Source organism: Lissotriton helveticus, chromosome 9, assembly GCF_964261635.1.
Source record: "Lissotriton helveticus chromosome 9, aLisHel1.1, whole genome shotgun sequence".
NCBI classification, from domain to species: Eukaryota; Metazoa; Chordata; class Amphibia; order Caudata; family Salamandridae; genus Lissotriton; species Lissotriton helveticus.
This window is the reverse complement of record NC_136070.1, coordinates 388,248,123-388,320,211: the sequence shown is the minus strand read 5'-3', so window position 1 is coordinate 388,320,211 and position 72,089 is coordinate 388,248,123.

Genomic DNA, 72,089 nt, shown 5'->3' with positions numbered 1-72,089 from the left:
GGTGGGTATAGGGTTACCTGGCTTTGTAAGGTGTTGTACATTTTTTTGGTTTCTTTAGTTAGTTTAGGGCCTATTTGGGTTATAGATTGCTCCATTCGGAGTTCTTGGTAGCTTTGCTCCTTTTGTAATGCTTGAAGGAGTTTATGTAGGGTTAGGGAACCTCTGCCTGTACCTGCTTGGAAAGCATTGTGCCATCCTTCGACGGCGTTGTTGCTTTTAGCTTGTTTATTTAGTGTGCTTAGGTAGACGTTCCGCCAGGGGATTTGGAATTTTGGCTGTCTTCTGTGTCAGGATCTGTGTAGTCTCCCTACCCATGTATCTTTGAAATAATCTAAGAGAGGGCTTAGTTTTGTTTCATTTTTTTATAATAGGGGCTGTCAATTAATATGTTGTAATGTTCCGCTACGTCTGTAACTGGAACGTAGGCTAGTGCAATGATTTTTTTTATCTGGTAGGCAAAAGTGCTGTCAGTGCTGTATTGGGTGCTTAAGGCAGATTTTTGTATATGTTTCCATATACATTGGTTAAAGTGATAGTAGCAACCTTGGATTGCTGTGTGAGGGTAGGTCTTTAGAATTGTATTTCTCATTGCTTTCTCAAAGTCAATGATAATTTTTTGGGGGAAGTAATTATTTGTTAGGTCTTTTAATTTAGTTAGTACTTCAGTATAGGTTGTTTGCTGTTTGTTGGGTAGTAGGGCATATATGAAGGGGATATTGCAGTTTTGATAGTGTCCATGGATGGTGTATAATTGGTAGAATGGTTTTGGGCATACTGAGAATGTATCGCCCATCATCCATGTTTCGCATTGGTGTAGTTTTAGCATATTGTCTGCTGTAGCAAACATTATAATTCTTTTTTCGTTAGATGCATTGTCATATATGATGAAAGGTTCGTTATTATGGCTTATTGTTAGTTCAGGAATTTGAATTTGCTCAAATGTTTTTAGAGCAGGTGGTGTAGCTGTAGTTGTTCTTTTGTGCCTAGCTATTGTCCTTTTTAGAGAATATATAGAAGGGAGTTGGCTTGCTGCATGTTGGGGGAGAGTTTTTAGATGGTCTTTAAGAATAGTTGTAGATGGGCGGTCTGTGTTAGTGCCTGCTTCTTTTAGTGAGTCAAGCATTTGTCTAATTTCTATTTCTGTTACGTTGGGAGGGTGGTTATGTTCTGTTGTGTTAGTTACATTTGTTTCTTGAGTTACAGCACGACCATAACATTTATTACTGTAATATTTGCTGCTCTTCCAAAACACTTTTAATTGATGTTGTTTTTCTTGGGTATATGTATAGCCCATATAACAAAGAAGCATTTTGCCTTTCTGAGAAGTTATAAATGTAGGTTCTTCTGTCATTGTTCTGTTTTCTTTCTATAGTAAATAAATGTTATATAGAAAAATTTAGAATTGTTTTAGGTTTATCATTACATCTCTCACAGTTTCACAGTATATTTACCTGTTTTTCAGTTGTTTCGAGGGCTGTGCTGTGTTTTTTGATGTTTTTTTTCTCTGTTTCTTTTGTTGATGGGTCTGTTGGTAAAAGTAAAAAGATTTATTGTATATGTTTTGTTTAGCATTATTGGATTCCTTTCCATTTGGACTTTTTCTTGCTAAGTTTTGTTATATAAGTTGTCTCTGTTATTTTAGTTTCTATACTTACTTTAGAGTTGATAGGATTGTAAATGTTGGTCTTCTTTCCTTTAATTTTGGGATATCTGCAACACATGGTAAAAATGAAAGAAAATTATTAGTTAATTGTTTAATTTTTATGTGTAGGTTTTAGTGCTAGGCTTAGTAGTCAATGTTAGGTATTGGTACTTACTTTTGTTTTCTTTGTCCTTTGTTTGATAGTAGCAGCTTTCTGTTCTGGTGAAAAATTGGCTGAGTTTCCTCTTCTTCACGTTTTGTGGAACCAAGTGGTATCTAATTGTGTGTTTTCTTTCTTTATATAGTGTTTCAATTATGTGTTGGTTGATTTGATTGGTGTATTTAATTGTTTGGTGCTTTTTATTGGTTGTTTGAGATATTTTGAATTTTTTTGGTAGTTATGTCGTTCGTTTTGAAGTTGCCAGGTAATGCTTTTTTATTGTTGAGCTTTTATTTCTGTTTATTTTTATTTAATATTGTTTTGTGGTGTGAGGTGTGTAATGTTTTATATGATTACATAATGTGAAGGTCTTGTATTATAAAAATGTTTTATATGTTATAAATGTTGCTGTTGATTTATTTATAGATTGTAGTTTGTTTTATTTGAGATAAGTATGCTAATTTATGTTACCATTTACTATGTATTTTTCGTGATATATTCGTATTTTTATTATGTATAGTGAAGTAGATAATTCATTTAATGATATTTTAGAGGTCTATATTTTTTTGGTTGTTTTCTGTATATATGTTTGAAGTCGATATATTTTACTTGCGATATTTTTTAGGATCGATAATGTTGTTTTCGATTTTTTTTGGGTACGATATTTTGTACTCGATATTTGTATATTATTTTGTTTAAGTATTGGGAGTCGATATTTTTGTACTCAATATATTTTAGTCGATATTTTTTGTACTCCATATTTAGTCCGTTGATATTGTTTCAGTGATCCAAGTTTATCACACAAAGGCTGCTGTTTCATTGCCCCAAAATGATTGCCTGTATGTCTCTATGATCATAAGGGATAACCTTGATATTACATCTCAAGGCCAAGGAAGTAAAGATGACCAGACCTCCCATCGCTCTGCCACTATTTACTCGCGTTGCGGGGACAAAAAAAGCTCTATACCCCACCAGCGAGAGGTTGCAATTAACCAGCCATGTCTCTTGGAGACTTATAATCGAGAAGTGGCTGACAAACTGCACCCATAGGGGATCTGCGACCTTTCCCGCCAGCCCTGCAATGTTTCATGAGAGTACGTTGTAGCCCTTGATGTTATCATAGGAATCCAAAGATTCAATGATTTGCTCCCTAGGGGGGTCAGCCGTTGTTGTTCCAGGGGGATTATTTTCCCATAGCCCCAATCTTGGGGCAGAATCAGATGTTTCCAAATTTAGCATAGCAGGCCAAATTTCTGAAACACGGTCCTCATCTAAATCAAGACTATCAGTAGGTATACACCTACTGGCTATAGGGATTGGTCTGACGTGGTTTCCACATAGTCAGTCACAATCGTTAAGGCCAGAGAGAGCTGCGTATCTATTTGGGCCCATCAAAGATGAAGAATAGTCATAATCACCCCATGTGTTATCCCCATTTGGTCTAGAAAATAAAAAGCCAGGCCTAGGTTGGTCTCTATGATTGAATGGCCTGTCATATTGACCCATGTTCCTGTTATTTTGCCCTTGGGTCACCCCCCTGTAGAAGAAACCCAGTGGCAATATCTCTATACCTTGTCCCCTAAAAGCTGCTCCAGACTCCACTTCCCTGAATATCCTTTCTACTGGCGAGGGGCTATTGAAGTTTACCACTATCCAATCCCCCCTGCTTGATTTCCTAGAGCTACCCAACCAAGAAACACGGCAGGCCATGATAACATTGTGCACGGAAGTGTGTCCTTCTACGGTGTTGCAGGACAACCAGTAAGTTACATTGTTTTTAAGTTGGCCATAATCCTCTTTAACTCCGTCGGGGTAGAGGGGGTACATTACCATGCTATGGTAGTGCCCTTGTTAAAAAAGACTGGTGCTGATATTTTAAATCCCGTGAATTTTCGTCCTATATCTCTGCTGCCCATCTTTTCTAAAGTGTTAGAGAGACACATTAATACCCAGCTTACTGAACTGGTGGAAAGTTCTGGTTTTCTACATTCATCTCAGTCGGGTTTTCGGACCCGCTACTCGACCGAGACAGCCCTCCTCGGGGTGACAGAGAATCTCCGACACGGTGTCGATCAGGGTGAAACTATGGCGCTCATCCTGTTGGATTTGAGCGCAGCTTTCGACACCGTGTCACATTCCATCCTTCTCGACTCTCTGCGGTCCCTTGGTGTGACTGGTATGGCCTTAGCCTGGGTGGCCTCCTTTCTTGGGGAGCGAACCTTTCTAGTGTTCTCCGCTAAGGCGGCATCTGCGGTCTGTCCATCAGCGCGGGGTGTCCCCCAGGGGTCAATACTCAGCCCCCTATTGTTCAATCTTTATGTAAAACCCTTGGCTAACATCGTTGAGCAGGCGGGGCTGACTCTGTTCTCTTACGCAGATGACACCCAGATTGTCTTCTCCCTATCAGGGCGAGACGAGAATAACCCCTCTGCACTAAAATCTGGCCTCACTCTTGTGGCTGATTGGATGCAGAGGAACTGTCTCAAACTGAATGTGGAGAAGACAGAGGTGGTCATTCTGGGGAAAAACAAGAACCTCTGGGGCCCTCAGCATTGGCCAAATGAGATGGGTTCTCTTCCTGCGCCCACACATGCTGTACGTAATTTGGGCGTCCAAATTGACGACAAGTTAACAATGAAGCAGCAGGCCACTAAGGTCGCAGCAACCTGTTTTTCTACCCTTAAGTGGCTACAAAAGATCCTATGGATGCTTCCCATTTCCTCCCGTAGAACGGTCGTCCAGGCATTGATAATATCCCGCCTGGACTACGGGAACATATTATACTTGGGCGCTGATGTAGCCACTGTTAAAGTACTGCAGGTGGTACAAAATGCTGCCGCGCGACTTTTGAAGAATGTTCCTAGAAGAACTTCGGCATTATCTGCCTTGCATGATCTCCAATGGCTTAAGGTCTCTAGTCGCATAAAGTTCAAGACACTGTGCTATATGTTTAGAATCAAGGAAGGCACTGCACCTACATACCTACAAAAGCTGGTGCAACCTTACAGGCCCAAACGTACCTTACGATCTTCGGAAACTGGGAATTTCATTGTACCAAGATTTAAGCTGGTAAGGATGGGGGGACGCTCCTTTTCCTATCTTGGTCCTAAATATTGGAATGCCCTTCCCACAGCCCTTAAATTAGAGACCAGTCTTCTTCGTTTTCGCAGAGCACTGAAAACGCTGTTGTTCACATAAGTAGTTGGTACCTGTATGCTGGCTTATCTGACATCTTCTTCTCCAGTCTTTCCCTAGCGCCGGGAAACCCACTGTGGGTAGCTGTGCGCGGTAAAAAGTTCAAATAAATAAATAAATTACCCAAAATGATCACCAATGGGGTAGATTGTGGGGGTAGGTCAATTACGGGTAGGTTTTCCACACTTCTAGTTTTCATTTCTGTGTTTTTTCCTCAGCCCGGGCAGAAGCTACAGGATTGTTTTTCCCAACTGCCCCCTCGATGTGTTCTATTCCTGTTTTACCTTTTGTCTTTATCCTTCCTACCTCATTCCTATACACATTGTTAAATGTTTTTTGTGGTTCCTCAACTATGGTGGTTGGTGTGGGACGGGTTATAGATGGTAAACTATTGTTTGACTCGATAGGTTTTTTTAGATTGTGAAGCAATACCATGGCTTTCCATGCAGACTGCCAGGTTTTCCAGTGTGTGTGTGTTATCTATAGTAGCCTGTTGTAACTTCCCCAGGTTCTCATTTATTACTTTCATTTTTTCTATGAGTGGAAGCATAAATGACTTCATTATCTGTTCCACTTGTACCACAAAGTCGCTGTTTGTCTAGCAGCTGATTAATACACGGGTACCTGTAGTCAGTTCAATGTGCGACAATCAAGTCCCAAACAATAAACAAAGTGTCTCACTTGGATTAATGACTCGTAGGAGGGGTGGCCCAGCCCGGCCTACGACGGCCTACGACGGCCCCGCCCTTGTCCCGGGCTTCTCCCGGCACGCTCCAGCGCGCGTCCCGCGATGCGGGGGTTCACCGGTCTTTTTAAGCGCCACCTGGCCCACAGTGATGGCTGGGAGCGGCGTCCAGCCGCAAAGGATCGTGGAGAATGTAGTCCCCCCCTCCCAGCGGATGCGCTGCGGTGTCCTGGCGGCTGCGGCTGCGGGGAGAGACCAACACCGGTGTCAGAGGCTTGTGGCGGCAGGCGATGGCTGATGGCTGTGGTCCCGAAAGGTAAGTCAAAGAGAGCTCCCCATCCAAAGTCTTTATTTAAATATTTTGTTCGATAAGTAGAACTATAGGACTCTTCTTAGAAAAGTTTGATTCTGTGTAAGTGGTTGCCAATTGAGCACCAACTTTTACCAAATTGTTTTTGATTTATCAAACTGACCTAAGTACTTATAGGTCAGTTCACAAAATGTAGAATCATAGTGGGTCGCAATTTGACCAACCTAGTCATTATTCATGAGGTAGGTCTTAGATTGTAACCCACTACGATTGACCACATTATAGGAATATTGTCCTGCTGCTGTTTGCAGACTACAAATGTCTATGATTGCTTTTAAATAAAGCAATCTATTTTTTAAATGCAGCCCTAATAAAAGAAAACAGGATGCGTTTAAAGAAATGAAAAGTTATGCACTTCTTTTTTAGGAGTAAGCACGTTTTGTCAACATTCTAAAAGGGGAAGGCGTCCCTTGATGACCCTTTCTTGTTTGTGATGGGTTACCAACTTCCTTGTGTTGGTGGTAAAATAATAATATTTTGCGTCCTGATAAGAATTTGGACAGCCTTTTACGAATCTTTATTGGGTTTAGCATATTCCAAATTGTGTATTGGGATTGCAACACACCCATTTACTGAATTTGAGTATTTCGGACCATTAAAGCACTTTGTACACTTATTTGTACATTGTTTATCTGATAATTTGTTATTTGAAAAGAGATTATGGCCCATATGCATCAACACTGCACCAGGTTTAATTGATTTTCGAACACACGCTAAAAGCTAAGTGTTGTGGTGTCAATTACTTTCCAACGCTAATCAGGATTTCTGTTGGAAAGGTGGTCAAAGTAACACTATGCAATACTTTGTGATACTTTGCATCAAAGAGGTGCTCCGTGAGTAATACATGGGTGTTCCCATAAAATCTCAAGTAGGTTATGTCGCAAATCCCTATTTAATATAATTGATAGACTGGAATTTGCACCAAAACATTATGGGGCACATGCATCATTGGTTTTTGCATTCGCAAACGGTGCGAATCGCAAAATTCGGCCGTTTGCAAATGCAAATCCAATTTTTGAGATGCATCATTTTTTTCCCCGCAATTTAAGAAATCGCACTTCTTTTAAGATTGCTTAAATTGCGATTGCATTTAAGAAATCGTAATTTAGCAATTTCTTAAATGCAATGCATCATTGAAAAAAATTGTGATTTCGCAAATTGGAAGTGTTAAATTAGCATGAAGTCAACCTTCATGGTAATTTAAGAAAAGTTTCAGAAATGCACAAAAGTGCATTTTTGACACTTTCATTTTACACGCATACATGCCCTTGGGCATGTATGTGTGAAAAATGGACTGTATGTTACATTTCAGGGGTGCGGGGGGGTCCTTTGGACCCCCCTTGCACCCTAGAAATTGCATTCTCATTTTGCGATTCCTTAATTGCGAATCGCAAAATGAGAAAGCCTTCCCATTGATTCCTATGGGCCTCTAAGCCAATAGGAATCAATGTTAAGGGATTCCTTATTTGTGATTCGCAAAATTGGGAATCGCAAATAAGGAAAAATTAGAAATCGCAAAAAGATATGCAAATTTATGATGCATAGGTATTTGCGATTCCTTAATTTTGGCAATTTAGGAATCGCAAATACCTACAATGATGCATGTGGCCCTATGGCTCCTCAAGGCACACATGATTTTATTTCTTCATGCTTTACAAGCTTTGCATGTTTGCTGCACTATAAAACACACGTACAAAGAAGGAAACATATTATAGCATAGTTTTTTGTACTGGAAGGCTCCCCTTCCACGGACAAAACATATGCTTGACAGAATTAACACACCTTTGAAGTATGTGTTATAATTTTTTATTGACATTTTGAGAACATTTCATCATAAGTACAATAAAGTTAATAATAACTTACAATTTGAATGATATGAATAAATATACAGAATATATGGAAAAGAAAAAAAGAAAATGCATATATGATAAATACTATGCACCAATAAATAACACTTACAACTATAAAGATAAATAGTGAGGTATACAGTTGAATAAATATGGTGTGAAAAACTTTAAATATTTAAATAATGCAAGCAACATATATAAGAGATTTAAAAGTCTTGAAGAATCAACCATAGGTTAACTCAATAGATATATAAATTGAGTATATAGATTAAACATTATATATAGGTATAAATATAGAAAAAAGTAACATGACAAATCTCCTCAGCCTTTGAGGAGTAATTCATTTGTAAAATCGAAAATTGTAAAATATATTGAGAAAGGAGTATTAAATAGAATATAGAAAAATAGTTGATATAAGAACTAACAGAGCATATCAATAGAAGTTATATGAAGAGAAATGAGATGTCAAAAAGATATAGTAAGAATAATGGAATAGAAGAAAATTAGAAAGAGAGAATAATATGATAATAGAATAATAAAATAATAATACAACAAAACTATAAATAATATTCTAATAGGAAAGCATGAGAACCAGGGGAGGAAGGAGGGAGGGAGAAAGAAAGTATATTGTTAAATGCCAGATCAAGGGGTATTAGTATCCACTCCTGGAGTGTTGTCATCAGTATGCATGACATTATTCAGGTTCAGGAAAGGTGACCAAACACGTAGAAATATGTCACTTTGATTTTGAAGACTATAAATTATTCTCTCATGTGATGCTATTTGGAACATTGTTGTCAACCATTCTTCTTGCGAAAGAGGAGATGGAGATTTCCAATGGCGTAGAATACATATTTTTGGCCATTGCTGTGTGAAAAAGACGACATTGGGGTATGGTGAGTTTTGGAGATAACTGAAAGTCATTAAGTATAATACCAGCAGGAGTGAACGGAAGATGTAATGGCATAGTAGAAGATAAGATTTTTCCACATATGCCCAGAAAGGTTGAATCAACGGACAGTCACATATAATGTGTGCTGAGTCACAGTTGGTGTTATCACACCTCCAGCAATTGGCATGGGAAATTAAACCAGCTTTTTTTAATCTTGCAGGAGACCAATGCCAAGCATGAAGAATCTTCAATAGACAAAATTTAAGTTGAGCTTTACGGGTTCCTTTATCTAGATTCTCCATTGTTGTCTCCCATGCATCAGTAGTGTAAGAAATTGAAAGTCGTGGCTGCCATTTAAATTGTTGTGTCTGTGTTAGAGGTTAAGAAAAAAGATGTGTTGTAAAAACTCTGTATAAAACAGATATCACTCCTTTATTTTTTCCCCAGGTATTTAGGTATGATACTATTTGTGAATTTGACAACACAGGAGAATGTGAACCCAATTGTTTTTCCAAACATTGCTTGAGCTGGTTATATTTTAGGGATTGATGTGATGAAAGACCAAATTCCTCTTCTATTTGTGTGAATGTTTTAAAGTCTAAACAATGGTGTACCGCTGCACTCCTTGGGGTAAACCAAAATTCTTCAATGATCAATGTAAATAGAAAGTACGTCTCTTAGGGTGCTCAGGGTTATGCTCCAACCGTCCAAAGGGAGCCAAAACGTATAAGACCAAAGAGATACCCTGTAAGCACAGGGTGGGGAACCTGAGCACACCTGTGTGCTTAACTGAGCAAAAGTAATGCGAAACTTAATGTTCCAGAAAAAGTTTTATTCACTTTTCATTTTTTCATTAGTGTTTTCATAGTTCCATTTTACAGTGGTATTTTCACTGAAGCTTCAAGCTTGTAATTGATTTTTTCAAAAATGTGAATACAAATAAATCCAAAGTATTCAGATTCCATAAGATGATGCAATACATAACTCCTCTCCCCGATGCATTTCGAGCCTAGCGGCTCTTCGTCAGGGGGTACACTGTTAATAAAGTAAAACAGAGTAGTATGAGAACGGAACGTTATCTGTGTGAGAGCTAGCACGAAAACAGACGTTTAGCGCTGTGGATATCACCAATTATCCGAGGTCGTTATGAAACACCGGTGGGTGTACATGCACGTAAAAAGAGGAAGTGAAACATTCAGTGTGAACAGGTCCTGAGAAGTTGAGAAAAACGTTGTGAAACAGTGGAAAGTGATCAAAAATTCATGCGCGAAAAAAATGTTGAACGAAGAACCAGAAAGAACGCGACCGTGTAAGACATAAGTTTGACGTGTGCCCCAGAGTGAACCATGTGATGCGCGAATAGTAATGGTAACTAAGACTCACTTACCGAGGAACAGATAGGTAGAAAAACCATGCATCACCGAGAACCGTCTGTGGTGTATGCTACTCGGAAAACGCCAACGGACGTGTAAGGTGAAGTGCGGGAAGCCGCAATCGCGTTTGTAAACAGCGTGGTGTAAACATAGAAGACGGGTTACAGGGCCACTCCAGAACCGGTGAACACAAATAAGGGACTAAACAAAGGTGCACATCAATGGAAACGAAAACGGTGTAAAGATAATAGTAAGGAAGCGAGAGTTCAAATAAAAGGAACATGGTGTGACAAAAGGTACATGAAGACACATACAGAGAGATGCAATCCAAATTAGAAAAAAGAGATTAGTGAGAAGTAAAAAAATCAGACAATAGGAAAAAAGAACATGTACATGTCAATATGTAGGTGACTTCATATCAATACATAAGTCTAAGTATGAGCAAAAAGGTTGAACAACCGGCAGTCAAATACATTTCAAAAGTTAATATGTACAATTACAGAAAGCTGCTAAATTCCAGGCGTTCGTTGAGCCCATGTGGCACCGTGGTGCCCAGTTTAAAAATCCAGAATAATTCCCTTTGTAGTAGGAATTTTTTGGGGTCAAGGCCCTCCGGTTTATTTACAGTTTCCAGGATCAGAAAACGGATCTGACTGTTCGTATGGTTCTGTTGTGTGAAATGTGCTGATACACAGGACTTCAAGTTTTTGTTCCTAATATTACTCCTGTGTTCGTTAAGCCGTGTTTTGATCTTACGTTCCGTTTTGCCTACATACGGTAGGCCACAGGGACATTTTAAAAGGTAAACCACGTTGGTAGAGTCACAAGTGGCGTTGGTTCTCAATGGTATCACTTTGCCTGAACTCGGATGGTTAATCATAGTTCCAGGTATGATGTTGTGGCAATTTTGACAATTGTGACATGGAATGGTTCCTTTGTATGTCGTGGCTTCCTTCTTTTGCGGTTTGATGTAGGCCCGTAAATTTTTAGATCTTTGATAGGCAAATATAGGCATGTCGTTGCAAATATTGTTGAAATCTGTTTCTACTTGTAGCAGTTGCCAATGATTTTTAATGGTTTTTTTGATGAGATGACTCTTTGTAGAAAATTTAGAAACAAACACGTTGGGTTGTGTGGTTGTTATTGATCTGATCTTGGGTTTCGCGCATGAATTTTTGATCACTTTCCACTGTTTCACAACGTTTTTCTCAACTTCTCAGGACCTGTTCACACTGAATGTTTCACTTCCTCTTTTTACGTGCATGTACACCCACCGGTGTTTCATAACGACCTCGGATAATTGGTGATATCCACAGCGCTAAACGTCTGTTTTCGTGCTAGCTCTCACACAGATAACGTTCCGTTCTCATACTACTCTGTTTTACTTTATTAACAGTGTACCCCCTGACGAAGAGCCGCTAGGCTCGAAATGCATCGGGGAGAGGAGTTATGTATTGCATCATCTTATGGAATCTGAATACTTTGGATTTATTTGTATTCACATTTTTGAAAAAATCAATTACAAGCTTGAAGCTTCAGTGAAAATACCACTGTAAAATGGAACTATGAAAACACTAATGAAAAAATGAAAAGTGAATAAAACTTTTTCTGGAACATTAAGTTTCGCATTACTTTTGCTCAGTTAAGCACACAGGTGTGCTCAGGTTCCCCACCCTGTGCTTACAGGGTATCTCTTTGGTCTTAATGTTTTAAAGTCACCATTATGAAAATGTTATCTAATGTTTGAATACCTGCTGCTTTCCATAATGGCCAGGGTAATACCTTCTTATTAATACGAACACCAGAATTATTCCATATGGGTGCCTTTTCATGTATATTAGAGTTTAAAGCTAATAAACTGTGTGCTCTTTTCCATGATTTGGACATGGCTGTAAGGATTGGGTTTGTGGGTTTTTGATGTGCAATTTTAGTGCCATAAAGTACAGAAATATCAGAGCCCGAAGATAAAAGATGGGTTTTAAATGGACCCATTGCAGAACATCAGAGACTCCTGGTAACATACATGATAACTGAGAAATATGCAATGCTAAGTTATGTTCAATGGATGGAAGGCTCATACCGCCAGAGTAATGGTGAGCCTTTAATTTCAAAAACAACAGGTGATGGACAGAATGCAGAACAATGTCATACATTCACCCAAGTACAGAGATCTGGGCCTAAATCCATCGTTTTTTTGCACTCCACACCACCCCAGTTCAGACATGGCCATATGCAAATCAGCCTTGCCCTGTGCCTCATGGGAATAGTCCAGCCCGAACTGCCAAGCCATGTCTTTCCTGGACCGGAATCAGGCATCCTAGGACCGGTTTCTGGTTATCAGCCTTCTTCAGCCAGGATAGCTTGACTCCAGTGGTGTCGAGAGCATGGGACTCACATCTGAGCATACCCATCCCACTCGGGGTAACAAATGCAAAAACACCAGTTGATGGACAGAATGCAGAACAATGTCATACATTCACCCTAGTACAGAGATCTGGGCCTAAATCCATTGTTTTTTGCACTCCACACCACCCCAGTTCAGACATGGCCATATGCAAATCAGCCTTGACCCTGTGCCTCATGGGAACAGTCCAGCCCGAACTGCCAAGCCATGTCTTTCCTGGACCGGATTCAAGCATCCTCGGACCGGTTTCTGGCTATCAGCCGTCTTCAGCCAGGATAGCTTGACTCCAGTGGTGTGGAGAGCATGGGACTTACTTCTGAGTATACCCATTCCACTGGGGGTAACAAATGCAAAAACAACAGTTGTGGACAGAATGCAGAACAATGTCATACATTCACCGCAGTACAGAGATCTGGGCCTAAATCCATTGTTTTTTTGCACTCCACACCACCCCAGTTCAGACATGGCCATATGCAAATCAGCCTTGACCCTGTGCCTCAAGGGAACAGTCCAGCCCGAACTGCCAAGCCATGTCTTTCCTGGACTGGAATCAAGCATCCTAGGAGCGGTTTCTGGCTATCAGCCGTTTTCAGCCAGGATAGCTTGACTCCAGTGGTGTGGAGAGCATGGGACTCACGTCTCAGCATACCCATCTCACTCGGGGTAACAAATGCAAAAACAACAGTTGGTGGACAGAATGCAGAACAATGTCATACATTCACCCCAGTACAGAGATCTGGGCCTAAATCCATTGGGTTTTTTTGCACTCCACACCACCCCAGTTCAGACATGGCCATATGCAAATCAGCCTTGACCCTGTGCCTCATGGGAACAGTCCAGCCCGAACTGCCAAGCCATGTCTTTTCTGGACTAAAATCAAGCATCCTAGGACCGGTTTCTGGCTATCAGCCGTCTACAGCCAGGATAGCTTGACTCCAGTGGTGTGGAGAACATGGGACTCACGTCTGAGCATACCCCTCCCACTCGGGGTAACAAATGCAAAAACAACAGTTGGTGGGCAGAATGCAGAAAAATGTCATACATTCACCCCAGTACAGAGATATGGGCCTAAATCCATCATTTTTTTGCACTCCACACCACCCCCGTTCAGACATGGCCATAGGCAAATCAGCCTTGACCCTGTGCCTCATGGGAACAGTCCAGCCCAAACTGCCAAGCCATGTCTTTCCTGGACCGGAATCATGGTTCCTAGGACCGGTTTCTGGCAATCAGCTGTCTTCAGCCAGGATAGCTTGACTCCAGTGGTGTGGAGAGCATGGGACTCATGTCAGAGCATACCCATCCCACTCGGGGTAACAAATGCAAAAACAACAGTTGATGGACAGAATGCAGAACAATGTCATACATTCACCCCAGTACAGAGATCTGGGCCTAAATCCATCGTTTTTTTGCACTCCACACCACCCCAGTTCAGACATGGCCATATGCAAATCAGCCTTGACCCTGTGCCTCATGGGAACAGTCCAGCCCGAACTGCCAAGCCATGTCTTTCCTGGACTAAAATCAAGTATCCTAGGACCGGTTTCTGGCTATCAGCCGTCTACAGCCAGGATAGCTTGACTCCAGTGGTGTGGAGAGCATGGGACTCACGTCTGAGCATACCCCTCCCACTCGGGGTAACAAATGCAAAAACAACAGTTGGTGGGCAGAATGCAGAAAAATGTCATACATTCACCCCAGTACAGAGATCTGGGCCTAAATCCATCATTTCTTTGCACTCCAGACCACCCCAGTTCAGACATGGCCATAGGCAAATCAGCCTTGACCCTGTGCCTCATGGGAACAGTCCAGCCCGAACTGCCAAGCCATGTCTTTCCTGGACCGGAATCATGGTTCCTAGGACCGGTTTCTGGCAATCAGCCGTCTTCAGCCAGGATAGCTTGACTCCAGTGGTGTGGAGAGCCTGGGACTCATGTCTGAGCATACCCATCCCACTCGGGGTAACAAATGCAAAAACAACAGTTGATGGACAGAATGCAGAACAATGTCATACATTCACCCCAGTACAGAGATCTGGGCCTAAATCCATCGTTTTTTTGCACTCCACACCACCCCAGTTCAGACATGGCCATATGCAAATCAGCCTTGACCCTGTGCCTCATGGGAACAGTCCAGCCCGAAATGCCAAGCCATGTCTTTCCTTGACCGGAATCAAGCATCCTAGGACCGGTTTCTGGCTATCAGCCGTCTTCAGCCAGGATAGATTGACTCCAGTGGTGTGGAGAGCATGGGACTCACGTCTGAGCATACCCATCCCACTCAGGGTAACAAAAGCAAAAACAACAGTTGATGGACAGAATGCAGAACAATGTCATACATTCTCCCCAGTACAGAGATCTGGGCCTAAATCCATCGTTTTTTGCACTCCACACCACCCCAGTTCAGACATGGCCATATGCAAATCAGCCTTGACCCTGTGCCTCATGGGAACAGTCCAGCCCGAACTGCCAAGCCATGTCTTTCCTGGACCAGAATCAAGCATCCTCGGACCGGTTTCTGGCTATCAGCCATCTTCAGCTGGGATAGCTTGACTCCAGTGGTGTGGAGAGCATGGGACTCACGTCTGAGCATACCCATCCCACTCGGGGTAACAAATGCAAAAACAACAGTTGATGGACAGAATGCCGAACAATGTCATACATTCACCCCAGTACAGAGATCTGGGCCTAAATCCATCGTTTTTTTGCACTCCACACCACCCCAGTTCAGACATGGCCATATGCAAATCAGCCTTTAATTTCGTCACAGCCAAACGAGGTTTCATTCAGCCCCATATAAAAGTTTTTATTTTGGAATCTATGAGCCTTAAAGTAGACACGGGAATATGGAGTGGGAGTATACCTAAGGTATACAGAAAAAGAGGAACTGTAACTATTTAACAGTTTGAAATCTACCCCACATGGAAAGATTCAAATTTTTCCACTTATCAAAGTCACGCTGCATTTGAACAATCAGTGGATTCAGGTTATCTGTAATCATACCTTCCATACCCTTATTCACTAAGATACCCAAATATTTAATACGTGAGGGTTGCCAATGAAAGGGGAAGTTGAGTATAGTCGCTTTAGTGGTTCCATCAGAAACAGGTAAGGCTTCACTCTTGTCCCAATTTATTTTATAACCTGAGAATGAAGAAAAAGTGTCTATAATTTTAAGCAAAGATGGCAATGAAGTAAGGACATCTGTTAAGGTGAGCAATATGTCATCTGCATATAGATAAAGTTTTGATTCACATATAGGGAGGGGTATGCCTGTAACTGCTTCTGATTGACGAATCACGGCTGCTAAAGGCTCCAATGCTAAAAGAAGTGGGGATAGAGGACATCCCTGAAGTGTTCCTCTTCGGATCGGAAATGATTCTGATATGTAGCCTCCACAATTAACTTGTGCGGAAGGATTATCATATATTAGGCGTACTTGTTGAATAAACTGGTTTTCGAGGCCAAAACGTTCGAGCACTTTAAAAAGATAGTCCCATTCTATGCGGTCAAAGACCTTTTCAGCATTTAGTGATAAAGCTAATGCGTCTCGTGGGAGGTTTTTTAGCATAACATAGGGTATGCATCAGTGTACGTGAGTGATTCCTAGAGGAACGTCCTGGAACAAATCCTACTTGAGTTGAGTGAATTAAGGAAGGTAATAACTTTTTAAGACGAGAAGCCAAAATGATAGCAAATATTTTGCTATTGCAATTCAAGAGTGAAATGGGACGCTAACTGGTGCAAAGCAAAGGGTTCTTTCCAGGTTTAGGGAGTACTGCGATTATTGCCTTATTAGAAAGAGGATTTAAGGAGTTATCTCGCTCTGCTTCCTGAAAAGCAGCACATAGTGAATCTGTTATATTATGTCCAGCCCAATGATAGAATTCAGACGGAAAACCATCTTTTCCAGGGGCTTTATAGTATGCCAATTTAAATATTGCTTGCCCAATTTCATCCCTGCTAATTTCTCCCTTAAGAAAAACCCTTCCATCATCGGTTAGGACCTTTGCACTATGGTGGGCTGTTAGTTGGCACATGGCACCCTAAATTGTGTCAGTACAAAGAGCGAGGCAAACAGATCCATCTGTCAGTATTCATTATACTGTTCTGCTCTGTCCCTTACATGCAGAACAACAAGTTTGGTTAATAGGCTACATTGCTTGAAGTTAGTAAATCTAGTTCTATGTTTATCTAGTGCAATATTGCAATATGCTTGGTTTGTGATACATGGACCTTGCTGTTCATTGCCTTGCCTGGAATCAGAGACACGTTTGAGCTCATGCTTGTCCTTTCTGACAGAAGGAACGGAATAATGTTTATTCCATATGCAACTGTATACATTATTCCATTCTGACAGAGTCAATAGTGCATAGTTGTATATACAGCTGTACCTCTCCCTGAAATTATGACTTGTAGTAGCAGGATGTTTTAGAGGTTTCACCCCTAAGTTTGATTATACTGTAAATGAATACACAGTAAATCACCCTCAATTGATTCTTTCATAAATCTCCATCAAACAACCTTCCAACTGAAGCTTGATAATGTTGCTGTTGTTGTGCCTAAGTGGTAATATTGTTCTCTCCATCAGTGAGCAACCTTTATTTAAAATGTTATTTAGTTCTCTGCCCTAGACCTTCATGTTTCAAGCATAAAAATATTAAGATGCATTGTGCAGAAGCAGTTACAGGGAGTCTGTGGGCTGCAGTGTGAGGTTCAGCATCAGGGTGCATCGCTCTGTGGCGGTTCCAAAGATGGCCTGTGAGGAAATGCATTGCGCTGCATCAGTTCCAAACACAAGACCACAGATGGGCTGGCAGAGCACCTTGAGATCCACTTCCAAGTCATTTGTGTGAAGGCAGAGCACAGCATATTCAGTTTTCAGCTGTACACTGCTTGGACCCCCACCCTGTCAGTTGATGGCCCATCCAGGCACATCTAATCCTTCTATTGTGTGGCTGTCTTGAAGGAATAAACAAAATCCAACTGACAACTACTGCTATTCATCTGACCTAGGACAGGTTGAAGGCACCAAATAGTTGGGGCAGAAAAAAGCCAACTCTCTAAAAGTGAGATTTTCAAAATCGTAAATTAAAATCTGTCTTTACCATTAAAGAGGACTTTTAATTACAATTTCCCAGACACAAAACATGAAATGTTTACCTGTTCCCAATCAACTGTTAGCACTTATTAAATGCATTAGGGCAACCAAATGTTATCCTATAGGAGAGGTAGGCCTCACAGTAGTGAAAAACAAATTTATGAGTTTCCCTTATCAGGAGATGTAAAATTTAAAAGTACATGCCCGCCCTTCTAATTACAATGCACCCTGCTCTAAAGGCTGCCTAGGTCCTACCATAGATGTGATTAACAAGTTTTTACATAATTCTTTGTCTGCAGTTATGAATGTTTTTTTGCCATCAGCTGATGGATCTGCCATGATCCACTGTGTAGATTTTCATGTGAGGTGATCTACACATGCAAACATGAATTTTCAAATATGCCCCAAAGTCTATGTGCCTACACTTTATCCTCTACTAAAATGGAGAAATATCCTAACGAGCCATTCAAAGTGCACTGCTAAATGCATTATTTAAATAATACAGAGTTCCTGGTGAATCCCATAATGTTTGAAAGTGAACATAATAAATCCCTACAACTTTCCTAATTTCATACCAACCTCTGGCTTGCTGAACACAAAATCTTTAGACAGACCCTTTTAAACACCTGAGTTAATAGAGAACCTACTGAGAAACTCTACCCTGCAATTGGATTAGAGAACGGAACAGAATAATGTTACAACAATATCGAAGAAGAAAGTATCCAAAGGTAAGTGCACAGAGAGGTAAGGGTTTACTATTCTTTACTCCACATCTACTTACCTTGAATAAACAATATTTTGTCCCTCAGTATTGTTGTAACAGTATTTTGTGGCATCCAGATTCGGGATTCAATATGTCCAGCCTCCACTGATACCACCTTGGCTTTTCCATTGAAACCAGGTGCCCTTTCATGGCCAGATAAGGTATTAAAATACCTTTGAGTTAGGGATGAAAAACGTAAGCCACTTGAGCCCTTATTTGGAGTTTGGAGGATGGGATAATGCATCCAAATAAGGCGGATATCCTGTCTGTTGTGCTACAAGTCCCATTTTATATAATGCACTTATAATAAGGCAGATGTGATATGCCTCACATTTTTGACAAAGTATTCAACCTCCCAGGCTCTAGTTAAGGCCCTTTGTTTAACCATTTCTAAATGTGTATGCACATCTAAACTTTGAAAAGCATTTCTTCTTTCCTTGACTTCTGCACTAGAAGCTAAAACTGCAGTGCCAAAGGGTCTTGTTTAACCAGTTGTATATCTAATTTAAATGAACTAGGGCGAAGAAATAAAAGAAAATATAATTAAATGAAATATAAAACTGAACTAAAGACACTTGTAATTTCTCTCAAATTAAACCTGGGAAATTGTCACAACAGCATTAAACCTTGTTTCCCAATATCTTGGGACATGAAAGTAAGCATTCATCTCTTTAATGTGTAACTAGAGGTAAGGTGGCAGGAGAAAGAGAGGTGGGTGTGACTTTTTTTTTTTCAAAACCAGAATGGGTGTGACTTTTTAATACATTAATTTGCTTTCTCCAATTATGATTTGTTTGTAGATGAGAAGAGACGATTATCACAAGATATTTGTATGCTATGTGATAGAACATTCAAATGCCTTGGATCAGAAATGGAATATAATGTTTTATAATATTCCTGATCCAGAACATTAGTAAAGTAGTTACTATAACTAATTAACAGTTAGATCCGGAGTAGAGCGCCTCTCCTGAGTGAATGCTATTTGTCAAACAATGCCAGGCAGGGAGATTTCTGTAAAGAAGAAAAATCCATTTCATGGGGCCTCATGCAAAAGATCCCTGTGAGTGCATGTAGCTTCGTTCTACCTTTCGTGCAGAGCCCTGTAGAGGATTTATAGTTAAAGCGATGAAAATAGTCAAGGGAAGTCCTCTTTGAGACACAGAAGATTTTTATATCCTATCAGTATGACTGGAAAGTCAATTTTTAGATCCTTCTGCTCTCAATTATTTCAAGACAGTGTTTGCCATACTGTTAGAGCTGGCTATTTCTGGTAGGCTAAGGCTGACACCAAAGCCTGGCAGAAACCACCATTCTAGTCAGGGCAAGGAAGTCACACGCCAAGATAACCCCTGCTCACCCCCTTGGTAGCTTGGCACGAGCAGTGAGGCTAAACTCGGAGGCGATGTGTAAAGCATTTGCGCCAGCACACAACAGCAACAACATCCTAGGCACACCACAAAAGGAACTCCACACAAGGTTATATTAATATAACTTTTGTATTGTCAAAAATATCAGATAGAATCACACATATACATTGTGGCAACTGGCACGGGCAATATTCACATGGGATTATTTACACAGGACAGGGCCACATGGGCCACTGTCATAATCAGCACTTTTAGAAATAGAAATACTGTCAGAAATTAGAATAAAAGGATATCAAATAACAGTTATAAATCACATCCAGTAACTACTGGGAACAGGTAAGTACCACCTACGCAACCCTAAACACCTTAGGAGAATGTCACGCAGGGGACCAGGACCTCACTAGGACCACCTGTACTAAAAAGAACAACCACCTAAGTATCACACAGCCTTTATGGGTCTAAGAAAGAACACATTACACATGATGCATAAACACATTCAGTGGAGTAGTAAAGGGAAACACATGATGCATAAACCTACACATTCAGCGGTGTTCAGAATAAAGCACATGATGCAATAAAAATACCTTGAGAGGTACCAGAACGATACAATAGCGCAAAAGTCACATGATGTCTAAAAACATTCAGAGGTGCAGGAATAAAAACCATACAATTGCGCACAACCTTACATAAGCCACCACCTGTGGCAGTCCCTAGGCCAACTGGCCTTGTTGGGGCTAGGACGCCCTGAGTCTCAATGTCAGGGGCCTAAACGGTGCAGGTGCCCACTACTTGCTGGGCACCTGGGAATCACACAAAACCTAAACGGTGAAGCTGCCCACTAATTGCTGGGCAGCTGGGAGTCAAAGAAACTGCGACAGGGTCCTCACTGACCCTTAGGCGCAAACTGCGCCACGCTGGAGCCACCCAGGCTCTGGAAACACTCTACACACGTTGGAGCCACACAGGCTCTGGCATAGCACAAGAGCCTCACAGACTCTTAAAACAATTATGGCCCATGGAGCCCTCAGGCTCTGCAACCAATGGCCCCTCGAGCCTCGCTGGGCTCTTAGCTTCAAATGCCCCCTTGGAGCCCTCAGGCTCTGAAAACAAACGAACTGGCCCTCGAGCCTCTCAGGGCTCGTAAATCAAAAATGGCCCCCAAGAGCCTCCGTGGCTCTAAACACAAAATGGGGGCCGGGAGCCTCTCAGGGCTCTATGTATGTTGGGGCGACCCACTGCCAACCGGGGCCGCCCTTGAAGCCCTCGTGGCTTCACACCGACCATGAGCGCGAGCTCACGCTACCGGGGGAGGGGGGCGGACACCGACAACGTTTCCCGGCGCCCCTCCCCTTCCTCTGCTGCCACACACTCACCGGATCTCTGGGCAGCGGGGCTCTTCTGGGTTCGCGGTGGGGGCAGGCACTGGCAATGTGCCTCACGCCCCCTCCGCTCTTCTCAGCACGCCGCTCCTCTCACTGCAGGGCTCCCTCGGCACACGGGAGCCCTGTTCACTGGCCGCGAGGCTTTACTGGCGGTGGGGGCGGGCACCGACAATGTGCCCCGCGCCCCCTCCGCTCTCTCTCCTGACGGCTGGCTGGTGCCTGCGGGGCTGTCCCCCAGCAATGAGAGCCTTGCACCGGCGGCACCGGCCGCCATCTCTCGGCGCCTTCTTCCCTCGTGCTCCGGCCTCAGGGGCGGGCCAGCCAATCACGTCGCGGCTCCTGCGACGAACCCCTCTTGACGCGAGGCCACCAACCAATGGCAGCGCGGCCTCGCCGATGATGCGATGATCCACGGGCCAATCCCGTTGCGGCTCTGGTGAGGGGGCTCGGCTCTCTCACCCAAACAGAGCGAGGCGGGCTCGATCTTCACCGCGGACGAACAGCAGCTTCTGGGCATCTTCCTGGCCCCAGGCAGCGGCGGTGAACAACACGGGGCAATGCCGGGTGGGCACCGGCTCCAAATAATTGAATTAAAACGGGGTGGCACCCGTAAATTAACCCAATAAACGGGAATAAAAGCGCTCCCAGCGCTTAACAGAAAAACACAGCGCTCCAAGCGCTAGAACAGCAGACCAAGCGCTTCCAGGTGCTTTTAGGCTATAATAAGCCCTAGCAAAAACAAGACAAAGTCCTCAGGAGTCTGCAAGGAGGGGACCATAGGCAAAGGTCCCTAGGGGAAGTCCATCAAGTGTCCAGGGGCTGGGCAGGGCTCAGGGATTCCCCTGAGCCCCAGCAGCAGCACGCCCCTGGCAGATTCAAGTCCAAAAACAAGAACATTTTGGAAGGGGACACAGCCCCTTCTTATACACAGAAAAGTCTTTGAAGTCTTTGAAGTCTCAGTGTGAGAACCAGCTAGACTGGTTTAGAGGGAAGTCCCTTCAGTATCAGGGACAGAGGTGACAGTCGCCCAGCGGGGGGGTGGAGCCAGCATTGTGGCAGGCAGGCACAGCCCTTCAATATCAGGTGCTAATCTCCTCCCACTTCCCTGGCAGCAGATGCTGCCTTTCATCCACGGGCTGACTCAGACAACCATCTGGGGGCTCTGCAGCCCCTGTCACACTCAAACCAGACAGTCAATCCACAAGCAGGCCCAGGCACTCCTGGGCCAGGCTCACCAGCCAATCACGTGCCAGCAGACTCACTACACAAATATGCCAACTTCTAAAAGTGGTGCTTCTAGACTAGACACAACCATGCCGCATACACCATTACGCAGCATTCATTCTCACGAGTTCACACATATCAAACTCGACCCTGCGCTCCCCACACATCAGGAACTACCATGGGCATACATATTCCCCATTCATTCCTATGGGAGGGCAGGTCACTCACCACACATACACAGAGAGCACACGCACTTTACACTGTACCACAGTGAAAAAGTGCGCAGAGGCCTACAATCACCAACCCAGGTCCCAGAAACAGGCTAGGGAAAAGCAAAAAGTCTCGGGGTGAACCTGCCAAAAGGGCCAGGTCCAACACATACCCTTCACTAATTCTGTGTTTGTATATAGACTACAACTTAAATTGATTAATGTTGCACTAAGTAATTAATCAGGCCATAATGTGTGTTTCATACAGTGTAATATATAATATTCAAATGATCCTAAAATTGCCATGGGTCCAGCTTATTAATTTCATCCTACAGAAAAAGACAGGAAAGTCCTATATATTTTTTTCCAAACATATTTTTATTGAAGATTTTGACCTAGTGCATCATATGATATTACCATCACGTTATCCCACACAGGGGACGTTTCAAAAATTTGTCGGACTTAAACTGTATAGAGTTACACAACACTAAGGGTTGTCCCCGGCCCACTCTCATGGTAGTACATAACTAAGGGGTACAGTTACTAGCATAACTAGGGCTTAGGGCACATCCCTGTGTTTCGCGCAATAGCAGACAAAGCAAAATAATGTCACAATCTTTTTTTTGTGATGGCTCAACCTGAGTTCCTTTGAGTCAGAAGGCGTTGCATAGAGAGTACTACGAATCATATTGTAACCGCTCCCAACCGTGGAGCAGCAAACCTAAAAGGTGAGTAAACAACCCCCCACACTCCTCCCCCTCCCCTACCATGGTGGTGGCACAAAGAAAACAGATTCTTCAATTTGCGTTGATAGGTAGCACTTCACATCTGAAAGAGGTGCATGGCTCTGACAGAGGAAGGGCAGAAAGCAGACAGAAGACCTCGAGAGAGAAATGTGGCCAAGTGGCAACTTTTTAACTCGAAGTTCTTGAAATTGTCCCTGAAAATGTCCGACATTCGTTCTAAACTGAGCAGTTTCCATAACCAAGAATGCCATAGGGAGATTGCCAGAGCTTCCCTCATTTTCCAGGCGGCCGCCAATGTAATCTTCGCTGCCCCTATGCAGAGCCACATGATAGTCTTATCAGCCTGTGTCTGGTGTTCCAAGGAAGGGTCACAGAGTCCCAGAAGAACCCCTGCCATGGTGGTTGGGATGGGGTAACCTAGCATGTCTTTAATGTGTGAGAGTATTTCTTCCCAAAAAGGCCATATATTTGGGCAATCCCACCATATATGTTGGAAGTCCCCCAAGAGCCTGCATCCCCTCCAGCATCTATCGGACATGTTGGGGAAGATTTGTCTAAGCTTGGAGGGATGGAGGTACCAATCCATCATGGTCTTAAGGTGGGGTTCTCAGAGTTCTATGGAGTGGTTGAACCTTATGATGTCAGACCATAAATGGGTTAATTCATTGTCCAGGATGCCGCGCTGCAGTATACCTTCCCACATGGACATATAGCGTGCTCGTGGAGAGAGTGTAGTGTTAAGGAGAAACTTGTATATAAAGGAGATCACGCCTTTCATAGAGGTAGCCTTGGTGAGGAAAGATTCAAATTTTGTGAGGGGATGGGTAGCCGCCTCCTGCACTTGAGGCGTGAGAGCCCAGTGCATTAACTGGTTGTAATTGTATATTTCTGTGTTCTCTAGGCCATAGTCCCTTTTGCAATTGTCAAAAGTGAGGGGATCAAAATTGTGAAAAAGGTGTGTCAGGGCTAAACATGGAGAGGGAAAAGAGGTCCACTTAGCGTCACCTGCTACTGAGTCCCATGCCTTAAGGGTGGTGCTGATGTAGGTGTTCCTAGGTCTGTCTTGTTTAGGGCACCAGATCAGGTCCCATATAGTCCTTCCTGTCACACTGCGGTCCTTATATAACCAGTGTTTATCGGATTCTTGCTTCGACCACTCAGTCAGGACTCTTAATTGTGCAGCTTTATAATATAGTTGGATATTTGGGAGTCCGACCCCACCCTCCGTTCGAGAGCGACGAAGTAGGAAAAAGGAAAAACGAGCACGTCCCCCTTGCCAGATGAAGTACAGGATTATGGCCTTAACACACCGAAAAAAGTCTCTCTCCAATTCAATGGGTAAAGCTTGAAATAAGTAAAGGAGCTTAGGGAGAAGTGTCATCTTTACGGCGTGTATTCGACCTAGCCAGGCCAAAAAGAGGGGCTTCCACCTAATGAGCTCTGCTTGGATACTCTTAAGAATGGGGGGGAAGTTAGCAGAATAGATTCTTTCTAGTCTTAGTGTGAGCTGAACTCCCAAGTACTGTATAGAGGAAGTGGTTCATTGGAGGGGCTTTAGAGGTTGGAGCCTGCGGAGTTCCGCCTGAGGGAGTGTAAGGTTGAGGATGTATGACTTGCCTAGATTTATTTTAAAGCCTGCTATTGCTTCAAACCATACAAGTTCCGACTGTAAAGGTGGGAGGGACGTGGCTGGATCTGCGAGCGACAATAGGACGTCATCAGCGAAAAGGGAAATTTTGTGTTGTTCCCCCGTGAAAGGTATCACCTGGATTGCAAGATTTGCTCTAATTGCCGCCTCTAAGGGCTTGATACTGACGGTGAAAAGTAGGAGTGAAAGGGGGCATCCCTGTCTGGTGCCCCTGCAGTTCGCGTAGTGCGAAGTAGTGCAAACTTTGAAAACTACGCAAGCGTAGCGTAGTGCTTTGCCCAGGGTTAGTTTAGTGCAGGATTCCTTATCTCAGGTAAGCACAGTTGGAAAATACCACCTGGGAGAAGCAGAGGCACCTCCGCTACAGGACATAGAGATTGCGAGGATACTGTGCTCTGATACTGAGAGGGGGAATATCTTGGCCTCTTGTGGGGCACCCATTAGCGACTGGGTGATAAAAATGTAGTCGAGACAGGAATATGTACGATGAACATGCGAGTAAAAGGTGTAATCTCGGGAGTGGGGGTAGAGAGTGCCCCAGGTATCTAAGAGATCCATGTTGTGGAGTTGTTGTTGTGTGTCAGGGGAGAAGGATCCCATTTCTGAGTGCTGTGGGTGAGGGTCTTTCTGCCAGGTTAAGTTGAAATCACCCATGAGGACTATCTGCCCTTCCACAAAGTCTAGTAGCTTCCCCAAAAGAGTTTGCAAGAAAACCGTCTGTCCAGTGTTGGGGGCATATACCGCTACGAAAGTGCAAAGTTTCCCCATTAAACGGCCCTTAACCATAATCCAGCTGCCATCTTTGTTGTGTTGTACATCCAGTCGTTGGAATTTTACGGATGAATGAAAGAAGAGTGCAACTCCTCTATGTTTTGCTTGTGCTGAGGATCGATAAATTAGTTGGAAGTGTTTGTGTCGGAGACGTGTATCCTCAGTCCTAGCTAGATGTGTTTCCTGTAGGGCTACTACATCAAGATGGTGATCAATGATGTACTTCCATACCTTTTGGTGTTTTTGAGGGGAATTAAGGCCTTTTACATTCCAAGTTCCAATGGTGATTGGCATTGTGTCAGGAGGAAAAACAACATCTCGTTGAAGGTCCCACCCAGCCTGTCATGACCTGTGTCATCGCGTGTCCCCAAATGTTAGTACACCACCTTCTATCGCAATCCAAAAGTACATTCTGATCAGTAAACCGATCAATACTAAATGTTAAAAAGCCGCCACCATGTCCCACCCACTCCCTCACCACAAACCCCAGAAGAAAAAAAATACTAAATCTGAGCAGGAAATACAATACGAGAATCTTTACCAGATCCCCGCCAGGGGCCAGGAAGCCCCTCAGTGATACGGGGGGACGGCAGGTACGAGGTCCCCGTCCGCACCCATCCCGAAGCAATGCAAGGAAATATTAAGGAGAAACATCTTTGTGCAGCTCAGGAATTGCCTCTGAAACAAGCTCCCATCTAGTAGGAGTAAGGGCTGCTGTCTTGCATCGGAACCAACACTATAATGTTTTGTGAAGAAATAGACAACATGCAAATATGGAGCAGATAACCAAGCAGACCTGACATCAGCAGAGCAGTTTGTTGTTCTCGGTCGCAAGGGCGAAACAGGGTACAGCGTAACCTGAACAGCAGATAGTGTCATAAATCCAGAGCAGTCGATAGAAGCAGGTTACTGCCAGACTCCCTAATTGACCGCAAGAGTCACCCAAATCATGAATAAGTGGTTGTGATATTGCTGGGCTCAGTTCCGCTGAGGAGCAGAAATAGAATAGTTTTTATAGTGCGCTCACCAAGAATTCATTTGCGACCTCTGCGCGGTCCGCAGACCACGCAGACGTGTTCGACACACCTTTATGAAGTTCGCTAGTTTTGTCTTGTGTGGATCCATTCTCTTCTGTGGGTAGACCCAAGATATATATACCTTCCTGTAGGTCGTGATATGTCGCTGTTTATTGTGGAATTCAAAGCTGAGTCCATACAGATAGGTCCATCGATACTTGATTTTATCATCTCGTAGTTTGGTAGTGATTGGTCTGAACAATTGTCTCCGCGCCAGAGTGGCAGTTGCTAGGTCTTGGTAAATTGCACATGTGTGGTTTTGGAATGAAATTGATCCTTTTGACCTGGCTGCCACGAGAACTGCCTCCTTGACTTTGAAGGAATGGAACTTTGCTAGGATGTCACGGGGTCTCTTTTTCTTGCTGGTCTGCAAACTTCCCACTCAGTGGACCCTTTCAAGTTTTATTTTGAGGCATTGGGGACTCATGATTTATGCAAATAGCCCCTCCAAGAAGGCCCCCAGGTCGGGCCCCTCCGCGCCCTCCTCCAAGTCCTTAACACGTATGTTCTCCCTGCGGTCCCTGTTCTCAAGGTTCTCCACCTTGAGCTGCATCTGATGTAGCTGGTCTCGGAGAGATCGAACATCATCCTGAAGTTCCGCAGTAAGTTTTTCTTGGTCTTGGTGGTGCGCCTCCAGGTCTAACACTCTAGTGCCCACAGTGTCCACGTCTTGTTGAAGGGAAGTCAGCCTTTTGGTCAGGTCCGTCCTCAGTTGTTCCGTGGATGATTTGATGTCATGGCCAAGATCTTTGCGCAGCTCCATCTTAAAGCCTTTGAACATGGCCAGGAGATCCACCTTCGTGAGGGCCATGGTGGTTGCTTTGTCGCCTGTTCGCAGCACCAGGCGCTTATCTGTTGCAGTGAAGAAGTGTGAGATATTAGTGGTTGTCCTGTTCGTCCCCTTCTTTGGCAGCATGCGGACTGGCGCTAGGGGACCCCCGCTGCAGTTGTGAGGGCGGCCGAGTATTCCGTACACCAACCAGCCGTAGAAGTCGAGGTGTAGCGAGGGTGCAACCCGGTGCGGAACTAGAAATGCGGGCACACCCACTGTCGGCACCAGAGCTCCCGATTACTGAGCAAGCTGGTCCATTGCGAGGTTGCTGCTGGTGATTGGGGGGTAGCGTCCTCAAAAAAGGTAAAGGGAAGGATCGTGCCTGAAGTGGTGTCCTGTGATGCACGTAGTACAGAGAGGCAGGGGTCTAGAAGCCTTGTTCAGGGAGCAGAAGTAACCAGCCAGGTGGAAGCCTCCATCACTTTCAGCCTCCGTAGGACCCAGTAGATGTAGGCAGTGACCATCTGAGAGGTGAGGAAAGGGCGCATTTTGTGGCCATCGGTGAGCATAGAGGCCGCCCAGCAAGCGGCAGTGAGGATCGTGGAGTGTTGGTAGATCTCCCGCAGGGTCGTAAGGGTGCTGCAAGATAATGATCCTTCTGAGCAGCGCTTGGCAGGAGGTAGGCCCGGAGCTATTAATCAGGGTAGGTGGACTGCGGCGCCAATATCGCTAAGGAGCCACCATTTTGAAGTCAGGTCGGCGGATTGTGGTGTACAGGGGCATGGAGAGGGCATCGGGAGGTGTCAATGAGAGCGCTCCAGATAGCAGGAAGATTGAAAGCCTGGGCCCCCATGCAGCATCTCTCATGCGCACCAGCAGAGTTCATCGGTCAGGCCCGTCTGGAGTCCGCCATTTTGCCACACGTCTCCTCGATCTCTGCAAAGTCAAGCCAGGACTGATCCAGTGGGTTTCACAGCAGGTAAGGGCACTTCACCGGCGTGCTACATCTGATGAAGCAAAGCTTTGCATATTTTGCGGCTTGCCGAAATCAAGAACCTCGTTTATGTGTAACAAGGTAACCCGTGTATGTTTTACTAACATTTATATTTAGTTTGGAGAAAGACCGTGAAGCTTGCACATGTGTTTTACTAAAATAATTACTCGTGTCCCCTAAAATGGCCGCTGCTTGTATTTTAGTTACTGCGCATGCGTCAGCCACACTCACGTGTCCTGACGCGTCTGCAGAAGTGGAGGGAAAGTTATGCGCATGCGTAATTCATAGCTGTGCTTATCATGTGGTACAGCTCGTGCCACTGCTCTTGTGTCCGTCTCAATGTAGCTAACATTTAATTGCATAAGTTTATTTCTTGATGATGAGTTAAAAGTACCAACCCTGTGATGTGTTTTTCATAATGACATTATTATGTATTAATTTGTTTTCGCTTACTTTTCATGTACCGCGGGAAATGGGGGTCTGAGTGAGAGGAGAGCCATATTGGAGGTCCCTTCTGCGCCTGTGCGACATTCGGCAGCACGAGGGACCTTGGCTGATGGAACATAGCCAGCTGGCAGTGATGGGCGAGATGCTCCTGAGAAAGTCACCTCTGCCCTGCGAGAACAGCGAATGTGGCTCCTTATGTGATACAATGTAATGTTGCGCTACTGTTAGCTCATGGGAACCCCAAACCCGTTAGGCGGTACCCAAATATGTAAATGAAGGCTTCAAATCGTGTATTGTGATTGGTGTGTTACCCAAACCCTACCTTAGGACCAATCGAAATTGAGGGATTCTGACACTTTGCAACATTGGGGGGTGGTACACTGTCCCCAAACTGTATATCTACCCTGGGTTCACCTAGTGAACCGTCCGACTTGTCTGGTTTAGCTGACCTGTCACTGACCCAACGCACTCAATAGGTGACTGAAGATACAGAGCGCTGCGGAGCACTCTGTCCGAATTTGACCATAGACTAAGGTTCTACTGAATCTTAAAGTGCTGGCAAGGCACTTAGCTGGGAGTTCGTTGACCCAATCGGGGTCTTGATCGATAGCTGCAGAGCGGGTGGAGCGCAGGCGTTGCTTCCGAACTGTGGGTTCCGGTCCTGTCCTGAAGAGGGTCCTGTCCTGAGGGTTTGCTGTCCTGTCCTGAGGGTCCTGTCCTGATTCCTATTCCGAGGGTATCCTGTCCTATCCTGGGTGTCCATTCTGCACCTGCTGTCCTTTGAGGGGTATCCTTCTTGAGGGTTTCCTGTCCTTAACTGACCCGTGGCCAGGGTTTGGTTTCCACACCTTTTCTAGGTAAATATTACTCTGAACCTCTTGAAATTCTTGCACCTTCTGAATTTCTAACTTTTGCTTTAATAAAGTTAAACATTGCATATGTTATATTTCCATGCCTTTCCGCAACTATTGAACAGTCATTTATAATTTTGCAAAGTTATTCCTATGTCTTCTCAATTGTTAGAAATTATATTTTGCATAGCAGTGTGTCATTTTCTGATATGGTCTAGAACTTCGTTGCCTAGATTGTTCAAAGGCCCATTCACCTTAAGTGAAGCGTGTTATTCATTATAAGCTCTTCTACAGTCACACACACTTAGTCTATCCCTGTCTAGATAATACTGACTTTACATAGTATTTTTCTTGTTACAATTTATTAGTACTTTGATGATTACTCTGTCATTATTTCTTTCTGCCTATGTGATTTACGTTATCTTGGTTATTGATTGCCTTATTTTACTGTACCTCATGCAAGAAAATATTGAATTTAGATAAACATTTTAAAACTTCCAGTTGTCCGTGGTCATTTAAACAGTATTTGAATGTTATTGGTTGGGTTTGTATTTTGCTGCCTTTCCTTTACAGCTAGCTCCCTGATTCATTGTGGTCATTAGGCACCCGCATCGGTGGATGGTAAGTCGGGTGCACCGAAATTAGGTAGCAGGGAACACACACACACCAACTTGATAGAGCTCGTGAAGTCACCTGATCGATGTATATGGTGATCTGAAAAGTATATGGGCCCTGAAGCCGGAAACGGCGAAAACTGTTGGTCGGGTGGCCTCGCGCGCTCTATCAGTTTTCTGGTAGCTAGAGGATGGTTAGGGACTAGTTGAGAGTAAGGCAGGACTAGTTAGACTAGTTAAGTCGGAAGCTGCTATTATATTAATGCTGCTATAAGAGTGGCTGTTCTAAAAGAGACCTGATCAATCTCTTGTGAATACGCACGAATAATATCTTGTAAAAGCAATTCATGAATTACTGTATTGTTATTATTCTTGTTCTTATATTGTTATATGTACTAATCCATGCAATTGTCAACCGTCTTGTTTCTTGTTGTCCGAACTCCCCGGGGAATTGAAAGGGCAAGTGGTGAATAGAATCCATTGTCCTGAGGTCACAGGTTCGAGGAAAGTTAGGTGCAGGTTAGGATAACCGGGAAGCACTAACTAGGGTTTTCTGAATACATGTGTGAATAAATGACAGTAACGGGGTTCATTGGCAAAATTCCCATAGTGGCGTAACCTAGTAAGGGTCACATCGGAAGAGTAGCAGGTTCCTCGGAGCTAGCGTGAAAGCAGAGGGGTCCGCTGAGAAACCTTAAACTCGGAACATATCCCGGAAAGAAGTGGATGAGTTTAGGGGAATAACAGGTTCATCGATGCTAGAGTGAAGGGTAGGCGGAAGAGATCTGCCCGCAGCGAGTGAAAAGTAAATGGAAGTAGTTTACTTGCAGCAATAGAATTCTTTCTCTGTCTAGACACTTGAGCACTGTGGCGAATGTGTATTTGTTGTAAAATAACCAAGCACTGAGCACTTTAAAAGAAAGAAAGTTTCCGTTACCTTGTGAAGGGAGGGAGTCAGTCGCGAAGCGCCTCTGACGTCACTCTGTGCCGCGCTGGGATTGGTAGAAGCAGCGGGCGGGTAGCGGAGCTGAAAATTGTAAAGGAGGGGTGAGCGCCAGAGCGTGGGAACTGTCTCACGAAGGGGCCGCGCACCCATTGGCGGAGCTTATTTTGTGTCGCGCACCCATTGGTTGCACGAATTTTCTGAAGAGTATTCTGATTGGAGGTAGTTTGTAAACAAAGTTGGCGCAGAAGTCGTATGTGGCACTCGCGGACTACAGAGACGCGACCTGATCCAAGGCATCTAGGGTTTGAAAGGGATCAGTGGAAGGCTAACAGATACGATATTATGTACGGAACCAAGAGAAAAATGTCCCTTGTAAATAAGGTGAAAAATTATTTTAAAACGGACAAACCGATTAAATCTAGGGAAGGTGTTCTTGTCCCAGCACCTAATACTCCCGCCTCATTCATGATGTTTGACCGAGGGTACAATACCTGTGTGTGGCTGGAGAATTGGGTGAAGTATACAAAAGATGACGGAGTATTGGCTTTTCCGTTAGATGGTACTTTCAATGGTAGGATCTTATTTAATTTAAGAACCCGAATGAATGAACTGCATCCCAGACCGAGACTAACGCAGTATGAGGCATTAGAGGAATGGGAGATTGAGGCTTTTGAAAGAGAAAGACCCCGAATGGACAAGGGTTTGACCAAGTGGTACCCCAGGCAGAAACAGGAATCCAGGGATAAAAGGATGAAACAGTGGAGGCAGAGCATGATTGTTGAGGGTCTGTTTCCCATGATGCCGGCATGTCATAACGTTGGAGCGGGTGAGAAAAGTACTGAAAAATGTAAGCATTGGGGGGCCCTGGGGGATTCAGATGATGAACTAATAGATGACATCTGTACCAGAAGTCCGCCACCTTACAATGAGGGAACCCGACCTTCCAGTGTAGGAGATATTCCCCGACGCCACTTCCTAAAGGAAGAAGACAGGTCCCTGGGACTGGGAGGGGGTGGTCAAGTATTACCCTATCCTGAGAAACCCGAACTGGCGGAAACAAGGGATATATATCCCAAAGTGCCCGCAAGTCAGGAAGAAAAATATTCACGTACAAAAACCTTTTTTCCCAGACCCTTGTATGAAAGCGAAGAGAAACCCTCGAATTCAGGACTGCCTTTTGTTCAACCTCCATATAGGGAAGAGCGCAGGTCCTTTAATACTGGAACTTTATTCCCGAAACCAAATTATGGGGGAGGACCAAGTGAAACGCATCCTACTGCCCCGAGTTTTACTCCTCCATTGACCCCCCAGATATTACATGACACAACGCTAAGAAGGGTACTAGTGGAAAAGGAGCAAGAGGCTCTAGCTAGACAAAGAACAGAAATAATTCAGAAAATTTCTCAGATAAATACCAGTCCTGAGGCATTGACTATTCCAGTAACTATTGGACCGGTGGTCCCGTTATACGGAAATGGTCAGGGAAATCCGATTACTCCAGTCATGACCCCAGTCATAGCAACCCCGAGACAGGAACCAATCATCATAGATGATCAGTCCAGTGAGTGTGAGTCTGAAGTTGCATTCTTGGAATTGCCAAACAAACAGACTGGAAAGGGAATACAGCAGAGGTATAATCCTTTTAATACAAAAGAAATTAAATTAGAGACAGCAACAGGTACTAGGAATGTCTCTCTGGTAACTCCGGATGAAATTGAGAGTTGGAGTCGTGAATTAGAGAAGCAGACTCCGCAAACAAAGCCTTTAGATCTCTACAAGCTGAGGGTCGAAATAGAAGAATTAATGGCAGGAAATGTGGGGTTGGATCGATTGAATACCTACTCTGAAGAAGAATTGTCGTTCATATGTAAAAGCTTTACAAGGAACACCAGAGTGCTCCATGAAAAACTGACCGAAACAGCAGTTAGTATGGGGGTAGATATCTCAAAATCCAAGCCCTTACAGAAACCGTACAGAGCAGACTTCTCAGACAAAGATATAGAACACCTGAATGTGGCAGGGAAGAAGTTGCAGATTAAAGAATTAATGGGGGTACTGCAGAAATGGGGAGATGTGGAAAAATGGAGAAGCAGGTGGGCGAAAAAGAGGGAAGAGGTTCGCTCCCGACAAGTGACTCCCGAGTTTGCTTTAAGAGAGGTAGAAAAACCTGAGCAGTTATGCCCCATGCGCGAAGTTCCAGGAGGGAAATATGTGCATGTCCCCTGGTCTAGGCAGGATATTGTGTCCTTCACGAACGATTTTCCAAAATTACGAGAGAAACCAGTTGACTGGTACCGGCAGGTGGAGAGGTTCGTGAAGGTACAGAAATGTCTGTGGAAAGACCTGGATGGGTTTTTCGACATTGTGGTTCCAGTAGATTTATGGACCCAGTGTAAAATAAACATAGATTGGCCCAGTGAAGAGTATCCCAGACACAAGGAAACAGGGGAGCCATCAAAGGAAGTCATGCGAAAATATGAGCAGGTAATTCAGCACTTGAAAGAAAAGGTGCCCGCCAAGGAAACTGATTGGACAAAAATAGATAGAACAACACAGGAAAGGGACGAAACAGTGCACTCCTTCTATGAGAGGTTATTGCAGGTATTTAAAACATACAGTGGTATTGACAACATCGACCTGAAGGATATGACGCACTTTATTTACAGGTTTGTAAATGGTTTAAGACCTGAAATTTGTCAGTGGATAAAAGACAATAAAATCTGTTGGCATACTAAGAAAATGGATGAGGTCCTGCGGTACGCTAAGTACTGTGAGGACGAGATGGCAGAAAAGAAAAAGGCCCTTAAGGAGAAGGTTATGTGGGCTCAGGTGAAGCTCGCAGAACAACAGGAAAAACAATTGAGTAACATGGTTAAAAATGCTGAGAACAAAAGTCCTGGGGGAGGGGGTGGAGGAAAGCCCCGGCCCAAATTTAGCAGGGAAGAGGCTATGAAAAAATTTCCCTGCCATCAGTGCGGCGAAATTGGACACTGGCGAAACGAGTGTCCCCAATTAGTCGATGTTAATGAGACAACTCCTGATTTAATTCCACAGACGCAGAAAGAAAGACCAAGAAAGACTCAACCCCAGGTAAAAACAGTTCAGGTGCCTCGAGCACCCAAACAGGTATACAGGGGAAGACAGGCAGAAAATGAAGAGATAGAGGTTTGGAAAAGCGGGGAGAACAGAAATACAGCAACTTCGCAGTATCTGCTGAATGATACCTTCCTTTGTAATGATCAGGACTGACGGGGCCTGAGAGGGGAGGACGAGGAGTGCGTACTTGGCGCTTCCTTGCCGGTAGACCAGTCTGGACCATATATTGAAGGAAAGGTTGACGGAAATGATGTCACCTTTCTGTTGGACACTGGCGCTACCCGTTCTACTGTAAGAACAGTGGACGTTCCAAACCTACCCCTCTCGGGAGAAAATATCCAAGTAGTAGGTGTATCTAATCAATTGATTAGTACTCCTGTTACCGAACCAATGGAGATTTCAATTGGAAATTTTAAACAGATGCATAGATTTGTCGTCTGTGACACCAGTCCAGTGAATCTACTGGGACGTGATTTGCTGTGCAAAATGAACTGTACCATCTTTTGCACACCAAAAGGTGTTGAAATACAGACCCCAGATGAAGACGGCATTTATAAATTATTATTGCTTAGACCTGACTCAGAAATTAAAGGATTGACCCTGCAGGACTTGCCCCAAGAACTACAGGAAGCCGTAAAGCCAGAGGTGTGGGATTTCACTGGAAAAGATGTGGGTTTGATGAAAGATGTGGACCCCATACAAATAGCCATCAAGGACAATGCAGTATATCCTAACACTAGGCCCTACCGAATGAATGCTGAAGTGAAAGCAGGTGTCACTCTGGAAATACAAAAACTATTGGAAGGAAACATCATACAGGAAGTGATGAGCAGCCCATGCAACTCACCGATTATGGGCATTAAAAAGCCTAGTGGCAAGTATAGGGTAGTGCAGGACCTGAGAAAGGTTAACAAAATTGTAGTTCCTTGCTGCCCTATTGTCCCAAACCCTGCAGTGATATTGTACCAGATTCCTTGGGATGCTGAGTGGTTCACTGTGATTGATTTGTGTCATGCATTCTTTTCGATACCCCTGCACCCCGACAGCAAATTTCTTTTCTCATTTGCCTTCGAGGGTCACGTGTATTGTTGGAACCGGGTCCCTCAAGGGTATACAGAGAGCCCCTCTATCTTTAATCAGATCTTGAAAAAATGTCTAGAGACTTTGATCTTACCTGGGAACTCTGTGTTAGTCCAGTACATAGACGACCTTCTACTGGCGTCTAAAAGTCACCGGGACTGTGTAGTTGACACCATTGCCCTCCTAAACCACCTGTGTGAGAAAGGGCATAAAGTGGCCCCTGACAAACTACAGTTCTGTGCAAAATCAGTGAAATATCTAGGACACCAGATAGAAAAGGGTGTCAGAAAAGTCACTTCAGAAAGAGTGAGAATAATTCAAAAGATGCAGTTGCCCCGTACTCAAAAAGAAGTCAGAATGTTCCTGGGTGTATTAGGGTACTGCAGGCAGTGGATTCTGGGATTTGCAGCCTTAGCCAGGCCCTTGATAAAAATGACCACGAGAGGAATGCCAGATGTTGTACAGTGGGACGATGAAAGTCTAATGGCTTTCACAAGATTGAAAAACTGTCTGTGTACAGCCCCTGCGTTGGGAATGCCAGATTATTCCAAAGAGTTTGCACTATTCTGTGACACTCGCGATAATTGCGCATTGTCAGTCCTGACTCAAGAACATGGCACAACCAGGAGGCCTGTGGCCTATTTCTCTGCCACACTGGACCCAGTAGCTGCTGGGTTACCAGGCTGTCTGAAAGCAGTAGCTGCTACCTGTGCAAGTTTGGAACAGAGTGAGTCCATTGTCATGGGACATCCTGTGACCGTGTATGTTTCACATGGAGTGGTAATCTTATTGACCAGAACTAAAACACAGTATCTCACCCCTAGTCGGCTGACTAAATACGAGAGGATTCTTGTGGGTGCAGCAAATGTGAGCATTGTTAGGTGTGGTATTCTGAACCCTGCCACCTTACTCCCCGACCCCTTGGAAATGGAAGGTGGGGATGATGATGAACATGATTGTATTGACCTAACAGAGTTCAGTACCAAACCACGCCCAGACATAAAAGAAGTACCATTGCCTGAGCATGATAAAGAACTATTTGTGGATGGTTCCTGTCTAAGACATGAATTAGGAGGCTTGAGTGCTGCTTATGCAGTAGTGTCTTTCACAAAAATTGAACAAGCAGGTTACCTATATAACATCAAGTCTGCACAAGTAGCCGAATTGATAGCCATGATAATGGCTTGCAAAATTGGGAAAGACTTACGCATAACAGTGTATACTGACAGTCAGTACTGTTATGGCGTTGTGCATGACTTTGGCCAATTATGGCTGCAGAGGGAATTCATGACTTCCTCAGGTACTCCCATTCGGAATGCAAAAGTTGTTCATGACCTTTTAGAGGCCATTCAGTTGCCCAAAGAACTGGCAGTGGTAAAATGTACTGCTCATCAAAGGAGCATGGACAGAGTATCTCTGGGAAACGATTATGCTGATCGAGTGGCTCAATGGTGTGCCAAAGATCGGTATATTGTAAATCCAAAACGAGGGGGGCCAGGAACCAGCTGCCAGCTTCAGGTGTTTGAGGAAGTGCCTACATGGGATGAGGTGAGAGAGTGGCAGGAGTCGGCTCCTTGGCAAGAAAGAGAAAAATGGAAGGAGGATGGCTGTAGACCGAGGCGTGTGGATGGTGTGATTTTGGGCCCAACTGGTATGCCGGTGTTACCCCGACACTTGCTTGGCACAATGGCAAGATTAATACATGAAGGATCACACATTGGTAGGGATGCCATGATTCTGGTATTTCAACAGACTTGGTACAGCAAGAAATTCAGGAAGGTAGCAGAGTCCCTCTGCCAGAGGTGCCTGTCATGTCAACAGATGAACCCAGGCAAGAGGACAATGGTTGAACTGAGCAAGATTGGGAGGTCAGGGGGTCCCTTTATAAAAATACAGATTGATTTCATCACCATGCCCCATTGTGAAGGAAAGCGATATGTCCTTGTCATTGTGTGCGTATTTTCGAAATGGGTAGAAGCTTACCCTACTCCCAAAAGTGACGCACTGACAGTAGCGAAGTGTTTACTAAAAGAACTGATACCTAGGTTCGGAATACCATGCATTATTGAATCAGATAAGGGTGGACATTTCCAGAATGACATACTGGCTGAACTCTGTAAGGCCTTTGGAATAAGGCAGAAACTCCATTGTGCATACCACCCAGAGGCTTCTGGAATAGTGGAACAAGTAAATGGAACTATCAAAAACAGACTAGCAAAGCTGACAGATGCTACTGGCATGAACTGGGTGAAGGCCCTGCCCCTGGTCCTGATGGGACTGAGAAGTGTTCCAGACCGCAAGACAGGCCTAAGTCCCCATGAAATCATTATGGGAAGAGTGATGAGACAAGCATGGGTGCCAGGAAGCAAACTGTTGAGTATTACTGATGATTTGGTGCTTGAATACTGCAGAAGATTGGGTGACCAAGTGCGTTCTATCTCTCGCCAGATTGGAGACGACGGCATCCTTAATCCAACGACTCCTCTCCACAACTTGGTTCCAGGAGACTGGGTCAAAATAAAGAAGCACACTCGATCAAGCTGTCTGGCACCAAGGTGGGGAAAGAAACGCCAAGTAATCCTGGTGACAACCACTGCAGTGAAAGTCGCAGGTGTTCCCCAGTGGATCCACGCCGGACACACTCAGAAGGTATTGCCAGACAAAGGATTTGAAGAACCAGGGCAACCAGCAGAGGACCCTGAAGGAGCCAGACCAGTAGCAACTGACAACGAGCAGCCCAGCACCAGTCAGGTTGCAGGAACAGCAGACGTTGGCCCAGGAGTAGTTGACTGCGAACTGCCAAGAACCCAGCCTGCTGAAGAGGTCCAGGAAACTGAGCCAGAAGTAGCTGAAGACGAGCTGCCAAGCATATGGCCAGAAGAATGGATACCGATGATTGATCTGACCGAAGATCCTATCAGAACAAGAGAACGACTTAGTGAAGGTAGAGAGTGGACTAGTCAGGAAAAGCAAGGCACAGGCGAAGATCCTCAGCCACTTGAGATTCAAATCAAAACTGAGGAAGGAGAAGGTCAGACAGGGACAGAGCACGTGCTTGATACAGATCCAGTGAATAAGACTGAACAAATACCCGATACTGAACAAGTACCCGATACTGAACAAGTACCCGATACTGAACAAGTGCAAGATACAGAACAAGTGTTTGATACTCCTCCATTAACTCCTGATGTGGATAAGGGACAGACTAGACATAGAGTAATAGTTCGAGCAGAAGAAAATCAAGAGATCGAAGTGCTTGAACAGGATCAGATAGGGTTAGAAAAACGGGTTCAGGAAACAGAAACAGAAACAGAGACAATTGAAAGCCAAAAACAAAATATTCCTGAACAAGGCCAGATTAGCAACCAGGCAGAAGAATTTGATGCTAGCCCTGGAACTAGTCAGATAAGGGAAGTAGGAGAAGAAAGTGGAGAAGAATTACCACAAGATAAAGAGAACAAGAGAATAAGAAAAGAAAGTGAAGTCAAAGTACCGACTAAGAGACTAAAGAAAAGAAACAACCTTGAGCCTAGGTTTGTAAAAAGACTGAGACTAAGGATAAAGACAGTGGAAGAAAAACGTGCAGAAGCAAGAAGAAGTGCTCGAATAGCAGAACAAGAAGAAGACTCTTCCAAAAGAAGGAGTGAGCGAATAAAAAGACAAAACAAAAAGTACAAGTCTCCTGAATGGACACTGGTTTTGGAAGAACTTGAAGATCTTGATATAACTGACGTAAGCGACGGAGAACCTGTCCCAGAGTACTCAGCTGAAGAGGAAGACGAGCCACCGTGAATTTGCATAAAGTAAGCTAGTTGTGTAAAAAAGTAAAAAAGAGGGGTGAGAACACTCCTACTGAGCTAAAATGTCTGATTCAACAGTGAATGGTAGTCCTAGTTGCAGCCGTTTTAAGACGTGTTGCAAGGTGTGTATATGTAGTGTAGTAGTACTGATAGTTATCTGGATAGGATTAACAATTTTCATTCCCTTTGCTGTAAGTAAAGATACTAACATTGTCCCTACTGAAGTTGTAAATACTGACAGTGAGGAGCTAACAACACAGAGTGTAGAAAGACATGAGAGAGCATTGAGACAAACTAAACGAGACTTAGAAGCATCAGATGAGAAAGGACTACATTACCATGGAATGAAAAACAGGACACATTTGAATGTTTTCGCAAACTTGTTAATACACTATGTAGAAACTATGGAAATTGAAGATTGCTATGTCTGCATGAAGCTACCTACTTCGGTGGCTGAAGGCGTGACATACCATCATCTGCCATTGACATATGGAATTTCCTGTAGCATTTTAGCTAGTTTATTTTACAAAAGGGGACCGTTACAGTATTATTACTCTAACAATGACGTGATCTTTTCTGAACTTCCTATATGTGGGAACTTGAATCCTGTACATACCAAAACTGACACCATAAGATATATGGGAGACTACTTTCTGACTATAGGGAACATTGACATAGCAGACGCACACAGAGATAACTTGACTTGTTCTTTGCGTGAGCAGGAAAAGATGTTCCTGAACATGGCAGAGAAAAGGAGAATTAAAATTCAGAAGAAGGCTAATGACGAAAGTCAGAAAAAGCCAAAGTGGGCAGAAAACATGGAAGGCACCTCATCTGGTGGAGCGGGTCCTGCTCTGTTGCTGGATTTTGAAAAGAAAGGCAAGCTATGTCTTCACCGCGAGAAGACTAGCTATTATAATAATGTTTTCATTGGTTCCAGTGAATGCGAACATAATTACAAGGTAATTGGAGGTTGGGGTTTTAAAAATGGGTCAGAGCCTGTGTTTCCTGGAATTTATTATATTTGTGGGGACAAGGCTTATTTCAAATTGCCGGATCACTGGTATGGGAGCTGCTACTTTGGCATTGTTTTCCCGAAAATATACCATGTGAATGGAAAAGCTGGAAGCAATGAAGATACTAATGGCTTAGTGCGTAGTAAAAGAGAAAGTATAGGTGAAATTATGGGTAGTATTTTCAGTGCACTGATACCTGGAGTGGGAGTGGTTCTGAACACTCACAGAATTTGCAAATTGTCTACTATAGTGGATGTGCTGTCTACTGAAACAGCTCATGGATTTCTGCTGGTCAATACTGAAATGGTTGCGATCAGATCAATGGTTTTACAAAATCGACTTGCTCTTGACACCTTATTAGCGAAAGAGGGCGGAGTCTGCCGGATGTTGAAGGCGCAACATTGTTGCACTTATATTCCGGACAAAAGTGTACAGATCAAAAGATATGTGAAAAACATTACTAATTTGGCAAAGGAACTCAAACCACTCGAGGTTGATAGTGCCTGGAAGAGACTGGTAGATGGTCTCTCAAATGTAGGTCATTGGCTTGCTAGCATAGGTAAAAGCTTATTATTCAAAATTCTGATGCCAATTGGTATTATAGGTCTTATTATACTTTCCATTTTCTTATGCTGTAAATACCGCAAGCGCACCAAAAAGCATGAGGTAAATGCAAGAGGAGTGAAACGAAGTGTGGATGAGATTGAATTAGAGGAAGTGAATGATCAGATATACAAAAAGGTGAAAACTTCTCACCCTGTTAAAACTGAAAGAGAAAAGTTAGAGCGGTTGCTGGAAGAAATAGAACTTTATAAAGTGTGAAAGAAAGTTGGCATCTGGTTCCAGTATAATTTGTGATGATAGTAGATATCATCAAAGAGGGGATTGATGAAGCAAAGCTTTGCATATTTTGCGGCTTGCCGAAATCAAGAACCTCGTTTATGTGTAACAAGGTAACCCGTGTATGTTTTACTAACATTTATATTTAGTTTGGAGAAAGACCGTGAAGCTTGCACATGTGTTTTACTAAAATAATTACTCGTGTCCCCTAAAATGGCCGCTGCTTGTATTTTAGTTACTGCGCATGCGTCAGCCACACTCACGTGTCCTGACGCGTCTGCAGAAGTGGAGGGAAAGTTATGCGCATGCGTAATTCATAGCTGTGCTTATCATGTGGTACAGCTCGTGCCACTGCTCTTGTGTCCGTCTCAATGTAGCTAACATTTAATTGCATAAGTTTATTTCTTGATGATGAGTTAAAAGTACCAACCCTGTGATGTGTTTTTCATAATGACATTATTATGTATTAATTTGTTTTCGCTTACTTTTCATGTACCGCGGGAAATGGGGGTCTGAGTGAGAGGAGAGCCATATTGGAGGTCCCTTCTGCGCCTGTGCGACATTCGGCAGCACGAGGGACCTTGGCTGATGGAACATAGCCAGCTGGCAGTGATGGGCGAGATGCTCCTGAGAAAGTCACCTCTGCCCTGCGAGAACAGCGAATGTGGCTCCTTATGTGATACAATGTAATGTTGCGCTACTGTTAGCTCATGGGAAGCCCAAACCCGTTAGGCGGTACCCAAATATGTAAATGAAGGCTTCAAATCGTGTATTGTGATTGGTGTGTTACCCAAACCCTACCTTAGGACCAATCGAAATTGAGGGATTCTGACACTTTGCAACATTGGGGGGTGGTACACTGTCCCCAAACTGTATATCTACCCTGGGTTCACCTAGTGAACCGTCCGACTTGTCTGGTTTAGCTGACCTGTCACTGACCCAACGCACTCAATAGGTGACTGAAGATACAGAGCGCTGCGGAGCACTCTGTCCGAATTTGACCATAGACTAAGGTTCTACTGAATCTTAAAGTGCTGGCAAGGCACTTAGCTGGGAGTTCGTTGACCCAATCGGGGTCTTGATCGATAGCTGCAGAGCGGGTGGAGCGCAGGCGTTGCTTCCGAACTGTGGGTTCCGGTCCTGTCCTGAAGAGGGTCCTGTCCTGAGGGTTTGCTGTCCTGTCCTGAGGGTCCTGTCCTGATTCCTATTCCGAGGGTATCCTGTCCTATCCTGGGTGTCCATTCTGCACCTGCTGTCCTTTGAGGGGTATCCTTCTTGAGGGTTTCCTGTCCTTAACTGACCCGTGGCCAGGGTTTGGTTTCCACACCTTTTCTAGGTAAATATTACTCTGAACCTCTTGAAATTCTTGCACCTTCTGAATTTCTAACTTTTGCTTTAATAAAGTTAAACATTGCATATGTTATATTTCCATGCCTTTCCGCAACTATTGAACAGTCATTTATAATTTTGCAAAGTTATTCCTATGTCTTCTCAATTGTTAGAAATTATATTTTGCATAGCAGTGTGTCATTTTCTGATATGGTCTAGAACTTCGTTGCCTAGATTGTTCAAAGGCCCATTCACCTTAAGTGAAGCGTGTTATTCATTATAAGCTCTTCTACAGTCACACACACTTAGTCTATCCCTGTCTAGATAATACTGACTTTACATAGTATTTTTCTTGTTACAATTTATTAGTACTTTGATGATTACTCTGTCATTATTTCTTTCTGCCTATGTGATTTACGTTATCTTGGTTATTGATTGCCTTATTTTACTGTACCTCATGCAAGAAAATATTGAATTTAGATAAACATTTTAAAACTTCCAGTTGTCCGTGGTCATTTAAACAGTATTTGAATGTTATTGGTTGGGTTTGTATTTTGCTGCCTTTCCTTTACAGCTAGCTCCCTGATTCATTGTGGTCATTAGGCACCCGCATCGGTGGATGGTAAGTCGGGTGCACCGAAATTAGGTAGCAGGGAACACACACACACCAACTTGATAGAGCTCGTGAAGTCACCTGATCGATGTATATGGTGATCTGAAAAGTATATGGGCCCTGAAGCCGGAAACGGCAAAAACTGTTGGTCGGGTGGCCTCGCGCGCTCTATCACATCTTCCGCTTCATTTAGGAGCAAATCTCAACCCTCGAAACTCCAGAGGACTGCTGATAGTTGCTCCGGAACAGCGCACGGACCGGGAGCCGAGACAGGTTGCGTCCGCTCGGCCATCTTGCCCGGCCACGCCCCCAGTCCTATCTTTTTTATGCATGAAGACTCTACAGTCATTAAGATACAGCTAGTAAAATACCTTTGAATGCAGGCAAACTCTAAATTAAGCTGTGCTCACTCTCTGGTAGCTTGGCACAAAGCAGTCAGGCTTAATTGAGAGTTTATCTGTAAAGTATTCGATTAACACTTCAAACAGTAAAATAGAGAAAGCACTACATAAAAAGATCCCACACCAGATTAGAATAGAGCTTAATTCCATAAATAAAACAAGACAAAAATTCAATAAGTGGAACTTGAGATATTGAAATTCAAAGTATTTAGGTGTAAATAGTGCCTAGAAGCAAAATCTCTATTTAGGATATCTGGTTGCACCGGACCGCGAGAAAATCAAAAGTTCAGGCCAAATGCTATGGAGCAATTGCCGGATGCAGGGACCCAAGTGAGCCCGCTGAACAAAAGCACCTTAATCCTGGGTGCATCGACGATGTGTGGTACAGTCAAGATGATGCCCTGATGCAGATCCAAACAGCCGCAACTATGCGCTGTTCCTAATCCGGCAGCATCGCCAATGCATCAGCTATGATGAGCAGGGAGCTTCAATAAGGAGGCTTCAAGGGTGTCATTGAGGCTGCCGTCAATGGAGATGATTTTGGAGCCATTAGTTCAATATGTTGACCATTTCATCAAAGAATTCGTGCCAGAGACTGAATACTATATACAAGACAGCATGACCATGATAAATCTGATTGAGGAATACACCTTTGACCCTGCATCTGATACAATGTGTATATTGGATGTGGAGTCACTGTACACCAATATTCCCCAGACCGATTCCATGCTTGTCATAGAACGGGTTTTGAATAAACGTCCACAACCACATGCTGCCCCAACACTGTTTATATTGCAGCTGCTAGAGATTTGCCTAACTAAGAATCTCTTTCTTTTTAATGACCAATTCTATGGCCAGGTGCGAGGTACATCCATGGGAGCTGTCTTTGCTCCAAACTTAGCAATTCTCTACCTGGATGACCTCGAATCAAGAAGCATCCTTAACCCCATGAACCCTTTCCACAGTGGCATAGCCATGTGGAAACAGTATATAGATGACATATTCATGATATGGCAAGACTCAAATGAGTCACTATTACAATTTCAGTACTGGTTAAACAACAACTGCAGTGGACTGACATTTACCCTGACTGAAAATAAACAGACCATTCCATTTCTTGACCTGAACATCGAACATCAAGAAGGCAAACTTATAACTAGCTTGTACAGGAAACCAACTGAGCGCAACACACTACTGAGCTATGATAGCCACCACCCCCGTGCCCTCCGTGACTCACTCCCCTACTCCCAGTTCCTTCGTATAAGAAGAAACTGCTATAGGAAGGAAGACTACTTTCGAGAAGCCCAGACTTTAAGTGAGAAGCTATGTGCCAGAGGCTACCCATATAAGCTGGCCCACAACTCCTTAAAAAGGGCCTGATATTGTCCAAGAGACGCGCTTTTGACACCTTAGCCAAAAAAACACAGAACCGGCTGGTCTGTGTCACAACCTTCTCACCGGCATCACATGCCATAAGAAAAAGTATTATGAAACACTGGCAAGTTATCAATGCTGGGACATTAAACTTGAAATACCCCCTTTTTGCTTTTAGAAAGGCAAAAAACAAAAGACCACTTAGTACGGACGGCACTACCCACTACAGAGACAAAAGGAACTCTGAATGATCTGTGGGGGTTACCTCATTTGAGTGGACATGCTAAGTGCGGTGAATGTAATATGTGTGACACCACCATAGAAGGAAAATAATTTATATATGAACAAATAAAGTTTGAAAGAAAACATTTTACAAACTGTAACTCTGCAAATGTTATATATGCGATTTTCTGTCCATGTGACAAAATATATGTAGTGCAAACCACACAAAAGACAGAACCCCCAGCGTCCACTGGTGGATCATTTTGTTACCAATGGTCACAGTGAAATGGACATAAAATGCACTATTATCACTTCGGTAAAAAAAAAACCTCCAAGAGGAGCAGACACGTATCAATTGCTGAATAAGGAGGAGCTGAAATGGATACTGAAAACTAAAAGTATCCACAATAGACTAAACCGCCTTGAGCTCATTGCTGTAAAATTGTATGCTTCCTGCTCCATTGACAACTGTATCTCTTAGGTTTACAGGACTCTGTAAACTTCATGAAAAAGTCTTAATGTGATTCTGAATATTGTAAAAATGAAATGAATACTCTTGCTTTTTGCTCTCTCTTAATATACTCTTTTTCTAAAATATCGCTTTTCCTTACTATCCTTTATGAGTCCGTTTCCCTGACGCACTCCTAAGATGGCCGCGGCGATTGACACGGAGTAGCACCCCCAAACAACACTCTCACAATAAGGCAGGTCACATGGGTCTGACCATTTGACCGCATATTAGCAGATTTGCCGTCACATCAATCCTATCGCGAGTAGGATTCAAACCACCGTGCACCAGGACCCCATTTTTATGGTCCGGCATCGGCATCACCACGGTATGCATAGTTGAGCTCATACTTTACTGCCCTCCCTCAGCGTTGCCTCCGATTAACTGCATAAGTTAATGCTCGACTTTCCCAACCACAGGTCGCCTTTTAAATTTCTCCGCATTCATTCTATGCGTCACGAGTAAGAGACCGGGTAAGCAGAAGCATTTTGCATATTTCGTTTAGCACTTTTCACTTCTCATGTTTTAGGCTTTATTCGTCTGATGTACAGACCTTTTTCATGTCATATCATTTATAGATCCTTATGAGTAAACGTCCCTTCAAGTTATTTATTCGGTAAGCTCAGCTCTCAGAAGCATTGACTTCTAGCTGGTTTATGCAAACTATTTTTGACATTCACCCGTATCACTGACAGGTTATTTAGTCGCGGACCACAGGCTGATGAATATTCCTACCTTGTTTTAGGAGTATATTTAATTGGTAAGGACTAGTGTCTCGTAATGTTATAGAACTTTCGCCTGCAAGGCCAAAAACCCTCTCTTTGGCCAAAGTGAGCACTTTCTTCCTCTGACTATCTATTCTCGCCAGCCTTTCACATGGTCATTTGAAGCCACTAGATCGCTTGTTTTACTGACATACACGTCACAAACCCTCTGTTCTTCGAGGTTGCACACTTTTAAGGAACCTTGTTAACCAATTGGTTTTCTTCTCTCCTTCCCTCCCCAATTCTCTCTCTTTTTTTCCAATCCGGGCATATGTTTTGCGGCAATGTAGTGAATTGTTACAAAATGCTCTGAGAACTGAATTATGTATTTTTCTGAGCACAAGGTATACAGGCAAAATTATGAAATGTCCTGATGATCCCGTTATTCTGACACAGGGATTGAAATGCCGTTGATGATCTGTACACCATGTGCATGCCAATGTAATGTACAGTTTCTCCAGCAATGGTGTATTTATGTGATTTAAGTACACTACATTTTTAAAGTTCTCAGACTTTTCCCTCCTTGCCTGAACCCCTTCCCTTAATTCTTGTTTGTCCATACTGTTGTAGTAGGATTCTGGTTGTGTCCCACTTGAATTGTGCATGAAATGGTTCTTTATGTACCTATTGAATATTAAATACTGTCCGGCTGGACAAAGAATATAGAACCTATTTAGTCTATATTTATTGACAATATCCAGTAGCTGTCTAGGGACCTCTGCCTTTGGAAACTGTCAATGGAGATGCGAGCACCTTGCATTGGGAAGTGTGTTGCACAGTGATGGTTCCGAAGGTGATGCATTCAGTCTGACTCACTCAGCAGCGGTGATGTGTCAGTGGTGATCCACGCAGCAAAGGCTATGGGCTGGTTATGATCTGCGCAGCAGAAGCGATGCATCGATTCAAGAACGGATGCACCATTTCTGCTGGAACTAGCACCTTAGGCCAACTTCTAAGGGTCCAGGAGTAGGGTGATACCACTTGGCAGGACAGACTCACAGATGGCAGAGGTCAGGTGCAGAAGCAGGGTAGTTGGAAATCTTTTATATTCCTGAGACTTCAATCAGGAGGCTAGCCAGCTAGCCCTTAGAGTCACTCAAGGTTCAAGTGATGCAGAATCAGACCGTCTCACCTAGGCAGGGGACCAGCAGGCCGCAGAGCAAATCAGCAAAGAAGGAGTCCAGCAAAGCAGCAGTCCAGCAGAGGAGCAGTCCATCAGCAGCAGAGCAGTCCTTCTTCCTGGCAGTCTTCTCAGTTCCAGATTTCTCCTGAAGTGGTGGTGTCAGAGGTGCAGACTGCCCTAAGGCTCTCAGGTGTAACTCTTTATGAATAGTAAACAATTGTAAACTTTCAAAAAGTGTACGTTTTCCTTTGCGAATCAGGATTCATGACTTCAATCTTTAATTATTTCTTTTTAAATTCCTAATCATTGGAAATGTTGGAAGTTGAAGTATGTGAAAAACATTAACCCCAGGGCCAAAACACAAACAAAAATACAACACAGATTAAATTTGTCGACAAACCGCCTTAAAATTGGTAGATATACATTAGAATTCTTTTTAAAACAGTTGACAAAGTACAAAAAGCTAGCTGATTTGTTTTTGCAGACTCTACAAGGAATGGTAAAATATCATAACATTATGTCAAACTGTAATATTACCACCAACACAGTGAATAATTTAGGATTAACTGAAGACAGCATAATTTGTGATGTTGCATATGCAATTCATCGTTTTCCCATACAGAATTTATTTCAAATATTTTATGCCTGATTAGTATCCTTTTACTCTGTTTAGAGTACTTGCACTTCCACAGTTGAATGGCTTCTTTGATCTCTGACTGTACTTGTCTTTACTAGCTAAGGGTTTCGTAAATCTCAGAATGTGGTATTTCCTAGAGGTTTGCATCAGCCCAAGTCTGATGGCATTGCAAACTGTGTTGGAAAACCTCCTTCAAACAAGCCCATTCCTGACTTCCTTTCTGATCTACCTCTGTTTCTGCCAAAAGCATCATCTTTGGCACACTATTCCAAACGTGTGTTTATGGGCTTCTATTACTGTTGGCAATATGGCAGCGGTTCAATCAGTACTCTCATTACAGCCCTTTTTTCATAACTTGGCAAAGCCACACTACTCTGTGTGAAATGGATTTAGGTGATATCTCTATGATGCATCTTTTTCAGTTACCTTCGTAGCAATCAATCAAGTAGGTATGATGACTGAAACATTCATAGAAATGATCACTTCAAGCATTTCGTTGGTGAAGTATTTTTTGCTTTAAGTTTAAGTTGACACAACAGAAAGTGACATATATTCTAAGTAATACTGCTTTTGTGATTGTACCCTAAGAGACACGGATTTTTACGAGTTAAACAGAAGATATAATTTCTCATAACATAGCGTAGTCGTGTTAGGCTGATTTTTCAATGAAAATATTTGTAATCCTTTGTGTGTTGCTGAATATGCCCTTAAAACCCTTTGTCATGATAGAGGGAGGTAGCAGAGAAGACAGGACAATGGCTAAAATAATGGGTGGGTTACCGTTGTTATTCAGCTTAGTAAAAACTGGGCCTAGAAGTGAATGTATTTCAAAAGACTGGTCTTAAGCTTCTCATTGAATTACACAAACTTAAATTTCTTTGTGCAAGAAAGTAGATCATTAGTTGTGGTGGATAGTAATCCGCCACATGTAATAATGTCACTATTCTTATTCAGTCTAGTAAAGATTTCAGTAATTTAAACCTGAGCTCAAAACTTGGTAACTATCATACAGAGCAAACAGGCTTAACCTAAGAAATGTGTAACCATTTAGATGAACTAAAGCAGTAAAAGTGCTGAAAATGCAACAAGATAGAAATTCCACTCTGGTACGACGACACAAAAACAGCAAAAAATCAAATAAGGAGAACAGGATATTTGATGTTTATCTTTTTAAATAAAGATAGCAACAAAAGGCATTACGAGTAAATGGCGGTCATTTGGGTGGGCTGGTCCAGGCCCTTAGTGAGATGAAAGGCTGACCACACTGTAGCAATGGTCAGAAACAGGAACCAGTCGTCCCATTGGGAAGTTTTTCTTTTTGACGTAGACTTTGAAATGAAAGTCACAATTCCTCAATGGATAGATAGCAGGCTGTGGCTCAGAAGGACTCCATGATGTCTATTAGCCATCAGATGCAGCCACTCTGAAGCCACTTATTTTTAGCAGGAAAGCTCAGAGAGGGAGAAATGTACATTTTGTGATGAAGGAAACTCCTCTCGCTAGTTGAATACTTTTGCCGCTTTCATCCTGTGAACATTTAGACATTTGGACGTAGTCACTTTTTTTGAGCTGTGATTCCTCCAAAGGAGCAAGGTTGCAAGCTGTAGCTGAATAGGGCTCCTCAAGGCCAGATTCCTTCTCCTTGATATCCTCCTTAAATGGACTTGTTTTTGCAGAAAAGCTTTGAGCAGGAGCAAAACGCACTTTCAACAGATTGACCTGGCAGGGTTGTCCCAGTCCCCCAGACTTTTTAAGTTCCAAGTTTTTCAAGATGTTAGGAGGAGTACACTTTGCCACAGCCCAGGGTCTCAGAGCCAAATGATTGGCATATTGGAGTTAACACTCACTCTAGTAGAAGACTCCTTTATGGTCCAGGGCAGGTCCAGTTGGAATTGGTCAGCTGCAATTTTCAAGAAAAAAGGTTTCTAGCAGCTTGTTGTGTCCCAGTAGCATAGCAGGAAGTCAGCCGACTCACCTATAGAGTCCACTTATTTGTACTGCGTACCTGTGGGAGCAGGTCCAGCCTTTTGAACCACCTCACTGGTCAGCTGGTGCAGTCCTTTTTCTGTCTTCCACGCATCCAGTTGCGTTCTGAAGAGGGTGCCCAGGGGTGTCACATTTATTCCAAACAATAGTGTGTGTTTGTGAGGGTGACTGCTGGCCTTCCTATAGTGCCACTTTCTGCCTGAAACCAAGATGACACAAATGTTCTTCTCTTGTGCAGAGCTACTGTGCCTACCCTAGAAGTGTGGTACAAAAGGGGGTGGTGATGGACGGAGCATCTGAACCAATCAAACACTCACACCCAGTCAAAAGATCTGGGTTTGATCCCTCACCATTCTTTAGCCTACTCTGCCACCCCAGAGTGTGCCAGGGTATGCTCAGATGTGAGTCCCTTGCTCACTTTGCCACTGGATTCAAGCAAGCCGGGCTGAAAACGGCTGTAATGCCAGAAACCGGTCCTCGGAAGCTTGTTTCCGGTCCAGGGACGGCATGGCTTGGCAGTTCGGGCTGGGCTGTTCCCATGAGGCACAGGGTCAGACTGATTTGCATATAGCCATGTCTGAACTGGGATGGCAGAGTGGGCTAAAGAACGGTGATGGATCAAACCCAGATCTTTTGACTGGGTGTGAGTGTTTGATTGGTTCTGATGCTCCGTCCATCACCACCCCCTTTTGTACCGCTTTTGGCCGCCATAAGTGTGGCAGGGTAGGCTCAGACGTGAGTCCCTTGCTCACTTTGCCACTGGATTCAAGCAAGCCGGGCTGAAGACGGCTGTAATGCCAGAAACCGGTCCTCGGAAGCTTGTTTCCGGTCCAGGGAAGGCATGGCTTGGCAGTTCAGGCTGGACTGTTCCCATGAGGCACAGGGTCAGACTGATTTGCATATAGCCATGTCTGAACTGGGGTGGCAGAGTGGGCTAAAGAACGGTGATGGATCAAAGCCAGATCTTTTGACTGGGTGTGAGTGTTTGATTGGTTCAGATGCTCCATCCATCACCACCCCCTTTTGTACCGCTTTTGGCTGCCATAAGTGTGGCAGGGTATGCTCAGACGTGAGTCCCTTGCTCATTTTGCCACTGGATTCAAACAAGCTGGGCTGAAGATGGCTGTAATGTCAGAAACCGGTCCTCGGAAGCTTGTTTCCGGTACAGGGAAGGCATGGCTTGGCAGTTCGGGCTGGACTGTTCCCATGAGGCACAGGGTCAGACTGATTTGCATATAGCCATGTCTGAACTGGGGTGGCAGAGTGGGCTAAAGAACGGTGATGGATCAAACCCAAATCTTTTGACTTGGGTGTGAGTGTTTGATTGGTTCGGATGCTCCGTCCATCACCACCCCCTTTTGTACCGCTTTTGGCCGCCATAAGTGTGGCAGGGTATGCTCAGACGTGAGTCCCTTGCTCACTTTGCCACTGGATTCAAGAAAGCTGGGCTGAAGACGGCTGTAATGCCAGAAACCGGTCCTCGGAAGCTTGTTTCCGGTCCAGGGAAGGCATGGCTTGGCAGTTCGGGCTGGACTGTTCCCATGAGGCACAGGGTCAGACTGATTTGCATATATCCATGTCTGAACTGGGGTGGCAGAGTGGGCTAAAGAACGGTGATGGATCAAACCCAGATCTTTTGACTGGGTGTGAGTGTTTGATTGGTTCGGATGCTCCGTCCATCACCACCCCCTTTTGTACCGCTTTTGGCCGCCATAAGTGTGGCAGGGTATGCTCAGACGTGAATCCCTTGCTCACTTTGCCACTGGATTCAAGCAAGCCGGGCTGAAGACGGCTGGAATGCCAGAAACCGGTCCTCGGAAGCTTGTTTCCGGTCCAGGGAAGACATGGCTTGGCAGTTCGGGCTGGACTGTTCCCATGAGGCACAGGGTCAGACTGATTTGCATATAGCCATGTCTGAACTGGGGTGGCAGAGTGGGCTAAAGAACGGTGATGGATTAAACCCAGATCCTTTGACTGGGTGTGAGTGTTTTGATTGATTCAGATGCTCCGTCCATCACCACCCCCTTTTGTACCGCTTTTGGCCGCCATAAGTGTGGCAGGGTATGCTCAGACGTGAATCCCTTGCTCACTTTGCCACTGGATTCAAGCAAGCCGGGCTGAAGATGGCTGTAATGCCAGAAATCCGTCCTTGGAAGCTTGTTTCCGGTCCAGGGAAGGCATGGCTTGGCAGTTCGGGCTGGACTGTTCCCATGAGGCACAGGGTCAGACTGATTTGCATATAGCCATGTCTGAACTGGGGTGGCAGAGTGGGCTAAAGAACGGTGATGAATCAAACCCAGATCTTTTGACTGAGTGTGAGTGTTTAATTGGTTCGGATGCTCCGTCCATCACCACCCCCTTTTGTACCGCTACCCTAGAAGTGTGGCCAGGGAAATGAGCAACCCCTCCTCTGTGGTCACCCTAAACCAGTTCTGCAGGCAGCATCTCGCTAACTGGGATTGGTGCCTGACTGACTAGAGGGATGGAGGAGGCCCAGGTGTTAGCTACATCTGACTCATTCTTGCCAAAACAGCTGACTGTGAATCGTTAATGCTGACCTTGAGGTTCCTTTGCCTTAAAGAAAAGGGAGTTGTAGGGTAGAAAGAGCTATAAAAGTAAAAAGACTTCTTACCAGACGTTAATTGATCCCTTAAAGCGACATGATTGCAAATATTTATTCTTTTTAAGAGGGAATGTTGGTGTTATCAGTTGAGTTCTGGATTAATTGAGACACTTACTAAAGTGTTAGGGGGTCATTAGGATGGCGGGCGGACAAAGTCCGCCCGCCACCCTAATGGAGATCGGTACCGCCCACCATAAGGGCGGGGGTCCCGTTGGGGGTATTAGGATGTGCCTGCCACAGTGGCGGGCACATCCTATATGTTTTACATTGTGGCGGGCGGTGTTCTCTGCACCGCCCGCCACAATGCAAAACAGATGTTTACGCATTTACATATGCAAAGAGGCAGGCACTGCGCGGTGCCTGCCGCTTTGCATATGTAAATGTGGGGGGGTACCATAGGTACCCACCATGTGCCCCCCGACAGTGCCGGCAACCTGGGGGCCCTGCAGGGGGCCCCCGCAGCAATATCCGCCTGCCTTTCCGTGGCGGCATTGCCGCTGCGGAAAGGCCCCTTCTTTTTGCCATTGTAATATGGCTGGTGGTGTCCATTGGACACCGCCACCATATTAATCTATTACCGCTGCGGTCGGAAGGTGACCGCGGTGGTAAAGCGGTGGACGTAAAGACCGTCCGCCGCTGTCCCCTCCGCCATCCTAATCTGGCGGAGTGGAAAACGAGAGTGGTTGTCGGGCGGATTGCCTCCGCCCGACATCCTAATGACCCCCAAAGTGTCTAGTGATTTATAGCTAAAATACATATTTTGAAAGTGTTTGTTTTATCTCAAACACTACTTCTGGGTGTGGCATTACAGCTAGAGCTGCCAACTTTGAAATTGAGGAACCAGATTCAAGTCCCAGTGTCTCCTCAACATCCAGTGATTCTGGGCAAATCACTTAATCTCCCAGTGCCTTAATAAATGATTATGACCTTGTGTAATGCAACTGGTGCTCATGTAGAGTGATCCCATACTTTTGGGTTTAGTCTAAACTATAAAATCCGCAAATAAAAGGAAATATATTGCATCAGACTAACATATACTGTGTGTGATTCTACAGTAAAATAATGACTTGTATATTAAAGTTCCTTCTGTCAGAGGCTGGGACTTCAAAGCACTATAAATACATCAGTCGCTATTCCACACCGCAGCAACTAGGACTCAATTATGTGCCTTTCTGGTCTTACACACTCAGCCATCTGAAGTGATCACATTAACCAACTTAGGATTTACATGTCCCACTAGCTATTTTTTTTTTGCAGTTTTACATAGTGCAAACTTGACCTGAAGGTATTGTAGTGCTTTACATGAACAACAGTTACAGTATGCTAGGTCACTTTCATGAGAGTTGTGTGGGTGCTCCCACGCAACTCCCATGGATTTTTATGCATTCCCAGATTTACCAATAGTGGTAGACCTTAGAATGCGCCAAAATGATATGCCTTCCCAGGTGAGGCTTAACAAGGAGAAATATCTTTTTATGCTTGTTACTTCCTCTTTCAATGTAGAAAGAGGAGTATGCCTTATGGGAGTGTTTTGTGCAGAAAGGTTCCCCCTCCTTCATATTAGATTTGGCATCTTTGGCGTGGTTCCCCCTGACTTTTTGCCTCTACCACCTGTATTTTTGATGCTGTGCTAGATTTCGATTTTGCTGGCTTAGATGCTTTACACACTTTACTACTGATGATCAGAGTCACATTGCAGGTTCCCTCTGACTTTTTGCCTCTACCACCTGCATTTTTGATGCTGTGCTAGATTTCGATGTTGCTGGCTTAGATGCTTTGCACACTTTACTACTGATGATCAGAGTCAAATTGCAGGTGCTCCCTGTGTACATTGTTATTATGATTGGTTAGCCATAATTGGCATATTTGATTTACTGGTAAGTCGGTAAGTCCCTAGTAAAAGTGCACTGAGTGTGCCAGGGCTTGTAAATCAAATACTACTACTATTGGGCCTGCAGCACTGATTGTGCCACCCACATGAGTGGCCCTGTAAATGTCTCTCATACCTGCCACTGCCCGATCTGCGCATAGTTTTGAACTGCCATGTCGACCTGGCAAATGCACTCATTTGCCAGGCCCTAACATTCTCTTTTCTAATTTGTAACACACCCCTCAGGTAGGCCCAAGGGACCCCTATGGGCAGGGTGCAGTGGATGTGAAAGGTAGGGCATGTACTAGTGTGTGTAACATGTCGTGATAGTAAAATACTGCAATTAAATTGTTTCACTATTGAAAAGCTATCTGTCCCATAGGATAGCGTGGGAGAGACTTTGTAGTATCTCACAAGTATAACCTCCCATTGGGACAGGATGAAGGAATAATGTTTAGGCTCTCTGCAATCAGAATTTGATAACAGATCCTTTAGCAGAGGGTTTTAAATTATGTGTTTGAAAATGCCACTTGTAGAAAATATCATGAAAACAAACCAACTGCCAATACTGATAGACATTTATTGATCTTAGTTACCTGGCGCAAGATCAATAAATCAATGTGGCCAAACACTGCTCAATAGCATTTATTTCAATAGCACCTGTTTTTTATATGTCTCATTTATAAATAAACACAAAAGTGCTTCATATACATATTTTCTTCTCAAAATAACGATGACAAAAATGCAGAAAAAAGAAAGAAGGAAGAGTTTCCAACCCAATCATAAACTCATTTCACTCCCAGTCAAACTCAAACATTTGTACCACAATCCTCATTCATTCACATCTCAACTCACACACAGTAGTATGTCCGCCCCTTGGGTCCCTGGAATCAATCTTAAACTGGTGGACCTAGGTGTTCAAACCAAGCAAAGCAATAATTGACTAAGATCTATAAATGTCTATCAGTATTGGCAGTTGGTTTGTTTTCATGGTTAAAGGGCTCAGCCTTACTGATTAGAGTCACGCCCTGTATTGTTATATAACTTGTAGAAAATAGGCATTTTCTTGTTTAATCATTTGGTGTGTCTCTGCCTGTTTCTGAATTGACTGTCTGGTTTTGGAGTGACAGGGGTTGGGGATGTGCATTCACTGTTGACAGCCACTGGTTGAGTTGAGGTGTACCAGGCCCTCCCTGGATGACTCAGAGCTGAGCTGAATAGACCGTGGCTGCTTTTAGAGTAGTGGGAGAAGTTTTCCTTGCACCTGCATAGGGCCTGTCTCCCTTGCACAATGCTGTCTCCACCACCTGTGGTCATACTGCACCAGCGAGGACTGAACTGGTTTGGACTGGACTTGGAGACCTGGCACAAAGAAGAACAAAGACAAAATGGGGTATAATTAGGGGACCTTAGGCTCCAGTACTTTAGATCACTTCTGGACTTAAGAGGAATGTTTGCCAAGGAGACAAGCTGGAGAGCTGTGAGGAGGAGTACTGCCCCTTTGCTGTGTGCTGTGTGGGGTTGGCATGCAGTTGCTGCTTCTGCCAAGAAAATGACAAAGACTGGAATTTTGCTGAGAAACCTGCTTGGAGAAGATTCTCCAAGGCTTATGTGTGCTGGCCTCCTGTTCTGAAACCTCAGGAACACAAAGACTTCACCCCCAGTTCCGCTAAACTCTACTGCTGCGAGTTCTAAATTGCCATGAGGTGCTTGTTCCAGTTTAGGAGCTCTGGAGGTTGTTTCTGTTGGGAGCTGGAAGAAACCTTGGAGAAGCAAGAAAAACAGTCTCTGATGCTGCTGTGATGCCACAACCTGGACCAAGGAAAGAGGCACTGCTTATGAAGTGCACAATTCACTGCCCAGCCTGCGTTGCAGCTCTGATGCTTGCCGACACCTGCAGTTATTGGCCTTCCCAACGCCAGCGCTCGCACTAACTCCGTCACTGCCAGCACCTGCATCCAGTTATTGCGGGGCCGATAACTGCCCAGGGTGATTCCACAAACTCACTAACTTCGTATTGCTTCACCTGAACCGACGCCTCACTGCTAATGCAACAGAATTCCCCTGTCCTGGATTTGACACGTTGCCTCCTCGCGGACATGCTGCCTCACCTCCCCCGTAGCAGCCAGGGAGCTGGCCTCAACTTCGGCACCAACACCACACCTCCATGAGGCCATGCATCGTCAAAGACTTCATTTTCCAAGGTACTGTTTGTTTGAGGGTCCATGTGAATCCTTGCCCGATGCAGCGCTCCTTGGGGTCGGCACCGTACTTTGAATTTATTGCTGACATGATGTCGAATAGCTCCAAGTGGATATAATTTTTTTCTACAAGTTCTATTTTTGCTATAATCGTTTTTAAGTCATATTTTAATACATGTATGGTGAATTTAATTTATTTTTGGTCTTGTTAAATTTAGATACAGATACTTTATTTTTCTAAACTGGTGTGGTATCCATTTGTGGTGTTATCACTGTGTTTCTGTGTGTTTTGAGTACAAATGCTTTACGCATTGCCTTTGAGATAAGCCTGTCTGGTTGTGCCAAGCTACCAAGGGGGTGAACAGGGGTATCTAAAGTGTGTTTCCCCCTTACCCTGACTAGAAGCAAGGGTCCCTACTTGGACAAAGGTACTTACCTCTGCCAACTAGAGACCCTCAGTTCTAACACTACACAAAAACAGTCTCCTTACAATGGGTGCCTGAGTTAGCACTAGGCAGCCAGAATGATGTGAGTGCAGGGACAAATGCAGGTTAACTACAAAGCATTCCTACCCTTTCCCCTGTCTCACTGCACAGTGCAGCAAAGTGGCTTGCAGCACTGCACTCTGTGACATTCTTATAAATATACCTCTAAGTGATTTGGAGAGAATCCTAGGATGGTTAACTTACATGTATTTTTCATTTTACTGTGTGCATGTTATTTTGTATGCAGTCACATTAAGTTCTCAGTTTTCTATGCATTCAAGGTTTGTTTGTAAATGAAACATGATTACAATGAGCCAAACAAAGAAGGTCGCACTTACAGGCGATCTTCACTAATATTACTTTTGTGAGGCATTTGCTCCCACCTGAAAATGCAGCCATGGACCCCCAGTATGGCCCGTCCCACAGTTTAAAAACCTCTGCCTTAGGGTGTGAACCTCCGGCAACATGGGTCACGATTGTATGGGAACTACTTGTAAATCTGCACATGTAAGTCGAGCTCTCTCCCACCATTTCTAACAATTCATTTGTAATTCATATGTAGAATACAATGTTAAAAATCCTGTGTTTAAGCAATTTACATTATTTTGAATTTTATATTAACTGTTTAAAAGCCAATTACTACTTTCAAGTAAGTGTATGTTTTTATGACGTACATAGCGGTGCAATTTCATTATAGTTATTTCAATATATTTGTGAAAACCTCAGTGCTTAAGTATAGACCTCATGTGATGAATCTATGGATTATTAATAGGACTTGGCATGATCTACTGGATGTAGAATAGAAATCCAGTCTGTCAGCTCACATACAGTCCCTCATTCTGAATGAGATGGTTGGTACCAAATTGGACGAAAACAGAGATTGCCTCTGATTCGACATTCTGAGTTGTGAGTAATTTTGAAACAATACTTGATTCTCCCCTTTGCGAATTTCACCAAATAACATCAGGAGAACTGCATGGTATCCTTCATTTTGACTGTGGAACTTGAAATCAGGAGATTAAACCACAAGTGGACACAAACACATTCACAAGGTCCAGTAACTGAATTTCCACAGGTGTTTTGCCCCACCAGTACTAAAAGAGAATGAGTGGCATAGTTCCTGGGTTCATGCATTGCCCAATAATGGTAGAGAACACCAGGCTTCATCGCCACAGAAATAAACAGAGAGAGTGCAGGCAGCATGCAAAGTGATTTCTTGCAAAGTCCATCAGATGGCATGGCCTTAATTTAGAAAGGATCTTAATTTTAGAGGCACTGTGTTCTGTATTTAAATTTAAAGATGCAATTGTTTGGCCGTGGCATTATTTTACATGTAATTGAAGATAGAATGTTTCCAACTTTTGTTCCAACTGCATTAAAAGACCATACACATTTTTATAAAACAAGTTTATTGAATGCTTAATAGTGGAAAACCACTCTCTGTACTGCACACAGATGATAAGTGACCCATGTGCCTCACAGTATAACAAAGAACAATATAATGACTTAAGATCTTAAGTGAAGTACCATATAAACAAATGCAATAATAATAAGGCTAAATGTACTATCATCATGTAAGAATGTTCCCCTAACTTCTGGTAAACTAGAAGTGTTTTTAATATTTTCTTTTAAAAAAATTGGTGACATTTGAAGTCACTGCATGAAGGAAAGGGTCTGCTCAAATACCAGTCCTCAAAAGAAAGGCTCTAATTGCCTTCCCTTTTAGATATCGTCCGGGCCAACAGGCCTATTTACAAACCCTTTTTCTCCTCTAACCAAGAATACCTTGGATGTGCACAAAAATCTGATTAGCAGTTTCAGATCTTGATTAGTAAATTCAAGATTAGTCAAATTTCTGAAGTTCAAAAAGCACTTACAATAATTAAAAGTCTGACAATGAGGTGCGCTTTCCACATTTTCTCATGGATATGATGGGAAAAGGCTCATTATGGGACCAAGGTTAGCCAAGTAAAAATGAAGCGAACTCCCACAAACTCATAAAATACTGACTAAACACAGTTATTTTGAAGGTAGTACTTCTCCCTTTAAATACATATAAAAACGTTTGTTATGGGTATTATTAGAAGCAGTTTTGGGTTAAAATGGTAGGGAAAGTCTTTTATATTTCATGTGGGCATGGTAAAGGGATTTGCCACTGTGAAACATGTTTACTTGTTCAGACAAATATGCTAAACTACCTAGCAGATAAACCGCTTCAGTACATTTCAGTATGATTACTCCTGGAAATCTACAAATGTTATAGATTTCCAGGAGTAATCCTGAGAAGCTCTGTAAACACACACAGAAATCAAAGAATATGTACAGACACAGAAGCAAATCTATAGGAGTAAAGTTAGGACATTTGAAAGCAGCACTTCGTGAACAGAACCAACAGAGAAGACATCTTGAGTTGCAACCATTGAGCCATTTATCCTGGATATCTTCAAGGCTTGCGGTTGGAAGCAATAATTTTAAATCCACACTTCCTTGTGAAAAGAAAAGAAATATAGATATCCTGTACAATAGAATAAAGTCATGCAATGACCCTTGGTCATTGACAGGTGGTTGTTACATCATTATGTTAAACTAATGATAATCAACTCGATACACTTTATCAAAATTTCTTTCCATTGCACTGTGTCTGTGCTAAAGAGACACATTCCGATTCTTTACTCTAAGTTTGTCAGACCAGGAGGTGTGTGTATGTCATTAAACTTCGTGAAATGTGGTATTCTGTGTGATTTTTAAAACCAGAGAAATTGATAATTGCACCTTGCTGGTGCAGATTTACCACACAGCACCGATAAAACGCATGCAATTTAGCTTCTACCCCAGTACCCTAAAACTTGTAACTAGGGCTTTAGGTGTAAGCAGCATAGTGTGGTGCACCCCTGGCTTGATGCAATGGATCTCATCCCCTGTTGTTATGTTCAGGATGTTTAATAAGCTCTTCATCACATTTGTGTATCACCAGCAGGATAAACTTTCTAATTTTACATCAGCAATAGGCTTGTCTTGTAAGGAGAAGTGCCAGTCTTGACACTGATGTGTATGTGTTTCAGAGGAGACTGACATCTTAAGCAGAGTGGGAGTTCATATCCCATTTTTAGGGGGCAAGTGGGCGTATGCTCTATTGTTTTCCTACACTATGAAAAAAAATACATGTCTCAACAAAGAGGGAATTCCTAGGTGCCAATCATTTCACATTTTGTGCTTTTATGAACTAAGTAGCTTGCTCAAACTTGTGAGTAAAATATTCCCATCCTTGTTCTCTTTAGCAATCTCTAGCAGTGGTATAACCCTCCTAGTCGATTGCTGAGCCCTCTTATAATTTCAGAAGTGTATCTTTGTAGATATCTACATGCACAGGAGGGTGCGTCTATCAAGCATGGTCGCTGATCAGGCGCGCACTAGCAACCACACACTTTAGGCACGTAAATAAATAAATAAATATACATATATATATATATATATATATATATATAATATATATATATATATATATATATACACACACACACATATACATATATACATACACATATATATATATATTGAAGCTGACTGGTCCGCCTGCTCTCCTTCACTCTCGGCCGGGTGCTCTTGACGGCGGGTGACGGCACCACGCATGTCACAACTAGACCGTTAAGTTCTGGGTGTCTATCGTCCGTTCCAAAACTTCTTGCTCCTGGTCATCCTTGGAGATGCGTCGCCGACGTTTGCTCCACCCGCCACGCCTTGTTCTACGCTTGTATTCTTTTTCCTTTGTGGCTTTGGTTCCACTGGCTTTCCCCTTCCCCCTGTAGTCCGTGTTTCCCTTATGACCTGAAACTCGTCTAAAAAAGGGACCGATGTGGAGGCTTCCGTGGATGCTGGTGCCACATTCCTAGATGAACCAGAAGGACCGCCCTCTTCCTCGCTTTGTTCATTTTCTGTGACCTCTGATTCAGAGGTCACTGCTGGTTCCGTGGTTTTATGACTCAAAATCCTTTTTCTAGGCTGATCATACTTCTTTGCAAAAGTAAGAATCCGACCTTGCAGATAATCCCTCTCGTCCCTCTCAAATTTGTCTTGTTTTCGTCGTTTTATCTTCTGTTCATATGCCTGGAGGCGTTTTTTCATTGCCTCCCGTAATTCATTTTGATGAGTGAGCTGATAGTTCTGCCCATTCCTTCACCAGCTGTTTCATTGCCTCCCATAATTCATTTTGCCTCTCTTTGTCTGCATTTTGTGCGATTTCGTCCACCAATTCCGCTATCTCGTGTAGTGTAACATCCCTGTCGCTCCACGCGAATTTTATCAGCAGCATCAGCATTCCCTTTGATGAGTGAGCTGATAGTTCTGCCCATTCCTTCAGCAGCTGTGGATTGGGGTTCTCATAGGCTCCGCTTCAAAGCGCCGCTCCGTCCCGGGATTGCAACAATGTATCTCAGCTTTCTGTATTCCTCCTCACCGGCTATTTGGCTGTGAGACCCCGTATATTGCTTAGGCGTATAGACGCTGCCTATGAGGCCAGATAGCTATGAAGTTCGTTCAACACTGAAATCAGTACAAGGCGGTAAAGGAGAAGTAATATTGAAGCTCACTGGTCCGTCTGCTCTCCTTCACTCTCGGCCGGGTGCTCTTGACGGCGGGTGACGGCACCACGCATGTCACAACTAGACAAAGGCTCTGTTGCAAAAAAGCACGCAGCACTCTCGGGGAGAATTCCAATATATATTTATTGGACAAAAACTCTCGCAAGACGCGTTTCGGCCACCGCCTTTCTCAATTAGAGGCCGGCGCCACCTTCAGGCAGAATATAAATACAGCCAATCAACAAAATAAAGAAAGGACCTATTTTGTGCACTATCAACCACCATTTCTAAGTGGTGTGAGTTCAGTTTCAGACACTGTCATAATTGTGCCCTGGATGGGCAAACAAATTGCATAACGCACAAATTGTGTAATGGTTTTCAAATTCAGCCCTGCATGGGTATATCCACAGAAATATATAAGCACGTTATTATGAACATCTTACAGTTTTAAGAAAAAATCATACAGTTTTAAGAAACAAGTCATCATCAATGCAGAAGAAAATCAATGCAAAAAAGAATCATAAATGGACTGCTAGCTCCTCCCCAGCGTTCAGGCCACCTGCTTTCTTAGTTTGGTTCTCAATGATATAACGAGACTCTAGCCTGCGTAGCTGAAGCAACCTGTTCCCTCCCCTTATGTCTGCTGGCACCTGATCCATGCAATAAAAGCTAAGGAGTTCTCGGTTGCTTTGGTGATACACTTCAAAGTGTCTCGCCACTGGGTACGTGGGATCCTTATTTTGTATAGCCCTCAGGTGTTCTAAGATCCTGTTCTTAGTTGGGTGAGTAGTACTCCCAATGTAACGCAGGCCACACGGACATACAAGACAGTACACAGTGTGGCTTGTGTTGCAATTCATTAAACTAGTGATCTTTTTGGGCTCCTTCATCCCCGGTACTCGGTAACTAGTCACCTTTTTACTGTTCTTACACGCCTTGCATTTAAGGCAAAGATAAAATCCTGTCAGTTTCCCAAATGGTGGAGGTTTCTCCTCTTTCCTACAGGGGCTTTGTACAACACTCAAGCCCAATGATATTGCTCTCCTAAAAGTTATTAATGGAGACTTGGGTAAATCTTTACCGATGACCGGATCAGATTTAAGTATGTGCCAGTTCTTGACGCACTTTTTTCTGATATCCTGAGCATCACTGGAATAATTCATAATCATTCTCATACTGTTCTGATTAGTCTCCTGTCTCTTGGGTGCCATTGTACTCTTTGAGATTAGATCAGATCTCAATTTCTTGTCTGCTTTCAATTTTGCCTCCTGTAATACCTCCTTACTGTATCCTCTCACTCTGAACCTCAATATACTGTCACTGGCCGCCTTCTCGTAATCCCTTTGTCGTGCACAGTTTCTTTTAATTCTCAGTAGTTCGCCATAGGGTATACTGGATATAGTTTTCCCCGGATTGCAACTATTCGCATGGAGCACAGAGTTACCAGCTGTCGGTTTCCTGTGCAGTGCAGTACAGATTTTCCCTTCAGCTATGAACACTTTAAGGTCCAAAAAATTAACGGTTTCTGTGCTGATTTCTCCAGTGAATCTGAGATGTAGATTGTTCCTATTTAGTACCTCGACATACTCCCTAGCACATTCTATCGTACCTCTGAAGACGATGAACAAATCATCTATGTATCTGTTCCAAGATACCACTCTCTCTGTCCATGCGGCATTATCAACCGCCCAGGCCACCTGCTCCTCCCACCAGCCAACGAAAAGGTTCGTTTAGCTGGGGGCGAAGCAGGTGCCCATCGCGGTGCCACAGATCTGTTTATAAAATTGATCCTGGAACAGAAAAATATTGCTACTTAAGCAAAATGATATAAACTCCAGTAACATTTCATTGTGTGCCGTCAAATTTATGGGCCGTGTCTCCAAGTACCATTTTACAGCTTCTGCCCCTTGGAGATGATCTATACTGGTAATGAGGCTCGAGATATCAAGTGTCATCATTACCACATCATTAGTCCAGTTCAAATTGTCAATTTTGAGGAGAAAGTGAGTTGTGTCCTTCAAATATGATCTTAACATTGTCACAAAATCGTAAAGAAAATAGTCCACGAACCTTGACATATGCTCCGTCAGGCTCCCCACAGACGAAACAATCGGACGTCCTGGTGGACATGTTGCATGTTTATGCAGCTTAGGCAAATGGTAGAAAGTTGGTACCTTCGGTTGCTTACATTCCAGGAAGGCGAATTCCTCTTTACTTAGCATCCCCTTATGATACCACTTATTGAGTAGGGAACGATAGGCAAGGACGCTCTCATCGAATGTCTTTTTCGTTACCTTCATGTCATCAGAACGACATTTCCGCCTTTGTCGGACGGTTTGCACACGATTTTATCATCTTTTCTCAAATCCATTATTGCTTTCCTTTGTTGTTGTGTTATATTTCCATTGCCAAATTTTTTCTTTTTTGTTTCGTTGCAATGGCTCCAAAGGTCTTTGATCATCACCTCCGAGAAAGTGTCGATCGCATCAGCTGACATCAGAGGACAGAATCGTGATTTCGGTTTGAAAGGACTATCTGGTTTGGTTTGTGTTACCCCAGCCCACATCCTGCTTCTAGATGGTATTATTGCCATAGGATCTCCTTCTTCCGCCAAGTCATTCATAACCGCAAGTGCTTCAATATCGCCCGCGGTTAAAGCTGATATTTCTTCAGCAGAATAACACAAGCAGCTAAGAGGTATTTATATTATCCAGATTAAGTAGGCGCATCTCCCGAGTTACCACTAGATGATGAATTCAAAAGTTGCTGTGTGTCGGCAATGAGGCGAGCGGTGTTACCCCCTGAACCGCTCCAACAGGATGATCAGCAAGCTGATCTTCACAAGCGAAAAGTTAAACAACTATGCCCCTGCACATATACACATTCAATTGTCCTGATCACGTTGTACGTATAGTGCTATAATCACAAGAGTAGATAGTAGCATCAATATCAAACGCAAATAGCTCTTCAAGAATCAATAATTCTAATTCTAGATGTACAGATGGATGTCCAGTTTCGTTGGTGTAGATACTTCTGTTTATTGTTCCATAACACAAGCCAACACGTGTTTCATCGCAGGGAACAGTCAGGGCTTAGAGGAAATTAATAGTGCAAAGGATGGCACCCAGTCGGGGCGGTTAGTCAAAGGTAGTCGTCGAGGTAAGACGTCTTTGAAAAACGGCGCCGGGCATCTCAAGAGGGAGACAGAGAAGAATTAGGTGCTTTTACTACGTGGCTGCTAGGGCATATCCGCCCACCCACGACCATTTTCTCCGCCCGGTTACAATATAGACCTAGTGACCCTAAGATTTTGGGATCACGATTTAGAATTACCTCGACGACTACCTTTGACTAACCGCCCCGACTGGGTGCCATCCTTTGCACTATTAATTTCCTCTAAGCCCTGAAGATTCGCAGACTGTTCCCTGCGATGAAACACGTGTTGGCTTGTGTTATGGAACAATAAACAGAAGTATCTACACCAACGAAACTGGCTATCCATCTGTACATCTAGAATTAGAATTATTGATTCTTGAAGAGCTATTTGCGTTTGATATTGATGCTACTATCTACTCTTGTGATTATAGCACTATACGTACAACGTGATCAGGACAATTGAATGTGTATATGTGCAGGGGCATAGTTGTTTAACATTTCTTCAGCAGAAGATGTGGGTTTCTCAAGGCGTGTCTTGCCTTTAAAGTATTTGAGCAGTTTTATCTTTCTGCAAAATTTGAAGAGGTCAATCCTTAATTGAGTATATTCTGAGTTCTTGTTTGGGCAAAAGTTCAATCCCAGTCGTAAAACCTGTTCCTCGTCCTCTGATAATCTTTTTGACGTGAGGTTGACGACCGTTAAGTTCTGTGTGTCTATCGTCTGTTCCAAAACTTCTTGCTCCTGGTCATCCTTGGAGATCCGTCGCCGGCGTTTGCTCCACCCGCCACGCCTTGTCCTGCGCTTGTATTCTTTTTCCTTTGTGGCTTTAGTTCCACTGGCTTTCCCCTTCCCCTGTAGTCCATGTTTCCCTTATGACCTGAAACTCGTCTAAAAAAAGGACCGATGTGGAGGCTTCCGTGGATGCTGGTGCCACATTCCTAGATGAACCAGAAGGACCGCCCTCTTCCTCGCTTTGTTCATTTTCTGTGACCTCTGATTCAGAGGTCACTGCTGGTTCCGTGGTTTTATGACTCAAAATCCTTTTACTAGGCTGATCATACTTCTTTGCAAAAGTAAGAATCCGACCTTGCAGATAATCCCTCTCAAATTTGTCTTGTTTTCGTCGTTTTATCTTCTGTTCATACGCCTGGAGGCGTTTTTTCATTGCCTCCCGTAATTCATTTTGCCTCTCTTTGTCTGCATTTTGTGCGATTTCGTCCTCCAATTCCGCTATCTCGCGTAGTGTAACATCCCTGTCGCTCCACGCCAATTTTATCAGCAGCATCAGCATTCCCTTTGATGAGTGAGCTGATAGTTCTGCCCATTCCTTCAGCAGCTGTGGATTGGGGTTCTCGTAGGCTCCGCTTCAAAGCGCCGCTCCGTCCCGGGATTGCAACAATGTATCTCAGCTTTCTGTATTTCTCCCCACCGGCTGATTTGGCTGTGAGACCCCGTATATTGCTCAGGCGTATAGACGCTGCCTATGAGGCCAGATAGCTATGAAGTTCGTTCAACACTGAAATCAGTACAAGGCGGTAAAGGAGAAGTAATATTGAAGCTCACTGGTCCGTCTGCTCTCCTTCACTCTCGGCCGGGTGCTCTTGACGGCGGGTAACGGCACCACGCATGTCACAACTAGACAAAGGCTCTGTTGCAAAAAAGCACGCAGCACTCTCGGGTACAATTCCAATATATATTTATTGGACAAACACTCTCGCAAGACGCGTTTCGGCCACCGCCTTTCTCAATTAGAGGCCGGCGCCACCTTCAGGCAGAATATAAATACAGCCAATCAACAAAATAAAGAAAGGACATATTTTGTGCACTATCAACCACCATTTCTAAGTGGTGTGAGTTCAGTTTCAGTCACTGTCATCATGATATACACATACATATATATGTGTGTGTGCCTAAAGTGGTGCAGTTGCTAAGCCTCTATGCTTAACTTAGAGGCAATGCATAAAGTATTATGCAGCACTTTAACAGTTATAAAGAAAACAAAACACAAGAAGAATCAACCTAGGAAAATAGAGGATGTTATAACAATTAAATTGACACTAAAACAACAAAAGTCCAATCAGTAGAACCACAGATACGAATTGTTTACATTTTCAGTAGACAGCACCACAAAACACAAAGCACCAACCGTAGTTATCTGGTTGTGCTGAACTGGGTCAAAGTCAAAAGTTGATGCCAACCGCGATGGAGTGCTGGTTGGCTACAGGGACCCGGTTTGTCCTGTTTGGAAAGTTTAACTTCTAAGTTAGTCGTTTCATGCGAGAAACACTTATCAATTGGACCACAGGTGGTTGGTCTGCAGGCTAGATACAGAGAGGGGCTCATTGATGGTGGGTTGCAGACGTTCCGGGTCTCAGTCGCAACCTCTCATCGGTGGTGCACTCATCATCCGTGTGTAGAGCTGGTCAACAATCAGAACTTCATGTTGGTGGTAAATACATAGCTGTTGTTGATGATGTAACAATGCTAGGGGCAAAATCCAGGGTCCGTATCTATGAAGGTCACATCGAATGCAGGTCCTAATTGACATTTGTGAAGACCGCTTGCTTTCTTGAGGACAACAGGGATGGTTCTTTTCGATGTGAAGAGCACAGAACCTCTTGTTTTTCAACTGGAGTCCAGTTTTTGCAGTTTTAGAGTTGGGTAGTGAACTCTTTAACACCAGCCAAAGGTCTGGGAACTCTTGGGGGTTAGAGCTCACTCCAGCTGAGACCAGCAATGGGGGTTCAGGCAGGTCCATTGGTACTGGTCAGCTGGTCAGTTTTAGGGAATCACCTTTGGGAGCATGTTCTATCCCTGTAGCTCAAACAGGAGGTCAGTCAGCTGACCCTTTGAGTCACTTCTGGGGTCCTGGGTTCAATACAAGCAGATCCAGTCTTCCTTCAGGCTTCAGACAGCAGGAAGGTCCTTCCTCTGAGGCTCCACAGGTCCAGGAGAGTTCTATAAGAGGTTCTAAGGGTCCCACGTTCATACCTAGTATCAGCCTGTGTGTGAGGGACATCCCCTTTGTCTAATGCTAAACTAGTTCTGGTTAGTTCCTCCCCTTCCTGTGAGTTTGGCTCCAGTTTGTCTAAGGGAACAAAGTGTAGGCAGGCTCAGGTATGGACTGATTTGCCAGTGACAGGGCATGCATCTTCTGAATTCAGGAAGGGGCTGGAGTAGCCCTCAGGCTACCCTTTGAAGCTCAGGATGGGTTGGCTGTTCCCCCCAGGCAATCCTTCTCAGGAGAGAAACACCCTTCTCGGCACCCAAGGATGCTTTTCCCCTGGACGAAATACACATCACACCACAGAAGAGGACATCTATCACAAGTCTTGTGACCCAGGATACTGGCAGAAATTAAAATTTGGTATAGGCAGAAAAATGGCAACTTCTGAAAGTGGCATTTTAAGAAGAAGAATTTTAAATCTGAATTCATCATTTAAGAGTATTTTAAATTGCAATTTAAATGAGTGGAATAAGAATTTCTCTCTCTGCTCCCAAGCTGATATTTGCACTCATTTAATCTAATAGGGTAACTTTTGTATGGGAGAGTTAGCCTTGCTACTGTAAAACGTAAATACTCATGTCCTACTCTTTAAATACCATGCACACTGCCCTGTGGGCCTTCAGGGCCTAACTTAGAGGTGATTTATAAGTATTAAAAAGGAAGATTTGGCCCTGGCAAAAGTTTATTTTGCAAGGCCAAAATGGTAGCTTAAAACTGTACTACGCAGTGCTACTTTAGTGTTTGGCAGGATAAGTGCTGTAGCCCACTCTTAGCAATTAATGTACATGTCCTGGATTCTTGTAGTGCTATTTACTAGAGACTTCTAAGTACATTAAATGTGCCAATTAGGTGAATACCAATTTTACCATGTTTAAAAGTCGGAGTATAAGCACTTTACCACTGGTAAGAAGGAGCAAAGTGTGTTCTAAAGCCAAAATAAATGGGTTCAGCAAAAAATAGAGGCGTGACGGCTAATATCTGGGGAATACCATACAAAAGATGGTCATTTCTAACACCATCTCACTGGATACATTTTGTATTCCAGAGGAATTAAATCATGTCCATTAAATAGCAGCGTATGTAATATGTGTGTGTGTGTTTGTCTAGTTGTGTGGACATAGACTCAATTTACTAATGTAAACACGGTTGTAAAAGCATGTCTATGGCGGAATTTACCTTTTTTTACATCTGCTAGAGATTCACAAATGGGTTTCTGACATGTGTCTGTCCATGTACATGTGTACGGAGCTCTACCACAAGTGTGGAGTGCTCTACACCTATAAATCTGGACAAGGGGTAGACATTGTGTTGTTCTAAGGTGTAGTTAATCATGGAAGTGTGAGAAGGCCCAAAACGTGTACGTTCTAGTCATTCACAAACTCGTCTCCTTCCCGTTTCCACTGTGATAAATGAGTAGGATGTTGGCTCTAGCCAAAGGCTAGCATAAAACACTTTGTGGGACTTAGAATGGATCACCCCCGTATTTGCTAGGGTGCAGGGGAAAGGGTTCATGAGAAAAAATATTTACCCAAAGAATAGAAATGTGCATTTCTACACAGAATCCTGTTACCCTAGTATGGAGTTATGTGTTATAGAAAAATCTGTGAAGGCAGAGTGTGACCCTACGTGGGAAGTTAAATGACCTCCCCAAGAGCAACTCTGAGAAACTATGTCTGGCACAACTATCTATTCTTACTCTTGAAGCTGTTTGTGAATTCCAGAAATTAGAAAATTACATCAAGGTCGAGAAAAAGAACTCCACCTGAATTTGACTTACTTTTTTGTGAACAGGACTCATAGTGAGCATGTAGAGCATGTTATAAATGCCATATTTCACCCAATCCATTCTATTGATTGCACAACACTTTGAGAAACTTAAGTGTTTGATTTTCAGAGAACAAGTTTAGAACATCACTGTTTGAAAAAAGCCTTAGTACCTTCCCCAGGTGCCATATTACAGTATTGGTTCCAGGGACGCAACAGACATTAGTGCCTGCTTCTTGCACCCCCAAGGCACTTTTGAATTATAAAAGGGGCCCCAGATACTTGGTTGTCCAATACAATAATAGGGATTGCATTGGTGCACATTTTACACTAACAGGATCACATGGGAATGTTCCCTCCTTTACACAGGCATGTAGGCCCCATGCAAATGGAAAAACACTTTGGCTCAGATTTACTAAAAAGTCATGTACTGCAATTAAGTAAAACAACTTGCTGCACTGCGCTGTGTGGCAGGGAGAGAGCAGGAATGTGGCATAGCCACTAAGATATGATGCAGTCCTGCTCTCCCCATGCTCTGGCACACTTTGTGCTGCTTAGCACCAATTCAGGAACCATTGCACCACGGTGCAAGGGTGCCGGCGTCACAAGCAGGGTTATTTTTCTTGCACAAACACAATCCTCCGAGGCATTTTACTCTTTCTATGTGTTCTTTGCAATGCAGTACATGGAGGAACAGGAAATAGTGAGGGGAAATAAACATACTTCTCCTTGTCACACCTTTGATCAGGGGGTGTAGCTTTTTAGTGCATCCTCTGTTTTACAATTCTTACTAATGGGAATGCGCCTAAATCAATGAGCGGGTGCGTGGGAATGCCCACAGTTTGCTCATAGAATTAGTTCATAATAAAGTGTAATGAAACGCAGTGACTTGCGCTACCTCACATTACTCTGGAGTTACTAAGGGGTGTAGAGCCATGCACGGTGACTTTGTGTGGTTTAGTAAATATGGCTTTAGTTCTTCCTTTGCCTTGCATCACCTTGCGTGACGCACAGGCAACGCAAGCGCCTTGTAAATCTGAGTATTTGCCTCTGCACCATGTAATATAGACAGAGAGGGAATGAGGCTCTCAGAAAGTGGTTTGACTGTGCACGACATTGAGGTGTGAGTTCTCGCAGTGCACACTACTTGTGTCCTAGTGTACCAATAATCTACATTTGACCTCTTATCGTTTTTGTTTCAAGGCACATGAAGTTGTCACCTTTTTCAGCACCAATGAAAGCATCATCCCTAAACCGAGGGTTTCAGTCTTCAAATATTTACCTCATTGACTTGTTTTATTTCTATTTTTAAAGAAAGCAGGGTTTGCTGTGAGGACGTTTTTGTATTGAAAACAACGATATGCGCCGTGCACGCCGAGGGCTACATTATATTGATGACCCTGTACACTGTTCCTGAGGATGAAATCCGTCTCTGGCATATTCAGTGGTGGTAAAATACGTGCATTATATGGGTTGTGCCTACGTATTTCTTTTTATAATGTACACTATGCCCACATACAAATAGCACACCTTTCAGAGACTGCAATTATTAAATCATTTTACGTATCCATGTTCATGGAGACAGGACGATGCCTTTCATCTTTCGAAAGGAAGGCTAATTGGCTGACTACATAAAAGGGTTGCAGTGAGGAACGCACAATGCGAGGCCCAGCTAATATAGTGCAGAAAGAGAACGGCATTCTGGGGTCTCTCTATCTAAGCTGCCATAAGCTACATTTTCAGCGCACAGTTTTAAGTAAATTTCACTTTCAACTTTTCTTTTGTCCCACATGAAAGGCCTGGTGACTTTTACACAGCAGACTAAAGCTTTTAAAATGAAATAAAAAGAATGTTTACTCTAAGTAAAACATCATGGGCCCCGTCACAGCAGTTTAAATGGCATTTTCCCTCCAGCTGTTTTTATTTATCCTTAAACTTCCAATAAAAGTTGTTTTATTTCAAGAGGCAATCCGTAATTAACTTTTCAACTGGTGGCGGTGGTTTCTGCCTGTGCCACCAACAGTGTTGAGCTAGCTGTATTTAGAAGGAAAACGCGTATATGATTTGGCTGGCCGACAGAGAGGAGAATTCAGCTTGGAGAAGTGTGTAACCACACAAGAATGCAAGCGAACTCAGACT